The following is a 67,292-nucleotide window of genomic DNA, read 5'->3' on the forward strand; positions in this document are numbered from 1 at the left end:
GCAAAATTTCGATTGTTGGTTTGTAAAATACACATGGAAGAGCCTAGTACCAAAGCCTCATAAGATTCTTTAAAGGAACAATTTGACATTTGGAAAAAACACTTGCTTTGTTGCACAACATTGATACCTCTCTCATGTCTGTATGGTAAATATGAAACTGCCTTCAGCAGCCAGATAGGTTAGCTTACACATTGTGGTTTTACGGGGATTATATGCTAAACTATTTGCTAATCCGACGAAGCTCACGATCATCACAAAACTCAAGGAAGTTTTTACACTTTTTGTACAGATGAAACAAATGAGAATGTGTTAATTAGTGGAGCTTTAGGGGTGTTGTTAAGTAGTTTTATTCATTACCTTTGGACAGAGCCAGGCTGGTTGTGTCCTCCTGTCTGCAGTCTTTATGCTAAGCTACGCTAATTGCTGGTCGTAGCTTCACATTTAACAGCCAGATATGAGAGTGGTATTGATGTTTGCATCTATCAACTGTCTGCAAGAAAGCGAATAATCATATTTGCCAAAATGTCAAGCATCTGCTTTAGTTCAGACTATGGACAGGTTAGGGATTCAGGAAGTCCCTGCAGTAAAAAGGGCTATAAACAGTACTGGAGCGAGAGACAGTAACTATTGAGAAAAGGAGAGGACAGCAGAATCATACTTCTGGCTTGCTTTGTCTGTGTTTGCTAGTTGATAAAATTAAGTTGGGTATTCATGAACCCACCTCATTGTGGAAAGAAAAAGAATTGGGGCCAACCTGACCACATCTATGGGGTGAATACATGCTGTCCACAATAAAAAGAATCCAAGGTTATATACGATATGTAAATACATGTTTCCTTTTTCATACCAAACAGCCCTCAAAAGAATTAAAAGAAGCCGCTTCAACCACAATAAACATGGTATTATTTATGTTGCAAAGTTTTATAGGAACAAAACAGCACAGTCAGGTCAGTGAAATATTCAAAGGAACACTGAAAGCAATTTTAGAGATTTTACCACCCTAAAAAAAAATCACTGTTTCTCATACCTGTAGGCATATTGTTCCAAAGATTAGGGGCCCAAACCACAAATGTTCCAACTCCTTTGGAGTTGACTTTGGAGCAGGTATTAGAATCACTGCCTACGGACATAACACAGTGTGCTTAAGGATGTTTGGCAACTCAGGGGCAAAGTTATAAAATGTTATTATTTTAATGAATGTAAATATGTCAGATCTGACAGAAACTGAAAACATAGCTTTGCATGTGTTGGAGTACCTGGAGTGTCTGTTTGTGGTTTATGTCTGTGATGGTGGTTGTGAGGTCCTGTCAGTCTTTGGGTGGGTGGGTGAGTGTGCATGCATTTCAATGTATAGTGCATTGAGTTAACATGTAGTAAAATACGCATTAAAAATAAGATTGCAGAATGTAAAACACACTGCTGCATGGTTAGACTTTAGATTTACTACTAATAATAATGGTTGAATTCTCAATTCACAAAGTGCACTAATGGAAGATGATGGCTCGGAAAACATTGGTTTGGTTCATAATGAGATCCATAAACCTGCTGGATACACACAAACACACAAGCCAATTCAGTTGCTGCCATTAAAGTCAGTACATATAGTAGCCTATAAAAATATAATTGCCTTGCCTTGACAAATGTAAAATATGTCTACTACCTCCAACCACTGCTGCACAGTTAGAAAAGCAGTACTCATAATGATATGTACTGCAATAAATCTCAACATTTCAGTTGCTGCCGTTAACCCCAATATATATAGTAGCCTGTATACTTTCTTAATATACTGTTCAGTACGACATGATCACGTAAAAAGAAAAAATTTCACAAGCCTTCAGCAAATTAAAATGGACCTAACCCGAAAATGTGCGCATGAGACCCAGTTAGATCCTCACATTTTTGGGGGGATTCTGCCTGAAAGTAACAAGTAACACTAACAGTAACAGTAACCTTTTCTCAAGGTCAAAATAAAGTGACTTATCACTCACCGTCACTGGGTGGCATGTTTTGCATTCGCCTTTGCATGTTGGATGGTGCCTCAGAACTGTCCTTAGGGGAATCAGAGCTCTGATCTCTCTTGACAAATACAGAGATAGAAGAAAGGAACTCCCCATACGTTTGTTCCCGAGGCAAACATGTCCCATGTTGCACAAGGTATAAGTCAGTGTTTATGTTCTACTGTCGTTTTTGGTTCCTGCAGGGCAAAGACAGGTGAAGACGAGTGATAATCCACAACACTGGCATCTGCCTCAAGGTGCTTTCAAACAGTGAGCAGTTGCTTTTCTGTGAAAGTATTTCTTTTGTTTGCCGCCTTTGTAGTGCACAGTACACTGCTCCTCAGCCTGCAAGTCCATCAGTAAAGTTTCCTATCAAGTTAGAGCCAGGTCACGCCAGCATCTATCACAGCAAAATCTATGACTGAAATCTATTCATTGCAAACAGACGGCGGAAAAAGGCTCACAGAGGTCAAAATCTGTGACTGCCCTCAATCAGTTGATTGACTTGGGAGGAGGATCGGAAAGGAAAATCTGGATTAACAGAGTAAACATGAAGATAGACTGTTTGTCTCTACTCTTTGTCTGGTTAGCGATCAAGTTAGAAAGACATATCCTATTTCACAATAACTGAATGAATCAGTTTAATCTTCTCTGGCGTGGATTCATTGTGTGGCTGTCCATGTTATACACAAACACACATTAGAAACCTATACTATACTATAGGTCTACTTGGTGGCATAATAGTCTTGATAATTTTATACTAATTGAGGAGCTCAAGCTCTGCAGTTGGGAATTCGTGCCAGTAACCACCACAGTAACTTAAACCAGGCCTGGGTCTCATGTTCTACTTTATGATTCCAGCTTTTCATTCGTTCTTGCGGTCCACCACTGCAGAATGGACTAATTTATTCCTTCATTTGAAAACTGTGTAAGAAAGAAAGTGTTTATAATGTGCAGCATTCCAAGTGTGCTTTTGTTCAAGATGTCATTGGATTATTAAATGTTTTCTCCAACTATTGGCTTCAGTGTCCGTAGCAACCTTGTCTCCTAGAAATCTGCCTGGGTTATGTTCAGAGACAACGTTTCTTTGAGTGAATGAAACCCTACATTTACGTACCATGCTGGAGTCTCAGGGAGGTGGTTAAGGTTCGGGTTCAGGACTAGACTCCTGTCTCTGGTTCATGATTTCGGTTAAATATTGATAAAAAAGATCTTACGTCTCAAGTCACTGCTGACTTTTTCTGTATTGAAACAGACCATGATCTCTCCCTGACCATAACCAAGTGCTGCCAGTGCCTAAACCCCCGGGGGTCAATAAAGTATTTCTGATTCTGATTGGCAGAAAATAAATGAAATACGTTGTCAGTGAACATTTTACTGACACGTTCAGTATCAACATATTTGCGACTTGCCAGATACTTTTCCTCCTTAGGTTAATAGAAACGGCATTAAAAACATATTTGATGTTGCAGGTTAGTTATGTGTAAACATTATTTCTATGAGACAGGATTGTTCACAGAGGTTTGCTTCAATACTAACGTGAAAATGTGAGCTTTGAACAGACTTGCATCAGAGGAACCTGTTTGTCAGAAAGTCCATACTTTTTTTAATCCAGGACTCAAACTATCTAATGTAAGAGGAAACATTTATTTACAAAACACAACCTTATGGTAGATTTTCTTTTACAATTCAATCATCAAGACAATTACTTCAGATGTTTGGCTGCTGTTCATGTTTAGTGTAGACAAAAAGAGCTCATAGAGCTTTGATTAATTCATGCCCAAGGCACAGGCACACTATGCTGTAACTGTTCTCTTTCAAATCAAACACAGTTAAGAGGCATTGTGGGAGAAGAGGCATTTCAGTTATCTTCTCAATCCGCTGACACCTCAGGCATTTAGTCAGTACTGTCAAAGTCACTCTGCTGTCAGAAAGATTTATTCCACTGGAAAACTTTCCCTGTTCATAATGTTTAATTCATCAAACAACAGATCACTACACACATTCATTCTACATCAGCTGTTTTCTTTAAAAAGTTACTCTAGCTTTCCTCTAATGAATCCATTTGGAAACCCAACCCACCGCAATGCAAAACAGCCGCGATTGAACAGCTGAGTTGACGTGGTATGTTTACCTTAGTGGGAAGATTACATGCAAAACATGTTACTGGAAGAAAATGATTTCCTAGCTGTGAGAAAATCAGACGACTGCAAATTTAACAGCCAATGGGGTAACTTGAAGGGTGGAGGAGGTCCGGCTGTGCAGCAGACCAGTAGGGGGGAAGCCTGCAGGGTGCATTGCAGGCAGCAGGTCAGCAAAGGGATGAGGGGGTTTATTCATAAGAAAGGGGTCATGGTAGGAAAGGCTCTATTGCCTGATGAGTTTGACTTAGATGTTATGACAACAAGGAGGCCTTTCTGCTGAGATCTTTGCATTGATGTATTAAGAGAACTGGATACCATCTTCCAAGGTGGCGCTCACACAGTGCAAAGAGAATTACCGTTGTGGTTTTTGGCTCTTGTCATATCACTCGTTCTGACTCGTTATGTACAGCAACCGGGTGTATTTTCCTGAGAATTACACGATACTCGGCTACGTTTGGCACTTCGCTGAAATTTCATCAAAGTATGACGAACATTTAAAGCCACAACAAAGGCATTGTAGCGTGCACCTGTGATGCCTATCCACTGAGAATTCACTGTGACTCTGCATGTGTGTTTGGCCTTTGTAACGCCACAGTAAGGATAATGAGTCTGGCACTGGCATTTTGTCTTGTTTGTGTCTGAATTAATAACAACAAAGTGAAAGTGAGACATGGGGGAGTGCCACTCACCTCACGCCAGGTGCAAAGCTCTCAATCGTTGGCAGCACATTTTTTGGCAAGAATTGACTTTACTTGGCACAGAACTTGGCAACTGTAAGAATTTTATTAGAAACAAGACAGAGCATTTGATGTGCTTCAGTGGTTGACTTACTGTTATTTACCACCTGTAACAAACTAGTGAGAGATTGATAATTATCACCTGCATTGGGAAATCTGAAGGACAGGAAATCATGTACGTTCTGTGGAGAGTGTGCAATCATCAAACAGAGGACCATTTTGTCACATTACGCCAATATTGTTAATTTGATTGACCGGGATTGTTGCAACATAATCTTTATACTTAAGATTATATAACCATGTCATAGCAAAGTTGATCAATTACTCAAACATTAGTTTTATCTTGCGTAACAAGACAGCAAACATTGCAATTAATTTTTGAGTGCCATAAAATCAGTTTGCATGTACCACAAAGGTTAAATGACTGACTTGTAAAAAATTTGGCTACTGATGCCTACATTCGTGGGAAAAATAAGTCCCATAATATTACTTAATTTGATTGATGTTCAAAGGTTGCACAACAGTGCATGTAATTCAAAGTGAATTGTATCTTTGTGGTTTTGGCCACATGGATAGTCGACAACATCGCAACTCGTTCCTCAAGACATGCTTACTTAATCTCCTGCAATGTAATCCTCTGCAGATTAAAGTGCTGTGATCTCTCGATGATGGATTTGTTCATGTTATGTTACGACCTTCTGGTTACTCCTCATTCCCTGTGTGATGTGTGTGGGCGTTTGTAATCGCCAGCTCACTCTGACTCACCCACTGACTCACACAAACACCTGACTTTAAAAAAATGTTTGTAGCCTCAGGTGGTAAAAGTGAATGAGCTAATGTGGCTCCCTCATTCAACTGCTGCTTTGCTGTACCAGACATTCAACACTTCAGTGTCAGAGCTGCACAGTGGCAAACATAAATAAGAGAATTTGTCTGTTTGACTTCAGCAGTATGAAAAAGATCAAGTCTGAGAAAGAGCAGCAAACCTCTAAATGAATGATACAAATCTTTTATGTATAATATACTGAAAATGCTGCTGGGGTGCTTCAATGTTTAGCTAACGATGAAAACATTTTAATATCTAAGTTACATATATATGAGTCTCATAGATTTCAGTGTGTAGTTGGGACCCGCATGCAATTTTGTTCTTGTTTCTTTATGTCCAGTAGACCAAACTCTGCAAAGCTCGCGAAGCACCAAAGAGTTCATAATTTCAAAATGCAGCCTGGGGCTCATTAATCATCACCTTTAAAGAACATTCCGTTCTGTCCGACACCGTGATGCCGTGATGACTGAATGGGTCAACGGCATCAACTTACTCTCCTCCGGGACCCGTCTCCCGACCGGGGTTGGTCTTGGGGCTCTGGTCACCAGACATCTCTATTCGGGATGGAAGTAATTAAAAATATATTGATGTCTAAACATCATATAACCAACTCCTGGAAAGGTGTGTGAGAGAGAGAGAGAGCATGTGTGAGACAGGATCTTAACTTTTATTTGATGAATTATTCAGAGTAACTCTGTGCGATGCGGTGATTTAGCAGCGAAGTATGTGGAACTACACTGCAGACTGTGACAGTTTTCTCCTATGAATGGGCCCTGTGCAGCTTGAATGTGGGTTTACACTGATGTTATGCACGTCTGCGGTTTATGAGGGATATCAGTGTGGTGGTAACATGTCGTGGTGTGTGGTGGAACTGCTTCATGCATGACATAATGTACTTTGCATTGATGAAAAGAAAAACTTAATATCCAAGAAGTTGACACACACTAAGAATATGACCACATGATGTAGGGTTGAAAAGTTGAATGCTTCAATAATCACTATGTTTAGAATAAGATGTATTATTTCTCCTTAAATGGGACAAAACTCTGTAGAGAATCACATGCATGAAGAATCACAATGCTTCCTTTTAGTGAGAAAATCGAACCTGGTTGTTGAAATGAGTCTTCTCCTTTCACTTTTCTCTCTTTGCTCTTTTCCTTATAAATCCACTCATTGTGCTACAGTTTGTCCTTAAGCAGACAAATGGCCCCTTTGGAATGCTTTTGATTGTTTTGGATCCTTGTGATCTGCCCTGATTAGGGTGTTTCTACTTTGTGTTTTGTATCGCTCCGTCTGCTTTGTCTGTCAGGCTTGAAATGATGCAAATGAGCTTCTCACGCTAACCCACAGGGTCTGGACCTGAATATCTTAAAAGAAATGTTGAGAAAATGTGAGGAATTCAGCCAGAGGGAACATGTCAGGAGGGTGAGTCTGTAAAAAGTGCTTTTAATCAATCACTGTTGGAATGTTATCAATATTTAATTATTTTCACATTGAAAGTTGCTCACAGTAGTGACGACAGTCGCTGGTATAAAAGGGTGTATTTTGTCATCGACCCAACTTTTTTCAGGAATTAGTCGTCAGTACATTTGGCCATCTGAACATGAACTGACCTCAGAGTCCGTAGATGTGTGCGGCCAAATACAACATGCTCATATGCTGTATTTTAAAGAAGAAAAAGATATTTTTGGGGAGCCCAGGGTTAACTTTGACCTGCCCTACTTACTATAGTGACAAAGCCCCCTAGCAGCAGAATTAATTATGATGAGATCAAAGGAGGAAGTCAGGTGCTGTTATTATGCAGCAACAAAGTCTGCGTAAGGAGGAGGTCAGGGTGGATGAATGGCTCATCAGATGAGTCAATGTAGTATTTTTTAAACCATAACCACTGTCGCCCCATAACCAAGTATAAAATATGTAATGTGTATAAAATGGAATGGTGCAGCCACAAAAAAAAACTTGTGAGTCTCAGTGAAAACATCATGTGCCAAAAATCATGAGTTGTATGTATGAGAATGTATACTACACAAACAAAGTACTTTTACAACCTTAAAGCTACTTAAGGGGAAGTAAAAGGGGAAACCGGGTTGTCAAGAGATTATCGATGGCCAACATTTTCCTTTAAATCCAGCTGAGACCACCCGTCCTCTGTCTCTCTATTTCCCCTCACAGTTTGTCACAGAGTGTTTGGTTTACGTGATGGTGATTTTGTTCCAGATTGAACATGCATGCTTGGCACTGCCAGCAGCTGACCTTCAGACGTAAGACATACGTAAGAATAATTCCATCCAACGACGAAATGCAAGAAGAAATTCCTGTGGCTGGCGCATGAAGCAAAGTTAAAAATCCAAAACTAATCTTTAGATTTACCTGTAGGGGTTTAAAAAGCTCACCGAAAGGAAAACATCATTCTGTGAATTTCCACTTTTTTCTACCAAATCTTATTTGCAGCATGTGAAGTTTGTTTAAGTTGGTAAAAAATTGCTGCAAAAACATCATTAACATGCTGCAACTGTCAATGCCAAAAGATACAATGGGCAAACAGACAAGAATAGATCAGCAGAGAAAATAAGGACAGTTTGTGTCTTACAGCCCAAAGGCATTTCAGCCTCAGCTCAGCAGCAGAGCGCTCACCCAGTGATACAGAGGCAGAATTCATGATTCGTCACAAACTGGTAAGCTGTTCAGGTTGTGATGCAGCAGAACATCATTCAATTTGACAATTGTCATCTGGATCCTACCACCAACTTGTTTGACCCCTTGTACGAGTTACTTTCTGTGAAATGCGGTGATGGATTTTCTCCAGTCGCCGCTTTTGATTAATCTTTCCATAGAGCATTGTTCCAATGCTCCAGAGGATCATCATGTGCTTTTGGGCCAACATTGGACAAGCATTCATTTATTTTCATCAGGGAGCAGAGATTCCCGCCTTGCTGCTCTGACATAAATACCAGTTTTCCCAAAGCTCCTCTCTGATTGGAGAACCATGAATCCTTAACTGTTGGCAGGATGATGTTTTATATATCTTTCCGATTTTTGCTTTTTTCATTAGTGCAAAATAACAACATTTACATATAAAACATGACACTGTACATTCAAATCAAATAAACGAAATGAACATGTAGCCTGTCTGACTTTTGGAGTTTGTGTCCTTTTTATTAACTTGAACTTTTAATCCTTAATCAAACGTTTTAGAAGCCTAACCCTAACTGTGCCTTAACCATAGTTTATTTATTATAACCACAAGATTTCCCTAACCTTGACCCTACCATAGTGGCCGATTTTGAAAACACTGGCATTGGATATCAAAACAATGTTGTCACTGAACATAGTCCAGGAGTTTTACAGATACTGATATTTCATCCAATATCAGTATTCTTGTCTGCAGATTTTAAGGTTAAGAGGGTGAGAAGGATAATGGTCCCAAGCTGGAATCAAACCAGAAATGTTGCTGATCACTGGGTGAGAGGAATGTCCCCAACACTCTTTTATTGTTAAGGTTGGTTTTAGGCACCAGGGAATTAATATAAGTCAACACAAAGGTCATTTGTTGACAACACGTCTCTCATCTCAGTTGGTTTCCAGGATAATAGGTTGTTATTCCACCTGAAACCTTTTACACCAAAGGGATTTCTACAGCTGACTGAAATGAAAGTGAACAAAGTAAACATGAGAAATGAAGTTTGGGCCATCATCCAGGCACAGCGGACTGGTTTAGATGTGACGAGGCCGGTCAGAGATGATGTGAGTCAAAGTGGTTGTGAAATGCTCAGTCGATGAATTTGTGAACAAAACACAGCACATCAATTTGGTACTGGTGATTCAACTGGGAGAGTTTGACGCCCATCCATACCACAGAATTGCTCTGACTGTGAGTCACATAACATTTTCTATGGGAAAAATGAATGGGACTTTAACTTTTGGAACCCGGGGCGACCTCCACCTCCTAACAACTCTAAAGCCCAAGAAAACTTGTGACCAGTCAAGTGTGAACCACAGAATATTTTAAGCTTGGAATAAAATTTTGTCAACAAACTGTTGGACTTGAGTTGGTTACTTAGCAGAAAGCTAGTCTTGTGCCTCCGTAGCTGCTACGGAGCCTGAACACACTGTATATTACGTTCTAGACGTTAGCATCTCCGAGTCAATCTGCCAGATGATGTGCTTATCTACGGTATTCATTACATATTTTTTGTGCCACATATGAGAAAGAACAGGTGTCTTTCATGTCATAATACTAAAAGAGGGAGATAGCCATTGTTTGCATTTTTTGTCAGCTAGCTTTCAGTATTATCATGTTTCCCCTTTGAAATCAGTCAAAAGGGAGAATGAATAGGGAAGCGGCGCGTTATTCAAGTCTAGATAATATGGCAACACCCATCCAACTCCCTTTGTCGATGCATTTGCAAATAAAGTGCCTCTGGGGAGACATTTGGTTTTGGCAGAACTATTTCATTACTCTTAAAAGCTTGGAAAGATGTTCTTTCATTTGGGATTATTCAATGTTCAAGACTTTTTAAGGATACCGAATAGGCCATTCCCGGTAACTCATAACTCAGCAGGCCTAAAGATGTTCGTGTGCAATGTGAGTGCATGAATGTACCGTGTGTCTCTGTAATTCCATATACGGGGGTAGACACAAGAACAAAGCCAGCACAAAGCATATTGTACACCATTACAGAGGCTCCTGTGGTTTATTTAATCGACACTGATTAAAATAACAGCTCACCAGATGGTCTGATCAAACCTACAGCAGCCCTCGTGTGGGGGCGAGGCGCTGACCAATGTTCCCTTCAGAGCGGAAACACGGCTGCAAGGAAACGGGATCCTCTCCAGAAATAAAAGGCTGAAGTTAAGTGATTCATCCCCAAGTAGAGCTGAACAGGCCTGAAAGCAGCATTCAGGAGCCACTGAGTCACACTGTGGAGGGGTGACCTTAGATCAGATGACGGGGGCTGGAATCGTCGCGCACTCTCGCTCTGCACCGAGGTGACACCGAACAAGAGCTCTCAAGGCCGCCTTGTCTGACCGATTCATCCGCACACCTCCCCCCTCCTCCCCTCGGTCGCCTCCTCCCACACAGGTGATCCATCTCCCTCTGTCTGTCTCAGTCCATCAGTATTCTGTTCAGTCTCCCACTCTCTCTGCCCACCCACTTCATTCACTCTGGTTACATTTCTAATCCTAGTCCTAACTTTTGGACACCTATGGTGCTTGTGCAGTATTCAGTTTTACTTTTAAATGAATGTATTTGCAAGGGTGCTGGGTTACATGGCTCAAATTAAAATCGTCATTTTAATGAGAAGGTTTTTCCAATATCGATGCATATCACAACATGACAAATGTAGTCAAAACCACATATATAATGATGAAATTGATGTTCAATGTTGGGAACCATTTTCCAAACTCTTAATTCCTGAAAAACTGAAAAAGTTTAACAACTACATTTGTCAGTTTTCAAATACAATCTGCTTGGAATTGTAGATTTAAACAACAGACATTTTGAAAAGATAACATGATAAGATCATATCATCAAAATATTCCACTTAAAGTTGATAATACTAAAAAGTGCCCTTTCCTTGAGCATGGAAATTCATTCTTGACCTTGGCATCAGTATGTGTGACAAAATAATCTCAAGCTTTCAACCATAATTCAAGGTCTTTATCAGTGAGGTGACATCAGGTAGCCTAACTGTGGAACATGGGTCACATGATAACAAGTGGTCCTTTAATGAGCGGTGACTGTAACCCCCTGTCTCAGTTTAAAGATAGTAGTCAAATCTAACCACAAAGCATTCAACAGCAGACCAAAATCAGTCACAGCAACGTCAAGACGTCAAAGTCATCAATCAGGAGTCAGTGGACAGCCGGAGAAAGATCAAGGAGGACGTCCACACCCGACATCAAAGACCATCTTTGAATAGTGACAGAGGTTACAATCCCCCCCCCCCCCCCCATACACCACCATTGATGCCAAAGCTAGTTTTTGTCACCTAATGAAATGAAGGAGAAAGGGCCATAATCCTGTAGTTGTCACTTGCCACAGTGGCTGCTGTTCAGCAAAGGTTCAAATTCTCAACTTATGGTCACATTTAAAAAAAAAGAAGCCTGGTTTATAATCAATTGGAAATGGGTTGTTGTGGCAGGGAAATATTTTCACAGAATTGGTTGCAAACTGAGATTAAGGTAGGCCCAAGTTACTGTCAATCATCATCTCTTTTCTCTGTATAAAAAGTAACTTACAGATATTATAAATTGTGTTCCCTTTTCAAAAGTCTTATTATATTGTGTTATTTCACTTTTTTATTGCCTGTAAATATCTACAGTACGTCTGTATCTGTATATACAGTGTAATACTCTTTCTTACACCTTTTAATTTACCTTTCTTTCTTCTCAAAGTGGATTGACTGGTGTGGTCGGGAAATGTTTAGCTGTCTGGTTTATTTATGGCAGCAATGATTTGATTGATTTAACCTCAGAATACCAAACGTTGCTGACCTGTGTGGAGGAACAACTGCAAAAAGCTGGAAACTGAGGAATTCAGACCACGTTAGCAGGAACTAGGCTGACCTGTTGGCAGACAAAAGTCTGCGGTGGCCATCCGAGTGCTTTGTTTACATAAACAGACATGAAGAAAATGTTAACCCTGCCGGATGTACAAGTAAGTGCAGCTCTTCTCTGTGTCTCTCAATGTCTGCCCCCCTTCCTAAACTTCTATCTCTACCTGTCTCCTCCTCCTCCCCAGCTCCAGTGCTTCTGAGGGGGGCCTTCTCGATTTCCCTCCTGCCCAGAAAAATCAATATTGGGAGGCGGCCTGAAAGACCTTTCACAGGAGTATTACAGCACAGCCCGGCACTCCGATAAGCCTCCTGTTACGTCCTCTCGGGACGGGGCTGGCCAGGCCCGCGCTCCCCACCTGGGGGGGAAAGCATTCTCCTCTGGCCGCGGGGAAGAGCGCCATAAAGGGCAAGACGTAGATCACAAGTCTATTGGTGTGGGCTATTAGTAACCTTAGAGCCCCTGACCTGTGACTAGGGTCCTGTGCTGATTCCCACACACACACTCATGGACGGAGAGGGAGGGGACATGCACAGAAAAGACAGTTTATGACGATAAAGAGCTTTGTCATGCAAGAAGAGAGCAGGCCATTCACAACCTTGCCTTGATGTCGCCCTGTCACTGCCTTGTCCTGTAATGACTCTGTTGTTGCCTGCCCTGCTACACACACACACACACACACACACACACACACACACACACAGGCTGATGCACATTTACACCAGGACGCACCTCAAAAAACTCACACCCACATACCATTCTCCATAGTGTGATTCATGAGGACACATATGTGAGAATGTACACAAACAGCTGTCGAATACTCTAAGGCTGGCACATGCTGACACATGTCGGTCCTGTGGCTGAGAGGATCAAAGAGTCGTTACAAACATACAAATACAAGTCTGATCACCTGATCACTCACCTTCTCGTGCACCGTACAGAAGCAGGATTTTGTATTCACTCACGCCTGTCAATCGAGTTAACTCGTCGCGAAACTAACATCACTATCATCCTCTCTTCTGGCATTCAAAAAGCATTCACCCTGGAGTATTTGTCTTCGAAAATTCAAAGTATCTTAAGCTCAATTTATGTAATATAACCCTGTTTTAGAATAAACATACTGCAAAAGTCCATGGAGATGGACTGCAGATAGCTTGTCAGGTGATCAGCATGTCAGGTACTGCGCCCAAAGTTTATCCACCTGAATTTAGATTTGTGATCTCCTTACCAAGGAAGAGGACCCATATCATACTTTGTGTCTGCGGAAGTTAACTTGCTAAGTTCCAGTTCTATCGTTATGGCTTACAATGTCAATAAGTAATCAAAAATGTGTTCCTGAAAGTTGGCATGTTAAAGGTTTGAACTTGATTTTTCGTGACATGTCTGATCCTGCCAGGCTTATTTAAATGTCTGGTAAAACTGACGTTGGCACAAAAGAACAATGGTGGTCTGATGAACCTGAGAGACTAGTTAGAGTTGAGTGGATTGTGCGAATTCTAAATAAAAGACTTGAAAGGTGGCTCTTACGATTTTTCTTCAGTCAAGATACTGACCTAAATCCTTTTTTTCATTAAACATTTCTGCATCGTACATGAATATTTGAGCCATTGTCTGAGCAGTGTGAGATTGTCTCATTGTGTTTACTATCTGTTGGCGTGTGTTGTTGGCCGTAAAGGCTTTCGAGCTGTTGCTACCACTCTGCAATTGCACGCATTGTTATTTCTGGATCAGACCCACATTTGAATCCCTTTCCAAAGTGACTCTACTTGAACTGCTGTTTGTCAGATAGAGTAGCTCGCTCTGAATTATTTTTCAGAACTGTTATCTAAACTAGAACTGGTGAAGAAACATTGAGGCGCATTTGTCTTCACTTGAGACAAAGCACAACTGAAAACAAATTTTTCAAAAATTAAAAACAACCCCCTTTTTGAACACATATCCAAGCCACATTCATGGGTACATAAGGGCCTGATCCATCAAGTGCACTGTCACAAAGAGCCAGCACACTGTGGTTCAAGTTCAGCTGGCTTACAGTCACAAAAACAAAAAAAGGTCCGGTTGCTAAATGTTCTTCCTTCTTCGGTTTGTGCAGCTGGGAGCTGTCTGAGGGGAAGGATGTAGTAATGGGAATTACGACCGCATCTTATGGCTGCGTTTCTGTCTGAGAGCGGCTCATCGTTCTTTTGTCTTTTTTTCCTGCAGTGTTTCCCCTATATGCAGAGAGGAGAGGAGAGGAATGGAGATGGAGAAGAGAGGGCTCCCCTCTTATCCAGGTCAATTCACACACATGTGAGTAAAGCCTATTAACGAGAAACATTACACATTTGTGAAAACACACCAACACACGAAACATTTGTTTGTAACTTCAGCAAAAGCGTAACAGAAATATAGTTTCTTGCTCGTTTACTTGTCTATCTCCATCCGAGGGGAAACACTGCAAAATAATCAATAGGAGCCGTTAAAAAGAATCAGATCGCTTTCGGCTAAATAAACAAAACGCAATGAAGTGGACAATGTTGATCTATAGAGTGTGTTTAAGGGAAATCAAACCACCAAAGTGATATTATTGTTTAGTAGCCAGCTTGCAACTGGCTTCAACATTAAGCCAGGCTATTCTTGACAAAATGCTAGCGTGGCTGTGTAGGTTTTCATGGTCACTTGAGAAAAAATAGGTAACAAATTGTCGCGCCGCGTTCTCCCTTTCAGCCCTTTTCTGCCTGTCTTTCCGTTTCTGGCGCCCTGATTCTGGTTTTGAGTTGGACATTCAGCACAGACAGTGCCAGGTGGGCGCTGTACACACCGACAGAGACAGACCGTAAGCCCACCGTTCCTGAATCGTGAAGGGTTATCCAATATTTGCACTTTTATTTCTGAAATTGCTAGAGGCTAAAATATTAAAATACAAATAATTTTCTCAGATAATTAATGTTCTTTGTTCATGTAGTATTCTTGAGGCCCCCTGTCAGCCCATCGCCCCTGGAATCATCCACCCCCCCCCCCCATACTTTACGACACCCTTGACTTCAACAGAGGCTGTCTGGAGACTAAGGTCATTTCCTGCACAGAAATGATGCCCTCTGTCAGCAATGAGCCATGGATATGATACGTCTTATACAATCCCCAGATCCCTGGAGTCCCATCTGCTGTGCAAGTAGCCTAAAGTTCTTTTAAAGTTTTCATTTACATGAAGGGAAAGATCTCGTGAGCATGCATGTTTTCTTTCAACACTGACTGGATTCGTGTTCATAAAACAGCTCTGACTGCTGTTGCTACGGGTACTAACTACTATCTCTCATATAATCGACAGTATATTACATGTTATCACTCAAGGCCGAAGTTGTTTGCATAGTTTTTAGAAATGCTTCCTTGTTCTGTTATGTTGCAATCCTCACCTCATTCAGAATCTGTAATCAGTTTCCTCTTACAGCTCAAGGGGAAAAACCTAAGACCCATGTTCAATGGCTGCGGTTGCTGTTAGGACATAATTATTTAAAGGGCAATCGAATCACTCACGGTCATGGGAGTGCGCTTTGAACCAATCACTTGTTGCTACGGGCGGAGGTCAGTCAGACCACTCAACTTGTTTATGTCATGTCTCTTACAGCACTTAAAGTCCTGCTTCAGTACGCCTATTCACAGCGACACAATTGCACATTCATTGTAACCTGTCTTTGAAGAATGAACTTTTTACAGCCTTCCTGTTGTTTCCTGATAGCAAAGATGAAATCATAACATTAGCCAGTGTGATGTATGTCCTTGGCATCCACAAAACAGCTGATAAAACGATGGAAATCCCAAACCACTGGCCAAGTAAAACAAACATATGAGTGCTTATGAATATTTTAATTTTCCTTTTTCACTCCTGTACGTTGTCAATACAAATAAAAGATGTCATTAGTGCCTCCAGTGAATATTGAGTATAAAGGAACATTTTAAACGAATAACCAGCACTTCTTGTGACCATCTGTTCTCTGTTCTACCATTTACTCGCCTCGTAACAGCCCTAATAAAATTCCATTCATTGTACTGTTGTTCTTCAGGTACTAGCAGGTATGCAGAGGAATGCACTGGTCAAAGCTAGATGGATGCAATCATCTTTGTATCTTTAAAAATTCAGGATGGGAAAAGAACAACTGAACAAAATTGGTGTTGTTCAAAATGAAGGCTTAATTCAATAAAATACATAGGCTCAAGAATTGAGCCTTGTGGTACACCACACATGATCAATGATGTAGGAGAGAAATGGGCACAGTTACTTTTCTATCAAACAAATAACCAAAGAACAATTCTCCAACAGTTCTTGAAATACCAACCCATTAAAATGTTCCCAATACATGGGTGGCATCCCAACTCTACTCAGGTTTTCAAAATTATTGGAAAATGTGGTGCATGTTCTGGTGATAATTGAGGTAAATGGGTTGAAAATTGAGTATTGAGTAACTGAGTCTAAACAATGTTACAATATAAGTATATATTATATAATATAGAGCTGTTGACAATCAAGAGGAAAGTGAGACCTGTGAGTTTGGAACACTTTTGACAGGAGTTTGGTTGGTACATTTTCAACATTGGACATGATGATAGATGATCTATCATTATGCCCATGAGCGCTTCATGGGAGTTCTGTGTAAACTGCCTCCTGACAAAGTAAGCAGGTATGTTGATGAAATACGAACAAGCCAGAGCGTTTTTCCCCCTATCCAAGAATGATAATGGGTTGAGCCAGACCTTTCTCTGAAGTGTGGAGATGTCTTGCATTGCCAGACCACACAGAGCCAGACTACAACTAATGAACTCAAGCATTACTTACTTGGAAATGAATTTGACAGATAGTTCAGAGGGATTTAAAAGGTTTTGGCTTGGCTTCTCGGTTAGTTTGTTTATGGCAAATGTGCTAAATGTTGCATAAAAGTAATAACATACTCAAGGTCGAGCTAAACCGTGAGATATTGGCATGATGTAGCCGTAGACAGAAGCCTGAAGGCCAAGTACTCCCTCTGGTGTTATTGCTTTATATATATATATATATATATATATATATATATATATATATATATATATATATATTGCATTTAATTTGAACACATTGTTATCCCTGAAGCTTGTGTGATTTAGAGTATAAAATTTGACGATTTAAGAACATTAATCTGCCTAAAAAAGCAGTCAAGCAGACAAAAGACCTTAAAAATCTAAAAGTATTTTGGAATCAAACCGGAAACATTGAACTCTGAACTGTTTACGCGATTTGGGGAATAAATGGTTGTTCAGAAGCCTTAAATCTCTTTAATATTGTAATTTAGAAAGCCAAGAGCTAACAAATACATTAAATCTAGTACAAAAATGTCGCAAACATATCAAGCATGACTGTGCTTTCTCTAAAATGCAAAACAGTGCTTTTCCTTTTAAAATCAGGACAATACTGGTTGAACTGGTTTTGCTTTGAAATGGCTAAAAACATGCAATTTGAAACTTGTAGAGTTCTTTCCCAGAGGCACGTGGGTAATTACAGTCACCCCACACATCTGCAGCAGCTAAGCTATTTCACCCGAGGCAAATGTTTGTGAGTGTGCCCCGAGTTTGATTCCCTGCTGATAGGCCCACTTTGAAGAAAGTGACATACAGATGCTTGACTAAAATTCCTGAACAACAAACAAACCAATGAGTAACAGTTGGATACGTGTACTTTATTCATATCTCATATATGTTTCTTTACATTTATACAAAAATACAGAATACAGTAGAGTTTTCACCCAGAATACCAACCGGGCAATAATTACATTTGCTTTTTGGCACCCAGACTTATTTCCTGCCTACAGCCATTTGATTCACCCACTGGAGTGGAATGGATTGGATCACTCGAGCCCGAAAGCACTGTTCAGGATGCAGCTCTGCTCACTCTCAGACCACAACAACAACCCACATAGGAACAGTATTTAAGGGCAGTCATTCTCTCGAGTAATGCATGAGATTGCTTGGTTTCTGGCTTCCATGCATCAGACCTACAGACTGTTTGAGGCTCTCGCAAAGACAGGAAAATGGGAGACCATGTTTTTTTTTTTTTTGTTCACAGCTTAGACCTGTTGCAGCTCATGATATTTGTAAACTATGTATAAAAAGCAACTTTTGACATAGTATACGTTGTTTGTTAGTTTTTTTGTGGCTACACTAGCCTGTGTCTCTGTCAGAATACTGGGCACTGCACATAATAGTCTTCATGTAGAGAAGCGAAACCTAAAGATGATCGAAGAGAAAGTCTCAGGTCTAAACTGCCATAGATAGTATGCTCCAATATTGTTCAAAAATGCATTTTTGAATAGAAATAATTGGCTAAAAGCTTTAAAACCACACCAGTCATTTCAGATATTCCTGCTAAAAGTACTGTTGCTGTGGACTATATGAACACCAATGTGGTATACTTTCTCTAACACAGACTCAGCTCTAAACTGCCATAGAAAATATGGCACAGGTAATACATCGCCATTAATAGTGAACTAAGAGTGCTCTTCAAAAATGCATTTTTGAATGAATAAAAGTATCTTGCAGTTCAACACAACAAACAATACTTTACCACACCAAATAATTCCAGCTATTGATGCTGAAAGGTACTGTTGCTCTGAACTATATGAACACCAATGTGGTATACTTTTTTTTTTCAAACACAGATTCAATTTTGCACTATATACTCTCGTCTTCTAGAAGAAAAATTCCCAACATATAGTCCCAAATACACATGAAACAAGCAGAGTTACCAGTTGAACTGTTTCCTAAAGGTTACAAAGGCTAAAATGTAACGTGTGGACAGAAATGTCACAACAACTGCATGCCGAGTTTTCGCTGCTTTTCCAGAAAACTGTCCGAATCATAACTGGGCACAGGTCAAGCCAACTAAACTCTCATGGTTTTGAGTTCAGTTAAAAAGAGACAGAGAGAGAGAGAGACTATGGATCATATCTGCTGGATTATTGTGCTGAGACTAATCTAATCTGCCCTGTAATGATCTCTCCACTTTCTGCTACCACACAGAAATATAGATAGGCTTTTGACATTTACACACAGAGTCAATCACACTAATCAAACAAGGCACAAAACCAAGAATGGACATGGTACAATGTAAGACCACAAACATGATAGAAATACTAAAACTAGATACAGAAACAGATGTTTGTGTCCTGCCACTTTGTCATTGTCAGCTATTCGCAGTAGGGCGGCCTGATGGGAAAGGTCACAGCCAGCGTGCCCTGTTCACACTCCTACCTCTTTACTGATTGTCACTAATAATCTCAATAATCCTCTTAATACCTATACTGTCGTCAATCTACTTTACTTTTGCGTTTGGGCAAGGTCAACCTGTTAGATGTTTTTAAAGCTGCTGCTTTTCACCTCACAGCTCTGACAAGATCTGTTATCACTGACACAGGGAGGACCTCCTAACACATCAGATCTGAGAGTGCATAAAGGAAAGAAGGCAGGGAGGGGCACACTGATTTAATATTGGAATGAGCCTGAGGGCTTCTGCTGTAGCTAGAAGGGATGTGGATTAAACAACCTAACGTCAACTGTGTGGATTTGACTACCAGAAAATGATTTCCTGCCCTTCACATGGGTCTTTGTATATCGGAGAAGGAGATGACAGTACGCTTCCTTTGATAAGTAAAATTGATAATTAGGTCTGCATGGCATTCCCATCTTTGTCAGATTGTCTATAATGGGGTTTATTATGCAAGCACAACCCTGATATTGGACAAAGGCAAGTCAGTGAGAACAGATTAAACCATGTGAGTCAACAGTCTGAGCTAATAGGTTTGATTAGGTAGTTGAGAGAGCAGTCAAGAATGTATAGCTTGATTTGAAATTTTATATCACAAAACATTTGTGTATTCCATATCATCACTCATCTTTCTTTTTACAAATTTAGGTGATTTCATTTCTTTTCCTTTCGTAGAGGAATGGCCGTCAAAGATCTCTCCTATAACAGTTTTTGCCTTGCAAGCATAAAGGTGAGATAAGTAAAAAAAAATAAAGGCATTGTTGAGCTAACATTTTGTCTGACACCTATGTTCTGAATTCACCTTTTTTAAAAACAAAAACAAAAACAAACAATCCTGGATCCACAGAAGTCATCCCTGATACTCGTTAGCAGAAAGTCATCGCAGATTTCAATGGTCTAAATGAAAGTTAGTCAAAGCAGCATATTTTGTATATGTGTTTTTTTCTCCATGTAATCCATTCACACAAACCTAAATCACCCGCGTCATATATACCGACAACAACAACAACAACAACAACAACAACAACAACATCATCATACGAGGAAATGTAACTTGTTCAGGAATGTGTTTTTTGGGTTTACGATGTGTTAGTATACAGATTGTTCTTTAAATGTGACCCATTAGTAGAGGTGCTCTTAAATGATCGCTTGAAACATTTCAGCTGTATCAACAGCAGCAGCTCAGTGCCGCCACCAATAAATAAATACATCAGCCATCCCCGTGGGTACATGCCTAAACCAGACAATGCGACTACACCTTGGAACTACAATGTTTAACATTATATTCTTTAGGAAACCCCAGACTAAGAGGAAACTGTAGAGCTGTTGAGGATGTGGTTAACATGAGGGTCACCGGAGGTAGTAATTCATGCCTCAGTTCACGGAAGAGATAACCAGTGTCAGTTACTCTCTGCTTTGCTGTTTGACGATGAACTGGCAGGGTCGAAAACACAGACAGACTGTAGCGACGCGCTGAGGGGGAAGCAAAGTTTTCCCCAAAGAGTTCATGATGCAGCAGGTTCTGATGGACGATTCACGGGAGCCAGCGAATCCAGTGAGGGGGTGGTACGAGGGTTTCTCTCTGCTAAAATCTCACAGTCTTTTTCAAAAGCATGGGGTTAATGCAGTCTTACAAGAAAGGCAAGCTTATCCATATGGTAGCAGGCGTGGTTTAACCAGAAGAATCTTGGTCATGGCATTTGTGAATCTGCCATGGTTTATCTGGAGAGCAGTCAAAAACAGGCCTTTTACCTCTGAGGTCTCACTATGGAATTCAGCTTCATGTTTGTTTTTCATCACCTTTGGACACCAACAGGAGAGTAAGAGTAGAGCCCTGTGAGAGAAGAATGTGGGGAGAGGTTTTAGAGCTCAGTGTCAGGCAAGGATTCAAACAAGATTGTCTTTCTTGTTTTTTTTTTTGTTTTTTTTAAACTAATTTAACATGGTATGACAAATCTCACCAATTACGCTGAAGAACGTCGGAGGGTAGAAGCATTACACTGTTTCAATGACGTTCAACTTGTTTCTGTAATTGGACAGAAAGAAAAAGTGAAATTGTGATGACGTCGGAAGCAGTCAAGAGCAAATAGCAGTTTTATGCTTAATTGTTTTTCTTGGGAATTCATTTAAAGTAAAAGTTAAGCTTGGCAAGGACGGACGCAGGCGAGTGAAACAGCCAAAGCCAAAGTGATGTAGAAAACTACAAAAACATTGTATATTCTAAGCATATACTACTTCCAGGGCCCCTGGGGCTAAAATATGCTGTGGGCCCCTATTAAAGGGATACAACTGCGTGACTTTATGTTTCCATAAAGTTGAGGAACTCACAAGAGAAAGAATGAAAACAATTGAAGCAGCACATGCCGAAGTTGTAATACTCATCGTCTTTGTTGACTTTGTTTTCTTGGTTGATTTCTCTGCTCAGTTGTGATTAACGCTCACAAAGTGAGTCCTTCAAATGAGGTTAACCCATCCATATCACAAAACCACAATGAATAAATAACATATACATTTAAAAGCATAGCGTCTCCCTCTTTCTGCAGCCATTTGGTTTGGAAAAACGAATCAATTTGCAGTGTGATCAGGCAGTGAGTTGCATAAAGGGGGAAAAGTTTCCAGTTGAAATTTTGTACTGATTTTAAATGCACGTAAAAGAGAAAAAGCTCACTTTTCTGATATTTCAGCATCTAGTGGAGGTGCAGTCCCTTCTGTTCCTGTGAAGAGTCCACCTTCTCCAGGATTCTGTTGAAGATCCTCGGCATTCCTCCGTGTTTGGACCTGTTTTAGGGTCGGAAATAATTTCAGGTCAACACAGTCTGCAGAGCATTTGCAGAAAGTTGGCGCTTATAGTAAATTCCATTGAACAAATCTCCGGATAATAAAATGATCTACTAAAAAAAACAGTATCTCCAGAGAGCCTCAGGAAGTTAAACAGCTTAGAGTCAGGGGTCAAAGATCAACTCACCTTCCACACAAGCAGAAATACAAGAGCTAGGAGTGGAATGAACAGCAAGGAGAGAAGGCTTCGCTCCACCACCTCAGTCAGGGCGCTCTGTTCATCTGTGACAAAAAAGAAAAGAAAACATCACTTTCTCTCTTCTGACTCTTGACATGTTTAGTAACAAATCAGGACCCAAAAATGTTAGGTTGATGACACTGTTCATCTAACTTTTAATGTCTTTTTCTGGGTGTGATCAAATGTTTGTCAGCTGGCAGTGGACATTAAAGATGACTTGCAGAAGTGGCAAAGAAACGATCAAATGATAAGCAGCCTTCAACTGTTGATTATAAATATCAGAGTTTTAATTACACAATATTAGCCTTAAAGATCTTAAGACATATGAAAATAATCTGCTTTGGATTATAACTTTTGTCTGATTTACCCATTTAAAACGTTTTAAGTCCAGAATATATGAATATCCTAAGATTTTTCACTTTAAGGGCCCTATTTAAATGAGCTGTGGTGCATGGTCTAAAGTGCATGGCGGAAGTGCATTTAGGGCGTGTCTGGATGCAAAGTCAAAAAGAGTTGTATTTAGTCTCTTAATCATTCATAGCTGTGTTTTGGGCGTAACTTGAATTAAGCAAATCAGAGTGTTGTCTCCCATTCTCTTTAAAAGCTAGGTGCGCCTGTTATTGAACTGCTGAGGAGGAGGAGGAGGAGGAGGAGGAAGAGCGCTGCTGCGCGTCCCTGGTTAGATTGTGCCAGGCTCAGGATTTCTCAGTCTTCATAATTCAAACAATAAAACACGTTTTTTCCCTGTAGCTGTCGAGAACATGGGCCTAAATGAGATGTGATGTACAAACTTGTGAACTTCAGAACTACGTAGTGAGTGACATATATCAGCTGAAAGGTTTATGCGCTCTCCTTCCTGCCTGTCGGCGCATGGAGATCTGCCTTCCTCTGCTGCTAGCTTTCTCACGGTAGGCTTTATATTACTTCCAGCCTTCATCCCCCAGCGGAGAATGGTGAGCATATGGGGTTCTATGTGCTGTTACGCACGGTGCAGCGGCCAGACATGGAGCTCTTATTGTTTCATCTTGTGAACTGGGTGTGTGTTTGTGCATGTGGTACCAGATGCTCCCAGCGAGGGTCTATACAGACTTTAGACCAGGTTTTTGTTGGACAATGGTGCTATCACTTTCTTTCTTTCACAAGATGTCTCCTACTTCCACATCACACTTGTATAAATCTTATATTGGACCCCGATTGGCTTCCAAAATAGTTATGTCGCAAAATCACACTGATAAATCAAGGAAACTTAAATTAAACTCAAATTTAACTTGAGCAGAAAAAAACCCAGCCACTTCCCCATTCAGCAAATAGATGTGAAAACAACCTTCTAGACTTCTAAACTGCACATACACGATTACACATAGTATAGGTCAAACATCCAAGAGAACTGAACACAAAAAACTAAGATGAATTATCTCTTATCAGTTATTTTCCGTTTCACTAGACAAAGTGGTCAGCTAAGCCACTGTATGAGCCAATAGGAAACTCACTTCAATGTTACTGTTGTATAAGTTTATCACATTTCATTAAGCATTTACTCGGTATTATTGTGTATGTTTCTATACAAACAGTTTAAAGCATCTCTGTTAAAACCACATGACTGGGACATCAAATCACTGACACAGAAACAGACGAACTTTTGAAATTGTAGCACGGTAGTAGGGTATCAACAAGGCGGACAGAGAAAAGCCTTTTTGCAGCAGACAAGATAAGACATGAGACACAAGACGTGATGAGGAATTTGCCCTGCAGAGCGTCATTAATCAAGTGACAGCAGCTCCGGGGAAATGGGCTGACTTGCTCTAGAATGTGGCAAAATACTGTCGCCGGCAAAAGCTGCCGCTTTGACACACCAGCTGGGCTGGTTTTGCAACCCGAGAATTGCAAACTTACGTGGTTTGCAGTCTGTTGCGCACTCTGTGTCTTTACTGATGGGCGTGGGAGATTCTGGAGAAAAATAAAAAAGAGATGGGTTGGTGAGTTTGGGGTTACGAGAGGAGACAGGCAAAAAAATCTGAGGATGGATGAAAAAGGGTGGAGCGTTGGTGCCGTATGATGACAACACTTCATTGTCAGGTGCTAAAAAGTTAACTCAACGCTGCCTTTTTTTTTTACCCCCACCCCCCCCTCCCCTACACACACACACATAAAAGATCTGATCCGACCACTCTGGCAAAGAAAAGCCAAGCGCTTGGGAAGATTGGAAGATTGCTCTGTAATCAACACGTATACAATCAGGTTTCGGCCCTTTTCTTCCTTTTCACGTGCGCTACCTGGGGACATCTTCCCTCAGTCCTGTGACTCAGCCATGTCTCAATGGGCCGTCTAAGCACTGAGACCGTTTCGAGTTTTTTATCTTGCAAAGTTCTTGTGAAGAAATAATGGTTCCTGGATTAAAAGCTTCTCGAAACGGCCACAAGAGATCTGTCCTAAATAGAGTCTGTTCACAATAGTCCAAAGAGGGTGGCGGGGGTTTTACAAGCAGAATTGAGCTTGTGACTGGAATATTGCTGGTTTGAATCTGTAGACCAGCTCAGAAAATGTGTGTGGGATGTGTGACCTACATTGTCAACTGCTGCAAATGTTTTCAACAATAAAACACTTCTGGTCGGTTAACCCAAATACTAAAAACGCGCATTTTCTCACTTATCACATGGCGGTATCAGGCGGAGCTGATACTTTGGATTTCTTTTCTGAGGTTTTGAGATATTCACATCTGACATTTCACATCTGCCATCCCAATATGGTGGGAGTGTAGGGAAACGCAATTATGGTGCACAAAGCACTGCAAATGACTTTTACACAACTCAACAGTCATGTGTCCCACCACAAACAATTTTCTGATTACTCTGGATAATCAGACGTCAGACCTTGATGTAAACATTTTTTATTGGAGCTACTTTATTTTTAATAAACAGTCCCTAAAAACCTGTTGATACATATCTCAAAACTGTCCGCACGGCTAGACACAACTAGAAGTGACAAAATCTGTGATTTTGTGACCCTTTACGCAACACACTTCTCCACGTATACGTTTACCTCATTATTTGAAACTTAAGCAATCTAACTTAATATGAATATCCAACACTGTAACATTATATATGACAGAAAATAAGGGAAAGCATAATAGGTCCTCTTTAATAAAAGTGATAAATAGCTTTCCAGACCTCTGTATTCTAACCAGAAACAGTTGTGAGGACATGGATTGTCAATGTTCTGAGCAGTGAGATTATTATTCATGTGAAGAAATAGGCTACAGCTATCACACATTGGGGCATTTCTCTACACCCTGCAGATGCACTCTGTTTGCCAAATAAAATGTTGGTGTTGGTGAGTCTTGGGCTGCATGAAGAGACAAATCCAAACTCAGAGTGTGAGAAATCCAAACAGACATAGAAACATCAGCTTCGTCCAGAGAAAGCTGGACTGACGTTCGCAGTGTCCTTTGGCTTAAAGCAACGCACACCAGATGGGATGAACATGAGAGACAGTTTGTTGTGGGGATGTTTCAAATCACTGTACTGGGGTTAACACCTGAGATATGTCCGTTCAAACTGTTTACGTCACTGTCTCAGCCAATGCTGTCACCCCAGGTAAGATTCACATCATGTATTAGCCGAAACCTTTAGCCAGCGATGATCAAATGCACGGAGGACCAAACATCTATAAATCACATCTGGCAGGTTTCATAGTAAAGTTTGTAAACTTAATAAAAGCCTACAGCACTATGCACAGTAAAGCCTGCCAAACATTAGTGAAATATTTAGGAAGCAGAAATAATCTGCAGCTGATTCTGAAGACGGCAGGCAACCAATTTTTTACCTCACTAATAAACCTGCAGTTAATAGTGACGCCAGCAACGAGCGCTCCCAAAAACAGCTCTGCGCCAAAAAAACATTAATGAAACCATAAACACAGCAGCAATGTGAGCTGCATCTAATGACTATTTTCAAATTTAATGTTTATCTTTCTCTCTTTTGAGTAACAGGATTGATTTAAACCTAATTTTGTGTTTCTTATATAGGATAGGGGGCATTTCTTGATTGTACAATGTTAATTATCATTAAATCACAGATTTCCTACCCAGATGCGTACCAAGAGATAGCCAAAGCTACCGTCACTTCACACCTCAGATTGCAGGTATATTTCTTTGTCACGTAATGTCAATGAAGTGCCACCGACATGTTAAGGTGCCAAAATTCTCACTCGGTTAACCAGAACAACAGGCAGGCCACATATAAATACCACATATAATAACAATTCACCTATTAAATATTCTTCTGTTGTTACTGTGTATGGTGTGGTGGGACAAGGAGGAGGGTCACAGTCATCTGAATCTTCCCTATTCTGTGCAGCTATAAGGAAGTCTTTGACGAAGTCAAAGTATCGCGCTGTCTGCCACCTCTCTTCCCTGTAGTGGCACTCAAAATCATACATGATCGGCTCCTGCGAAGACAAAAACACAGTTCAAAGAGGAGAATTCATGTCTGTCTTTAAGCAGTTCTTCACAAGAGCAGTAAAGGGTGTAGCTAAGAGGATTAACTTGCCTTTAAAGCTGAAATCCATGACAAAGAACAATGCTACTGCATAAGCCGATAAAGGACACTCACTTTGTAATAAGCATGTGTGCATTGTAGTAAAGGTTTGGATCATGCTAGATTCTTAGCCTCACAAAGCCATATATTTGCCTTGTAGGGAATATATTTTACACATTAGTGTGTAATGTTTATTTGTAATTTGAACACAATTCAAATTACCTCTAGGATGACAATTTATGGATTTCAGCTTTAAACACACAAACCGAGGCTGCAAAACCGTCACTTCAAACATATACTTGTAAACACGGTTCACACAGTTAAACAGTGTTTTCCATCTGTTATTGGACACGTTCAGTAGGTTTATGATACAACCACAATATGGACTTACCACAGACCCCAAGTTGAGCCGCAGTTCTTGAAGCATTTGTATGAAGATGCTAATATCTTTTCTGTTGGATGAAATGTTTCCAAACTTATGCGCTAAATCTTGTAAACTCTCCTCCAAGTAGAAGACGTTTAATTTTACCCAACACATCCCACCCTAGAGGAAAAAGAGCAGAGATATGGCATAAAATAATTAAATACATCATCAGATTTACCAAAATATCAACAACAAAGCTCTCAATAGAGTGACATCCATCGAAGTCTAATAATCCGCCCCGTCAGATGTTACTTTCACAGTTAAGACGGAACTTGGCACATGACACAATATTTACACTGTACAATGGTTATAAGGTCAGCCAAAGTTTGTCGTGAAGGTGTAGCTGAGGAAAAGATAACCAAAGTCAATGGGCTCCTTCCTCTTGGGAGCACAAATGTGTACACATGTAAAGTTTGTGTAAATATGAGTAATGGTCAGGAAGTCCGCTCATATGAAAATACAAACCTCTCTAGTGAAAATTGAAAAGTTGGAAGTGTGAAAATGCTAAATTTCACCAAAACTGTTGGTCACAAGCCAACAAAATGCTGGTAATCATCACCCCAATTTATTATTCCCCATGATTTACTATATTATTAATATCTTACCTCTTCTTTTGGAACGTAATGTACAGGAATTTTGTAATCTTTAGGAATATTTTGTCTCTGTAAAAAGAAAAAAGGTACAACATTATATTGCAGACAAATTGTATTAAAATCCTACAAAGTAGCAATAATGCACATAAACTGCAAACACACAATGACCTAATACAAATATAACTGAAGGTTAATTGTGTAGCTTGTGAACAAAGAGTCACTTCATTCTTGATGAGTCAAATGCGAAGCAAGTTTGCTTCCAATTCTATTTCCTCCCTTTGCTGACGAGATGTTTTTTTGACCTTTGTACTATTTACTTTGCTGAATTATAACATTATATATCCTTCTAGATCCAGAATTGGTTCAGTAGTGGCAGCCATGATTCTGACAAGATGCCAATGAAAATGACGTAAGACAACCAATACGTTTCAAAAGTCTGACAAATTACGAGTGCTGTTGTATTTTTGTAGATTAAACAAACAGTATCTATTGTACATTATATATTCAATGTAGCTGGATGTTTTAGCCTGTGTAATGAATGTATTTTAAGGTATCTTTAAAGTTACTCATAGTGTAGTAATGTGATAGTCCAGCATGAATACGATACCCATAACTACACTGGAGCTTTAGCTGAAAATGTTTGAATTAAGGTTAAATTACAATATTGTCCTTACCAAAATAGAGAGTCTTGAGATGTCATCTGTCACTGGGTTGACGTCAAATTTACTTGAATGTACCCCAAGCGTGATGAACAGCAGTAAATGGACACAGACGCGTATCCAAATCTGCAAAGAAACGTTTTGACAATTAGTCACGTCTTCTACATACAATACTGTAAATAATAACAACACATTAAATAGGAGTATTTTTCAGTCTATAGATAATATCAAACACACTGTAACCAGCATGAGTTGAGTTCACTGGCTCATTGTTTCTGATAAAGTCAAAGTTTCTGTAACATTACATGCAGAGTCCTTAGTTGCTCAAACAAAATGCAAAAGCATTACTGATTGAATGTGTGGGTTAGTAAATATATATTTGTGCCCTCTTTAAGTGCATTGATGCCGCAGGAAAAGACATGCCACTGTTCCAAGAATCAACAACGGCTTCATTCCATCCAAATGTGAAAGAAATTGCACCATCTAAACGGTATTCAGCCATTTTATTATTTACACGTGTGCATTTCCGGCTGTGACATGTGAAAATGTCTTCTCTGTAAAGGACCTATTGGATTTTAATCAGACATTTGGCGCTGTGTAACAAAGACGGCTTTTCTGGGATTCTGTTCAGGATTGATTCAAATTTCTGTTGGATCTAAGGGCCACTAGAGATAGACGGACTGAAATCAAATACTTTACATTTCAATGCAATTGTAATACTTCCAGTACATCAAATCAATTCATTGACTATGTGAATTACTTTCCTTTTCCATACCAATGGGATAATTTTTTATCACCACTACTGTTAATAATGGTAGTCTTCCACCAGGCAACATTACTTATTAGTAAACAGAGGCTCCTTTCATACAGATGACAGAGCTGCTTGAAACTGACAAACTAGCATTTTCCATCCTGTTTTAAATGGACAGACCAGCATTTTTCAGACCACCAGTGAGCTGTTTTCAGTTGCTGTCGTGTGGCTGGCTCTCAGCCGACTTTAAGTGCTGTGAGAAAGGTAGACTTCTAATAACTGACTGACTGTCATGTTGGAACAGGTGTATCATAAGGGATCCAAAAACTATTAAATCATAGATCTTTACATCGGGTGAAACTGAGATGCGGGCGTTTCTGACAGTCACCGGTTGCCAGATCTTAGTGATTTTCTAGGAACAGTGAATTCCAGTTACCACTCAACCTGTCTGTTAGACCTGAAGGATTTACACAGTGCCTTAAACATAACTTTTGTTCATTTACAAGGAAACTCCAACTTTAAGGTGTCTTTAGGAAATGGAGAACTACCTGGTGTTGTAGTAGGTGGTGCCTAATGGAGCTGCAGTGGTTTATCATACATTAACAGACAGCCTTGCCTTGGCTGACCTCGTGCCTCTTCTCGGTGCCAATCTGGCCATATTTTGCAATGGACCCGCAATTCTCTTCTTAATAGAGAATAGGGCCAGCCAGAGCCCAACCCAAAACAATTCAGCAACCTTGAAAGTGAACCTCGTCTTTGGTGAATAAAGCTTTAGAGTGTTTCACGAATGGAACTGAAAAGATCATAGTAAGCTGAGCCATGTCTAATCTTCAGGCCAATCAACAGGATTTTGTTCTATCGTTTATTTAATCTAGGGTTTGATGACCATGCTTGCTCTTTTGCAGCAACTTGTGGCTTCTCATTCACAGTTATACACATTCATACTTTTGCCGTCTACATTTCCCTGCTAGTTTGGCGGTTTAGATCAGTCAAATCTTCAAGGCAGAGTCCACCGCCCACGTTCCTCCTGTTACTATATATTTGTCAAACGGAACACAACAGGAAGAGAATGGAACAATGATCCATCGACAGCAGGAAAGGCTGAAGGGAAAGCGTCATGTAAAGGGCAGATGGGATGTAATTCAATTCTGCCTTTCTTCTACTGCTCACCACAACTAAACGTCTTCAAACGGCAGTAATGTGACAAGTAATGTTCCAGGAGAGATTAAGACAAATGTGTTGGACATATTGTGATTCATCAGTTATGCCTCAACCTCTGCAGGTCATGAACCGCATTTGTAAAGGATATCAACAGTGAATGAAGTCAGCCCAATTTACAAGGTCAAGTAGTCATGTTACAAGTTGTTACAAGCACCCCAGAAACCTTAAAACAAATCTACTTCCTCTAATTTTAAGGAATTAAAGGAAATTATGCACATAAAGCATAAAATCGCCAATAGGATCTTTGTCTTCTTCAAAATATGCACCCTACATGAGCTAAAAGATGTTATTTAAGAACGTCCAGACATGGCAAAAGACCAAAGTCACACACAATCTCAAGTGATATCCTCACTCACAGGCGGTGAGTTTTAGTCTTCAGGGGGAAGATGTAGCTTTACATTTTTTACAAGGCCACCAGATAGACCAGCTTCTTAAATTTCACTTCATGTTGCAACAAAGCAGCAGGGCTGACTGTTTACTTTTATTCTATGGCTTCATAGACACTTTCACTGTATAAACTGGAATTTCACTCAACACTTTCGCAGGCACTGCCCTCTTTTATCCCTGCAAGGTTTGTTTAAAGGATGATTCAGTAGGTGGTAGCCACTAATGCCTTCATGTCAAACAAATGAAATGATATCCCTTCTTGACAGGCTGGAAAACCATATCAACTCAGTAAAAAAAAGATGTAAGGATATAAAAATCAAATGCCTGTTTGATTTGGACAGAATCCAGTGCATAAAGGCTCAAATAACAGAGCTGTCACTCACAAAGTAGACTATGTTATGAGCACTGCCACTCCCAAACTACAGGCACCTACAATGTGTGCTTGTTATGACATTATACATGTTGGTCTCACACCGTCTGACATTTGTGTTCTTTGCCAGTCAATTTCAGTTTGAAGAAAAATGTTAAACTAAACTGCGTGTAAACACCTACATAAAATCTAGGATGTTTCTCTCTACAAGTGCGTTCAGTAAGTAGAATAAAGTTAGTAAAGTGGTAAAATGTTCTGAACACATCTGCAGTCTTCATGCTGAGAGCAGAGCAGCTGTGACTGGCAAGCAGAGCTCATATTTGCCATTGATTCTCGTGTTCTTTTCAACCTATGGTCATCCCTGTGGCTTTTTTGTGAGAGCGAGTACTCTAGGGCCAAGTAAACATAGCAGTAAGCACAGCAGGACGTGATGTGTGAGTGATGACAGCAATATCTGAAGTCATTCCCGGGCTTTATGAGACACATTCACAGCCCATGAAACAAGCCAGGTGAAAGTTACAAATGCTAGAGGAGCTGCAAGTTCTTACAGCAGCACTGTGTGAAATACAGGGGGAGTATTGAGCTAATTATTTACTATTTATCCTTATTGTAAAATTAACTTTGATGTTTAAATGTTGAAAGGTCAGGAGCGACACAGAAAGTGCGACTGACAGTGAACTGGCAGCCGATTTGGCCTCTAGTGGTGCTGCAGCTGATGGTGGGGATACCGGTGCCGGTTGTAATTCTGCAAAGAATACAATTAATATATCCGCAATAATAGACCTACTTTCTGATTCCACGGTTTTCCTCTTCTCCATATTTGTATATTTTATGTCTTATGTGCTCATTTATCCAATGGTAGAAGTTCTTAAACAGTCCTTAAATCTCGAAACAAAGTAATGAAACATTGGGTTTGGAGATTTATTTATTTTTTAACATTCAATTAGGTCTTCGTTGTGCGAGTGCGTCGTGCTCTCAGCAGCTCGGAGAAGGTCACATCATGGGAACGTTAATAATATATATATATACATATATATATATTTATATATTCAAAGTACCGCCCACGGCACGAGACCCGCTGATTATCATAGAGATTATCAAATCTCACTGGAGCTCTTGTAGCTGACAAGTTGTGAAGTGGCTTTCTGCATAACTTGTGAACAGATTTTCAACAAAGCTGGTATGCAGGTGGGCCTTGGGGAACGGAGTAGCTGTTTAGATTTTGATGGTAGTCCAGATCTGATATTCCTATACTTCCAGTTCTACTTGTGCAGCACTGGTGCAGACTTGCACTCTCTAAGGGCCCTTTAGTTTTCCATCATATGCTACTATGAAAGGCCTGACTGAGGATGGATGAAAGGAAATGTTAACAGTCCCTTTTCGGGAGCCCAAAAGGTGCATAATTCAATGATTTTTCGACATTGTTTGTTTTAACTATTAAAACATGACGGGATGTAACGTTTTCTTTTAAACAGTCAGTCAAATTTTATTACAAAATTGATGATGACTAAAGGTTACAGCCAAAGAATGACTGTCTAATGGCAGGATTCCCAGATCTGGAATACCACCAAAGTGTAATGAATAGTTTCTTCGCTCCAAGGCTGATCCGTTCTCCAGGGTTTATGGAAATCCATTCATGTGTTTCTGAGATGTTGACAATTGACAATTAAGAATTTGCATTTAAATTCATTGTACTCCTCTAAAAATAGTTTCCTTGGTTTTTACTCACCAGGTTCAGAGCAGACATACTACTAAGTATCACACAAAAACATCTGCTGATTCAGCACCTCCTTACAAACCTTTGGCTACCACAGTATCGACCTGTCTACACTGCTTTTTATGGACTTTCTTCTACCATTATGTTCTCATGCTCCCGTGCTGTCATCTGCAGCACCATTGATTGGTTCTGTAATGAAGTTTGCTGCTGTTAACTTACTCTTGACGCTACTGCTGATTCTCATTTCAGGTTAAAGGTGTGATCAGACTGAAAGTGAAGCACATTCTACAGGCAGTGTGATTGCATACAAAGTCAATGGAAAGACAGAAGTGAACGTGAAGTGCGCTCAGGGCAGCGAGACCTACGGCGAAGACATAACCGCCCGAGAAATGACCCATCACACACACACACACACACACACACACAGTCCAGGCACATGATGTCAGTGGGTTAGCTAGCTACAGCTAACATCTGTATTACTGGTGCACTGGTGCATTTTTGCTGGTTTGTTGCAAAAATACAGGGACTACAAAAGAGGTATGGACATCCTTTAAATAGTTCTAGGGAGTAAACAATAAAGAAGAACAGTGAGCTCAACCTTCATGAATGTAAGCAAAATCTGTTCCTGTATTGAAAACCCTTCAAATCAAACCAACATCATGGGCTCTAACTACTGTTCAAATATACAGATACGCATAATTGTAAATAATTGTCATCACATCCATTAAAATGTAACTTCGTATCTGTGAGCTATTAGCTTTGCATATCATAAATCCATACAGGAGTGTTTTTTTCAAATTATACCAATAAAGCGCAAAATTGTTCCCAGTTGTGAAAGTCCCGTTCTGTGTGAAGGTGTAGAAACAATTTCATGTAGAATCCCTGTAGAGTTTGGGAGATTAACTCACACAAAACTTGTGTTTGCATGAAGTATTCCTTTAATCATCATTTGTTATATTAGAGCTGCTCAAAGTGCAACTATGCTTGTGATGGGTAGCTTCCAGGTATGAATGCTGGGCAGGGTGGTGCTGAGAAAAACATCTTCTTAGCTAACATACTATGGAAAAAGAGAGCTATATATTGCCACCATGCATGGGATTAAAAAATAAAGGAAACCTAGTGTGCCAAGCTTGTGAATGTTGGTATGTATTTAGTGTATTTTCCACCATTTTGCTTTGTTAAAACAAGGTCATGTCAGAGTTTGTGGCTCTGTCCGCTGCATGTGGAGGTCAAAAACCATGATGATGGACATTTCTAAAACTGTATGCACGCTTTATTGGCTGCACATTCCTTAGATATGTCTAGGCTAAAAGATAATTTTGATAATAAAATAAGTTAGAGGTATCATGCTTAGAGAAAACATTTTAGTTTGACATGTAGTCTCCTGCTCTAAATCTAAAGTAGGGTTTGTAACTAATGTACTAATTTATCTTATCTTAGTTCTTGCAGTATATGAGAGTGGACTCTTACAAAAATATCATTGTGATTTGTCACCCATGAAAAATGTAGCTTGCAACTAAAAGACTGTTGTAATAAATGAGGTTACACCATCCTCACATAATGCTTACAACATAGTCAAAATGTTCTATGATGTCCACAGAAGAACAGACAACATACTTTGATAAAAACAACATGGAAAAAATGGAAAAACAATTCCTTCCTTATCGTGAGCTGTCTTGTATTCACAGGGAAATAGATGGGAAAACATCTCGGTTAAATAATACCCGCGCAAAAACAAACAGATCTTGTTTCTACAAGTCCCGAACATGCTCGTGGACTCCCAACATACAGCTAGGGCCAAACGTCAATAAACAACAAGGCTTCAGTGAGAAAAGCGAGAGGACTTCAACTCACTCAGTTAAATGTGAATGTGGTCCCCATTTTTATCCGTCGCTGTGTCCTTAATAAAGCAAATCATCCACTTGTATTCTTAGAACCAGCTGACATCAAACCAAAAGAGCTGAGTGCAACTCTCCAAACTAAAGCCCTCTTGTCCATCATTGTCGGGAGCATTACAGCTCTCGAGGCCTGCGAGTCTGTTCTCCCTCATCATATTGATGATGAGGATGATTACCCCCGTCTCATTTTCCACCACCACTTTGAACCCGAGGCATCATTAGTTGAACAGGCTCTCCAGACCGCCGGCCTCGTGGCCCTCTTATCCACATAATCTCATAAAAGCAGAACACAGGACCTTGCATGACAGTAGTCCACCATAGCAACATGCAGATGTTTTGTCAGAGAGATGGATATTTTGTCCTAATATTTTGCCTAGGTCATTGTTTTTGAATTTTGTCATGTAATATTAGTTCTCATGTTTCATAGAAGGAGGATTAAAACAGGACAGATGATGAAGGCCGTGCAAAGAAAACACCACGCTGCTATTGTTGTCCAGATGTTCTAGAGTTGATCCAGGCTTAGGTTAGCAAAGGGCTTCAAATGAATGCTTCATTCAGAGTTTTGTTTTTTGCCCCTTTGATCTGTTTTTTTTCTGAGGTGTTTTTGCTGTTTTTGTGGGGATTTTTCAGAAACAAAATAATATTAAACAACTACTTTGCATTGTGCACAGGAAGATAAACCCTCAGTGTTCTGCATTCCCACTCTCTTCCCAGCCACAAGCTATCCCAGATTATCAACATGTTTACCATATTTGTTGTTTATGACGTTCATCAGTCAGTACTTTGTACACGGTGCCGACATTTTCTGCCGCTTCATGTTTGAATCAACAGGTCACAGGCCATCAGGAGGGACCTTAGTCACATTCACATGTCAATATTTAACATCTAAATTAATGAATAAACTGCACAGAAAGGAGGGCCTCAATATTCAGGAGGCAGGTTTTGCCTCACAACCGTTAAGATAAGACTATAAAGACAGCTGCTTAAGTATTTCTCATGAAAATATAAAAGCTTTCAATCATCGAGTCAAACATTACCAGGAGCGAGATTAGACTTATCACCAAATCTGTTACCTTGATTATGTATTATAGTATGACTCATTAAATGTAGATTTAGGTTCTTGGCTAAGGTCCAAGTTTATTGTCATATACACTTAAAAAGTTCCACGCACATGGTATTTTCAGACCATCAAACAGCAAAGAGGCTACAGAGGCTAAAATAACAAAGCCTGGAAACAAAAAAAAAAAGGTATGCTAGATTTTCATGCAACTAGAGCTCACTTACTTCATGTGTAAAATCAAATTAGTATCTGAGCAGACACAGTCTGCTGCTGCTGTCTGCTGAGGTGCACTTATAGCTGCTGGCACTAACTAAATACACTTCAAGGTAATAGAGAGGCGCCAGACCATTGGTACAGAGTCAAGCTGGTTGTGCAGAAGCGTAACAGGTCCGACATATCTGGAGTGGCTCTTGGCACTAATGACTGCTGCGCACATTAGTATTATCTCTTGATGAACATGGTGATTATTGTGTATTAGAAAAAACACTCACAACAGTCACTTGAGACCTTTCAGAACCTTTCAGAAGCTTCTAACAGCCAAAGAAGTGTCTGTCAACATTAACAGCAATGCATGGCTCGAGACAACAAGCACTATTCAGATGGTTCTAAGGGTTCTGGGGAATATTCCCTACAGTTCAACTTGACAGCCACCTGCAATTAGGGATGAGATAAACAAAAAAATGCTTTTTATCTCTCTCAATACAATTGCTGATACCTAAACTCTGGTTACTGAGTACTGATCCGACGCACCAGTGTGCATTTTATAATGACCCTGATGAAGAAACTGTATTTTATATGGATCTGGCTGATAATTGACCCGTTTAATAAAGTATATCAGCTGCATGGAACTCATTGGGATTAATAAGGTAATGTTTAGTAAACTAAAATGAGTTGATGGCCTGCCATGAAAGAAGGAATGTAATTTAGAGCAGAAGGAGTGAATGTTCTGAGTACTTTGATGAAGAAACTGTGTTTAATATGGATCTGGCTGATAGCTGATCCCTTAAAGATTGTGCTGACGACCCTCTTTGACTGAATGCATGTGATTTATAGCAGAAATCTGGAATTTTATAATAACATTGACGAATAAACTCTATTTAATGTGGATTTGGCTAATATCCGATTCTCTTATTGGGGTCTGTGTCTGGCCAAACCAGATCCAGCAGATTGGGTTGGTGCATATTTTTTTAAAAATTATTTTTAGTCAAATAAAAAGAAAAACAGATGAATGCCGTATTGAATGATAAATGCAAAATGAATTAATTTCAGAAGAAAAGTATCAAGCATGTTTTATAGGGAACGAAAAACATTTAATTACACACAAAAAGATGGCCTCCACTGGTCTCTCTGACCTCTGAGCAAAGCTACGCAGGTCTGAAGAAATGTATAAGCAACAGCTGGAGGGACAACGGCTACCTTTAGATCTGAGTTCAATTAAAGCACTTAATGGCACTGCTGCTCAGAATAACATGCAAGCTGCCACATGCCCCTCAGCTAATGATACATTTTAAGCGAGGCGCTCTTAACAACAGATAAATGGCTCATTTAATACAACATGAAAACAATTTGTTTTGTTGTGTGTGTGTGTGACTAAGCATACGCTGTGAAGAAAAACAGGAAACAAACCTTTTCAAATGTTTGTTTGAAATGACTGGAACCAGACCTCACCCACAACTTTCGTGGAAATTAGAGAGAACACCTGTTGTGTTAAACAATGAGTTTCAAATACCAAATGTTGCAGCCTTTTAATTAAATATTATCAAGGTGTCAGTAAACTGGAGAGGATTAGAAGTTTTAATGGTGAAAACACACATAAAAATGTCGCTGAGGAAACGATGGGAACAGAGAGGAAAAACAATCCAGAGGTGCTATTTTAAGGGGCAGACACAAGATTCCTATTTCAGACTTGGAACCAGTTAGTGTCCTTTGGCATTTCTCCAGACATTTGTTGTTTGAGATGGAGCGGTGGCTTAATCAGATCTCTGAGACTTGTTCTGAGAGTCCCAATGTGGGATCGAAGAGTCACGGCCCTCGCTGTGTCAAATTACTGAACGGACAATCGCTTTTTCACTGTGAAATTTGCTTTCATTTTGTATGAAACTCGGGAGTAAAGCTGGCCATAATTCACCCAAAGAAACATCTGCCTCTTTAGAGGGCGTGTTAACGTGAACCGCCGATGCTTTGATTGCAATCAAGTCGTCTCGTTGGTGTCCAACAGGGAAGCTGATCCCGCTACTGAGAGCAAATCTGAAAGGGGGAGGTTGAAGATAAAATGCATTTGATGACTGCATGCTCTCTGTTGTTTTCTTTGGAAAGGAAAAGCGCTATTTTATGATCCTCTTAAAGTGCCTTTACATAGCCACATCACTTTCTATGTCAACAAATAACAACAAGGACGGATCTGACGGACGGATACACACTAACTGCAGGAGGGGGATTTGGTTTGGACAAAGAAGAAAGTTGTGCAACTGTGCTTTTTTTTTTTTTTTTACCAGATTCCCTTACAATTTTCCTGACAGGTTTTTACCTTCACATGTTGTCACCCACAGCCCAGCTGGATTTCCACTTTGTCTTACTCATAAATTGCACTTGTAAAGAAGGTACTGAACTGTAAAAACAACCTTTGAAGTTTTAAACTTGTGATTCGGACATGTACGTATGACTGCAGTCGGTAATGTCAGTCATCCTGATGATAACCAGCTCATTGAGGACCAATTATTCAAATCCAATTCATCTATTATGGTGTCTGCTTTGAACTCACAAGGCGCAACAACAGTGCTGCTGATCAGCAACATTTCCTTGATGCTGTTAGAGGACAGTGAAACGCCTTTGTGGTTTCTATAGCTGGTTGAATGCAACCATGACAAAGATGGGGGTAAAGGAAGAAGGGAAAGAATGTGCCGTCCACTTTCCTTCAGACTGTAAGATTCAGTTAGAAGCTACCTTTTGGTATCTGGGAGTTAAGGGAATAACGTGAAATTCAGAAAACCAGTCATGTTAACGCTTCACTTCACAGCCCTTGAAACCATAAGGAACAGTTCTAGTTGACTGCACATAATGTCAAAGCAATGTGTTGTCTGTTTCTTGAACAACAGAAATGACAAACACAGTTTCTAGCTAATGTGGAAATTGGCTCTTAATCATAGCTCCAGGAAGAACTGATCATGCGGAAACTGCAATTTCCTAGAAAGATGCACTATTGGGTATGAAGATTTCTTTGAACATAAGACAAATCAAAGCCATCTAAACGGCCTCCAGCAGCGACTGCTCCGAGTCAGATGTACACTGGGATATGACTTTGAGCTTGTAAAAATATCCAGTGGTCCTGCATGCGTAAAGGACCTCTGGAAGCTTCTATTAGTTACGAGAGTTTAAGGCAACATGCCCGTCTCACAGACCTGAGGCACTTAAAAAAAGCCTGAATACACACACATATAGCACAACCACAACATGATGAGCATGCTGATTAAATTAGATATTTCTTTGCAGAAAGGAATTAAGCAATCTACAGATGACACCACAATTTCCTTCAGATGTCATCATCTTCACCAGGCGATGTGTTATTCTGTGACAGCAGGACGTGCAAAGACGTGACACCGAATCAACTGAAAATCCCCCTTTTAATCAGCAGATGAAACACCACATAAAGACACTAAACTCTGTTTTAAGTAAATATAATTAAGCCTCTAGGGGGATATTAGATTCAGATTTGTCATGTCTTTTAATGAAACATTATATCCAGACAATCTACTGTAGCTGCAAGGCCTAAATGACTTACAGTAGGAGAGTTTAAATTCAGAAGGGGTGCGAGGGTTACATCCACAGCTCCTTGAAAATGCTTGTGGCTACTTGTGGAAACCTTGTATCCCCTAAATGTCAACTTTTCATGGACCATCAAAAACAGACTTTCAAGAACTTTGCTTGACTGCCATGAATTTGAGAGTTTATCCAGTTTCGCAAGACTAAGAGCGTGGAGGAATTTTCCCAACCCTATGAACCCTTTAACTACATTTAAAATCCCTCGAAATGTGTCTTCTCAAGAATGATCATATGAGACAGAGAGGTGAAAAAAGGAGAGAGGTGCATTACAAAGAAGCATTGTGGGTCCAAAGCTGGTTCACACTATGTCCTTGTGTCTTTTGGCAAAAGCAGAAACCACAAAATACAACATTTTCATATTCTGTTTCATGTCACATGAGAATATTTAAATAAACCCTTGATGCACCTGCTGAAGTGGTTGCAATGTTTCTTCTGGAAATTCCCTTTAGGAAAAGCAATTGCTTTTTATTCAGAGAGGCTGAAAATAAGTAGCTGTGGAGAACAGGGGAATCAACATTTCAACTCAGAATTACTGAGTTGGCTACGGCAGCAACAAACAATGGTGGTGCAGTCTGAAAAAAAAAATGTACTCCATAGTGAGGAATTGAAATTTAAGACACTCGTGAATCATGCAAGGCCACAAGTAGAGCATGAATTCTAATCTTAGACTGAATATATAACGTTTTTAATATAGCGTACTAAGTAGCACATCGGGAGTGATTTGAGACACAGTCTTGGAGGTCAGAGGAGAGAAAACGAGAGGTTGCCATGTGAAGTGCTGGATATTGCCTCTGACAAATGTGTCACTTTGGCTTCTGGTTCACACTTCCTGCCAACCCACAGAACAAGCCCATCAGCCTGGCTCCGGTCATGTACCACTTCCTTGTGACAGTCATTTCCCCACTGATGTTTGCATTCACATGACACCCACTCACTGCGCCTTTTGTACAGAGACAAGCCCGAACCCGGGCCTAATATATCTTTGAACCGATCAAACCCAGCATTTCAAGCTCGCACATGAGGTTGAAACAGCCTGCAGAATTGCAAACCGACAAGGCAGACCTCGGCGTGTTGTGGTAAATGGTTCAGAGATCTATAAACATTGTTTTAAAAAATCTGCTTGTGTTTTCTGTCTCCTGGCTGGGTTTATGGTTATATTCTACAACCTCTGCCCCTCACTTGTGCAAAGGCAAACACACACTTCACCTCATCTGACCCCTTTCAGAGGATGACTTCAAGATGGGTACTTCTACTTATATTCCAAACAGTACAGAACCATCAACCGCAGCAAAACACCAAGATTTCCAAGTACGCATATCTTCAGATTACCTGCTAAATAAACCAAAAGATGTGCCCCCTTTCACGCAGAGTTATGGTTAAACAGGTCACTTAGTCCAATGACTGCAGACAGACAAACGGGGTTTGAGACACACACTGAACATCTTGTTGCTGCAGAAATAAGACATCAAATGCTCAGACACGAGGCCCGGGCTCTGTGACAGAAGAAAATCCTGTAACTCAAACCATGTTTGCTTTGTTACTTTTATGGATTCTGCATGCTTTACAGCTCTGAAGAAAAGTGGGGAAAGCCAACATTAGAGACTGAATGAACAAAGCTTGAGAGCAAATTAGGTACTTTCTACAAAACACTTGACATGAGTTTGGCAGACTGTATTCATACTTATACTATGATTTTTGTGTGTAATCATTGATAAAATTGAGCAAAGAAACCATGTTGCATCACCAGGGACCTCCTACCGACGTGGTTTTTGCATTTGCTTCACCACCCCGCAACCCTGTGAACATCCCTGACAAATGGTGTTTCTTCAGTAAAACTGGTTTTCAGTTTCACAAAACAGCTGTGGCTCTGGAAGTTTGCGGTGTCCAAAAGAATGGCTCAGTTTCTTCCAAGTATTGAGCTCCTTCTGTTTGGACCTGGGGGACGCTAATGAGCCAAGAGTCCTGCATCTGCAAGATCGAACATCAGCTTTGTATGGTGATGAGGACAGGGAGGCTCTTAATTTGCTTTTCCATAACTGTGCTGAATTGTGCAGGCTTAACATATAAAACATCACCGTTGGCAGTTGTCCTTCTTCATCAGAGACCTTGAATTTCTGCTGTTGTTCTCGTTGATGAGAACCTCTGCCGTCAGAGGTACGATTGTAGTATTCACTGATTCTGGATACTATAAAAGATTATGTAACTCATTTATACTCAAAGTCCATTCAGATTTCCCAGGATGCATGAAAACAAATCACAGAATCATACCAAATGAATTAAGTCTTACCCATAACATGTGACCCTGGAAATCAATGTGAACGTTGAACCTCTTCAACCCCACACATCCTCACGATCATCACAAGGTAGAGAACAGCAAAACTCATGAGCTGGTTAAACTTTCCTGTGAACCAGTTTTGGTCAAACCCACAGGACTTTAACAAGTAGTCTAAATTACAAGATTTCCCATGGTTTTATGTGTCGCGCTGAATGACATGCATAAATTTGCTCATAGTTAAATAATGTGGCAGCGATGGATCTCATTTCACACAAAGTGAATAACGTGTGGAAAGATGTGCAGCCCAGCATGAGCTGTGATTAAAACATGAGTCACAGGGTCTATTTTATATGCAGCACTGACAATTAACATTCATCACTGAGGCGAGCTGCTGATTCATCAGTTAAATCAAATAAATCACCTGTGGGAGTTCACAGACGCGCCAGAAACCACTGAGCGGCGAACTCAGACAATGTTTTGATTTTACTTTTCAATTAGAGTGTCCACTTTAGAGGAACTAATTATTTACAACACCCTCTGAGCGAGGCCTGCGGGTGGTGCCTTGTTAAAGACTAGAAACACTTGGAGACTGTGGGTTCTCAGTCATGGGTCCTCGGGAACAGTCTCCCCCTTAGAGTCAGGTCAGCAAACTCTGATGGGTGTTTTAAATCACAGCTGAAGACCTACCTGCGTTTTTATGCTTGTGTCATGCACTCTATTTTTGATTTTTGATGCCTTCACTGTTTGTGTATTTAGCTGTCTCTGCAGATCTAGGTCTCCGGTTTTAATGTTTTTAGTCTTTTGTAAAGCACTTTGTAACCTAGCTTTTGAAAAGTGCTATATAAATAACATTTTAATTACTTACTTGCTGAGGGAGCTTACACCACGCAGCAAGGTAGCTCTTATTTCATGTCCTGTGTCTCCTTTCCTGCTGTAAACATGATCTCATTATTAAACTATGAAAACAAATCATTAACCTGAGAAATGGCTCGCAGATTTAAGCCTTTATTACATGTGCTTTTCATAATCAACTTTTCCTTAACTCATTAATTCAGCTGTAAATGCTGGAGAGTGTAATTCTGACACATCAACACCCTCCTTGCCACAACGCCTACCTCTTTTATGCTTCCTGGAACATGTGACACAAATCTAATGATGCAGAGCGGTCTGTCATTTTCTATTCATGCTTTGCTTCCTGGTCTGCATCTTTTAAAGTCTTAAACAATTACTATTTACTAGGCGTCCATCAAAACATGATCTCTTTCACTCTGGGGATTCAAATGGTGCATGCTGGTCCTCAGCAGGTCAGAGGCCACAACAATAAAGCAAAGCAAACTGAGCCTACATTATATGAGCAGTTGGCCAGTGGATTTACAGCCTGTGTTAGAGACTCTCCTCCAGCTGGACCATGAGTGTGTCTAAATCATCCTGGTACTTAAACGCTCCAGCTCCTCTTCACCTGGCATGTGTCACTTCTCCTGGATGGAAATGTGAAACCTGAGTAAATACCTCAGGCAGTCAACAACCAGCGAGCTGCATATCATCACAGAGATTGGCAGTAAATTACGCTAATTACTTCTATGTATCTGTGTCTGTGTTCGGGAAGGACAGGGGGGGGGGGGGGGGGGGGGGGGCCCTCTGATGTCTCTCTACACCTCCCACAGCCCAAAGACCTGGGTGACTGGCCTCTCCAACACTGTGCAGGCATCAGAAAACTAGCGCTCCCTACTGGTGTCAAATGTTCTGTGAAGGTGTGAAGGTCTGCACGTGCTCTCACACTCTCTCTTGCACACACACACACACACACACACACACACTCTCATACACACACCTCGTGTGCCATAGCTCGTCTACGAATGCTTGTCTTAGTTTTCAGAGTCCGCTGAACAATCGCCTTCATTGCCGTGGATGTAAGCCATTCGATTCCTGGTTGTAACTTATTACAAATACCAAAGATAGTACCGTCGTCAGTTTACTACAAATGCACTATGCACGTGTACATATTTTCTACGTGCGATTACGTGACGGCGGAAAGCTCCAGGAGCTGTGGCAAGGACGGTAAATAAAAGATGAAAGGTGTTTATTAATGCAGGCAGGCACACAGCACAACTTACTGTACAACGTCATTTTAAAAAGCACAAAGGAAACTCTGCTCAGAATATGATTAACAGCGGCAGAGATACAGCTTCAAAGGCTTTTATTCCCTGATGCATGCACACACACACACACACACAGATACACTCCCTGTCATATCCATATTAATATGTTTTGTGTCCTTTTATTTTCTTAGCTGATAAAAGGAGCTCAAGTTGCCATGCAGAGTGAGGCAGCGCTGAGTCAAGAACCCAATATGAGGGTTAAGTCACAGAGCCTGGGGGTTAAGTCACAGGGCCTGGGGGATCTAATGCTGGTCAAACCTGTCTAAATTGATTGTGCACACCTTTTTGTGTGCACAACCCACACATGCACTCATTAAATATATGTAAGCCAATTTTCTCTTTGCAGAGTTCCTCAAATGGAGATGTGCACATGCTTCTTAAATAAAGAAAACATGTGTTTTCACTTGAAAGACACTCAAAAAATGTGTTTCTGTTTAATAGTAGTTGGTCGCCTCAAGGCGATCACCTACTGGTGTCCGCAGAGGATCGAAGCCTTCATGTTCACCTCCACCACAGTGACAAAACTGTTAGAACGCAAGAAATGTGCGTTTCATTTGTTGATTTTCTTTAATAAAAATAAAAGGCATTGATTTGTACAGTTTGGGGTCAGCCATGTCAGAGGCCACAGATTATGGTGTCAGGGCTTGCAGTCTCAGATCCTGAAATGGCCCAGCAGCGCTCTTAAAACAGACAGCGGCTCTCACTGCAAAGTAGGCTGATGATTAACCTGAAGGCTGCCTGAACCGGCGGCCCGACGGTGAATGAGAAGAGAGTTACATTCTTCAGATGGAGAATTATCAGCTTCACACCACAATCAAGGCAAAGAACCACCGACACAAACAGAAATATAATCAGAGAAGCAGAGAGTGGCACCCTGACCTCACATTATACCTGCTTATACACCCCGGAAAGGTGGCTCAGCTGCAGGTAAAAAAGGTTTACAAATGTTCTGTAAGAATAAAACCTAAATAAGTGACAGCTACGCAAGGTGAAACCGCTCCTCACGAGCCGAGTGCCAGACTGGCGCCGTTAACATGAACTTATTGATCCGGGAGCCGTTCGGAGCGCCGATCCTCCAACGGAGCGAGGGAGACGTGGATGTGGGACAAGCTGCACCACCCGCGGACAGGTGGAGCGTTTTGGAAAACGCTACTTTGCGGAGGAAAGCAGGTTTAACACCTTTCCCACCACAAGAAGCTCGAAAATGAAGGCAGACGACAGGAAGCGCTGCCGACCAGCTGTGATCCCGCCGGCACTCACATCCAGGAAATCACTACTAATCACTTTGTGTCTCTTTCTAAAACTACATTTAAATCCTGATTAGAGGCAAATCTAAAAGGCTCTCTGGTTAAGTTTGACTGCTTGCAGCAGGAGCGTGTCCCGCTTCCCCGCGTCACGCCGCAACGCAAACTGTTTATTTCCTCAAGTAAAAGAACAAACAAAACCAATCACTTACTTTTGACTTCTTCATATGGAACGGCAGGAGTAAATCCAGTGTGTGCGAAAGCCTATTTTATTTTACTTCTACGGGGAGGAAAGGGGTTGTCATCATCCTGTGTGCACATATCCAATGTCTAAGTCAGTAGAATCCAAGCAAAGGAGAAACAAGCCCCAAAAAGAAGAAGAAGAAGAGGGAGAAGAAGAAGAAGAAGAACGGCAAAAAATGGGAAATCAAACTTTCAACCTTTGCAGCCTGTATGCTAATGGCGTGTGGCATGTAGCCCATCTATCTACAACACAGATCCAGAGAATGAGGGCTCGCAGCGGCGGAGCGGGACAGCGCGCAGAGGGAGGGAGTTAAGCCTTTATAATGATGCGTAAAGAGCAGTCAAAGAGCCGCCCTCTGACGAGCCGCAGTGTGAAGAGGTTCATTCCCAAACCACTACTGCCAGTATAAACAGATCACACCAGAAAACAGGTTCAGAGCTCTGCGGTGCTGGTTGCTCAATAGTGGGTGGCCCATTAAAGTGGTGCTTTTACTGGGCATTCAACACATTAATACCCACAGTTCAAATGTGGTTTATATTATTTTATTGGTCTAATAGCCTAATGATAGCTATAATAACGACAGTAATAATTTGAATGAATGAAGACCTTTTCATGGTAGAATGGGGGTCAACAAACAGGCAGTTTTATTTCTGTTTGTATTGTCTTGAACTCAAAGTGATCTCTTGGTCTCTCGCATGCACACGCAGGCGCATGCACACATATTCACAATACAGAGGCCTCAGGAAGCCTGTGGTGACTGCAGGGTTGTCGCCTTTGCTTCAGCAACATATTTCGAATCAGCTTTATTAGCCACGTGTGCGTACACATGCGAGGAATTTGAATGTACAGGAAGAAAAGTAATAAATGAAACATTGGTGTTTTGGCGTTTAACATTCTCCATGTGAATTATGAAGTGCGCTGTCAAAAGAAACAGAAACATCGCATCTGAAGAAGCTGTACGTGCACCATTACAATATGGCAATTCAGAATGCATTTGGCCTTTGACCTGTTAAATTGTGCACTCCCCTTTTGTGTGTGTGTGTGTGTGTGTGTGTAGTGAATGAGTGACTGTAACTGAATGAGTCATGACTATGTTCAGTACATTGTGACCAACAACTAAAAGCTGTGAAAAATGAATTAATCAACGACATGACTGGTGTCATTTAGTCTGTGCAGGTTCCTTCGTATGACAATGACTTTTTCGACGCAGGATAATAAATATAGGCCAATGAAAGTTTTGCTATTTAACTCCAGCAAACACAAATTATGTTCAGAGAGTATTTTGGATAAACACACTCAGCTGTCTTAGACGATCAAAAAGTTCATCTTTGTGCAACAAACACAAACCTCTGTGCTCATTTTTCTTACAAAACTGTGAATGAAGATTGTAAGATGTTGGTTGAAAGATTCAAAAGCTAGTGAGACTTTTTAATCCCATATAACATAAACCTGTGTGCCCGTGGTGCTCACTTTAATGATGGGCTGATGTTATTTACATTGTGTACAATGACCTAATGTATTATTTCCCTGTTGGTGTCCTCTGCGGTGATTTGTGGCATCTATTTAACGCGTGGTCACAGTGGACAAGTTAGTACATCTGTATCCAGACACAGCACACGTACAAACAGTATCTTTTCTAATCATATGCTGTCTTATTATGAAACAACATCCTTGTGTTGCATGTGACATCAGTCTCTTTCAAAGTCAAACCATTGAGGAACTCATTTTTTTTTTAGCATATGTCCATGTGCAGCGTTACAACCGGTGTTCTCCGTGTTTCCATGGCTTGGGACAATGAAAAGAACAAAAGCAGCTTTCCGTTTCATGAGATCCGGATGAGTTGCCATTAAAGCATCTCCCTGGGGCCCTTTGACACAAAGTGAAATGAAACAACACGTTTCTCAGGCTTGTCCGAGAGCAAGCTCTAGCTGTAGGTGCTTTTTTTTACATTTTTGAGCACATGACAACACTGTCAGCATTGCATGGTTTTTATGAGGCCTACTTGGTGACAGGTGACATGTACTGACAGAGAAGTGTGCATTAAAGTAATATAATCAAGGCTGTTAGAAAAGTTGGAATCAGTTGAAGCACTGACACATTGCAAGTAAACATCATGTGCTAATGGGCTTATTCTGCCAATATCCTGTGTACAGGCTGCTGTAAAAGGTTTGGAGACAGGTCCACAGCAATGCAGTCTGGGAAGTCTCTTTAAGAGATGAATGTGACAGATGTCAAAGGTCCCATGTGTGCTGTATATTGTGAACACACATAGTCTTACTACTTTTCCTAAAAATTAAAATGCTCATAACAGGTGGATGAAAATGTACTTCATGTTTCTCAAACCTTATTCAAGTGGTTTCATCTATTAGTTGTCCGAGTCAAACGCTTCAAACATCCATCGATCTGAGACTATCCTCACCAGAAAAACGAAAGAATTGGTTGTTTGTTGCCTGTTGTCTCTCACAATCAAAAGAGGGAGTAGGGGGATGGCTGCGAAAAGAAGCGCATGGCTTCACATATTCATGTCCATACGTTATGTGTCTTAACCACGGACATGGACACCCCAATGCCTAAGCTCAATTACAGATTCACATATAATATGAAGAGTTTTACAAATAGCCATATAAACGAAAGCCAAATGTAAGATAGTGGGGTTTTTAATGAGTTGGGCGTCTCTTGTATTTTTCTCTCCAGGCTGCAGAGGGCCAGATTCTATTTACCGTGCCTGAGGAAAAAACTTTAATGATAGGATTTCCAACACAAGCATTTCGCAGAGGAGCACTCAGTGCCTTTAGGGAGAAACAAACAGGTTTTGTGGTCTGTAGTTCGGGTGAATTGATAACATGTAAGTGCTTCAGGCATTGTCCTGTCACCACCTGCTTGTGAGGGGCTCATCATAGAAGAACGAGGTATGTGTGTGTGGTGATTGTTTGAGTGCAGATGATCTGCACACATTTCATGCTCAGCTTTCAAAAGCTTTTGGGGGTTTGGGTGCAGAATTTGCTCAACACCTCGGACTGATTACAGAGAAATAATAGGATTAACAATCAGACATGTAGTTGTTTACTGAATGACCACCACTTAAATTGAGAAACACGGCCCACCTACCTCTCACATAGAGCTGCATGAGCTCTGAGAGGCAAAATTACATAATGCGCTTATTTTGCAAATCTGTCTGTGAAATACTACGCCTCCACAGATATTTATCAATGAATTTAGTCCAGATTTGCAAGAAAAAAGGATTTCCTGTACTTAAAACGCGAGTCCCCCAAGGAATGTCTGGCGAATTTGGCCACATTAAAGCTGAATTCACTGATTTTTGACCACTGGGGGCAGAAAAAAACAAACAAACAAGCAGCCAAATACACAGCCCTGAAATATTATCATCTTGTAAAGCTGATACGACTAGTTTGTTAGTAAACAGTAGCTTAGTAGCAGACACAGAGAAACATTATCATGCATTTGTGTTTCTTGCCCTCCTGATATATTCACTTTCTTTTTAGAGAAAAATATTGAGCTCCTTATCTGCGAGATGATCCACTTTCTTCACCAGCTAGTTGCTAACATTGTCTATCTGCAAGTGGGTGCTTGGCAGGCAGCATACAGTGGGCATATCAGACCTTTTTTGCTGAAAACTGCAGCCTGCCTCTGATGTACATGAGGATGATGAGTGGATAATCCTCTAGTTTGTTTGTTATTAGCTGTTTTCTTTTACTAGCAGTTGTTTGATTCAATGTTTTGTTTTTAAGATGATTTTTGGCATTTTCTGTTTTATTTGATAGCTTACACTCAAGAGGCAGACAGGAAATGTGGGGAAAGGGAGGGGGATGATGAGCAACGAAGGTTCCCAGCCAGATTTAAATGTACTTGTGGCTATGAGGTATCTGTTTCAGACCGCCGTGTCACAACAATGCAACGTTAACATAAGAAATATTCATTCATGGAGCTTTAATAATGCTGGTGTAAAGCTTCAGTGCACAGTGGTTATCTTTCACATTGCAAACTCTTCTTCTTTAGTCATTTTTAGCTACTATTGATCCCTGAAATTTGTATTTTCTTAAAATGAGTGGGGTTTCCAATAAAAGTCTAACATAAGTCTTTTTGTTTGATTCTGCAAGTTGATTTGTAGTTTAAAAAGTCTGACACTGACACTGATTTAGTACGTTTTTAGCACATTTGATGGCACCCACGAATTGTTGAGATTTCGTGCTCACAGCTGTTCGTGACGTTTTTGAACTTTAAAGTTTGGGTGGGAATGTCGCCACAGACACCAGATATAAGAACTTTGCGAAATACAGAGAGATTTACGTGGTGATGATCAGCATTGTGTTGAATGTAAGGGATTTATATGTAGAAGTCCCGCTTTAAACTATTTATTACGCTATAAGGCAAACAAGAGACCATAATCATTGGTAGCTTGTCTCTGTTAAATGGTGTACTTGGGTGTCTTTTTGCGTAAAGATCTTTATCTCATCTTTTATAGTGCATTAGGTCTGCATACGTTTTTCCCTGTATCCTGCACCTGACCTTCTCACCTCTCCTACCTCCTCTTGTCCATGCATTAAGGGCACCAGACACACAATATATATGTCAGATCACAGACAGTCCCCGATAAGACACATCTGCAGGATTACGGTCTGTGTCCACATTGTTGTTTTTCTGAGCACCAGCATCTTTTTTCAATTATTCCCAATGAGGAGAGAGCGTATGCAGCAGCATGCAGCTTTTTTTGTGCGTCCGCTAACAGCGCTTCAAGGTGAAAATCTCTGAACTTTTCAAAAAAAGGTGCTGGAGAGACAGAGACAGAAAAGCCCATTTGTAGGAGCAGATTAGCGGGACACTGAATGTGGCTGGTGAGTGTGGTGCTTTTATCACCATACAAGTTGTTAGCTGTGTAGTAAACCCCTTAGCATAGCAAGATATTGTTGTCTGAGTCCTCAGCCTGCCCAGCTTGTAAAATGTAAATGCTCACTATGTGACATTTATCACCAAAGTCTTCTTTAGCATGTTTGTATTATTAAGAGTTTGAGTTTGAACAGACAGAAATTATATTAAATGTATAACATGAGCAATTGTCAGTGTAACTTCTGTTCCAACTTCACTTTAGTGTTGATAATGTTATTACCATAATTTGTCATGGGGATGGGGAAATTACCCTTTATATTAGACCTAGTCAGAAAAATGAGAAATTGTCTCATGTAAGAGGTGCAACCTTAGAACGCTTGACAAAAGAGGGTGAAACTGACCTGTATTGTTCTCAGGAAGTTCAAAAGACTGCATCGTGAACCCTTTGGACCATGAGAGGACGCCTGAGCCAGCTCCATTCGCTGAGTGAACACCGCGAGAGGTGGTTGAAAGCTCCACATTATCAGTAAGTGGACCTTTGAGCTTAGATATTCTCAATAGAGGGTAACAAACATGAACACACTGAGAACATGAAGCCCAATAAAGGCCTTGTGTTTCTCATTCCAGCAGTTGTCAGTCATCAGAGCACGTCAGTTCAGGTACAGTAACACGACAGGTTCTCCATTCATAGGAAATCCATATAAAACAGGATATCCTCTAGCCGTATGAGTAGGATTCAGAGAACCTTACTGTGGTGGTCCTGTGTTCGCACTAATTCTGCTGCAGCTCCTGGGACTAAAAGCACATTACAGTGACTCTCTCTGTCATCATGGTGCCGTCTGAGTGAACATCTGTCTGACAGTCTATCACAATAACTCAAAAACCAGTACATAATGGAAACCTCACTGACCAGTTGCCACTGTCTCAGAGTGGTTTTGATTGAACTGTAGTGGATTGCTTTACTGCTTTGCAGTAATTTCTGCTATTCTATATACTGTATGCAAAAAACACATTTCAGTATAAATCAATCCAGTGCAACAACACCACAAAGTACAGACTCCAAAGATGTCCTTCAGTATTCATTATATTGCTTTAAGTTATGCACCATCCAGTAGAGAAGGAGGACGCTGCTTGGTTGCATTGAGTGCAAGAACAGTGACAGGGGTTAATGTAAGAGTAAAGTGATCAAAGAAGCTGTATAATTTACAACTTTACACAATGCTGTTGTTAGCATGCTAGCCATGCTAGCTCCTGCAGTTTATGCTTACAACCCCAATTTTGCTATTTCCTGTCCCACCTGCCGCACAAGTACATTTTGCAAGGTGAAATCTCGTCTGACTGTCCCTTGAGGCTCGGATGGCTGAACAGGCGATCTGACAGGAAATCCAGAGTAGGTGTGCAGGCGGGTGTGAGGGTCACGTTTTAATTAGTTCATTCATACATTTTAAGGAGGCAAAAGCTGTTTTTTGACAGCTAACTATGAGTTTGAAGAAACAATAATCATAATAATGATAAGGACATGAAATTATTTAATCTGAAATTACCATAGATATGAGACTGGCAGACTACAGAGCAAAAAGGATGCAGAGTTGCCATGACAACTGTATTAGTTGGCATTACATAATACAGGTGTAGAAGCATAAGCAAAAAACCTAATAGACTGTCACCACCAACCCAAACAGCTCTTCAGTTCTCACTAGCAGGGGAATTGTTACACCTCATTTACTGGGACACCAGCACCACCAGTGTTTGCTGTGTCCTCAGAGGTTCCAGTCTAAGCTTCACCCAAAGCCCTAGTGTTTTCTACTCCGACTCAGAATGAATGCCAAGAAGAGATACACAGGCCAGACAGGGCTGTACCGTAAGAAGCCACAGGATCTGGTCGAAGGGATAGCCAAGCAAGACCTACATGTTCATATAAAAATGAATAAATAGATTCAGTATTGTGGATATTTGCTGTATACCTGGTTTGCGTACGTGTAATCTGAACCCATTACACAGAGACTTAGCACTGAGGGCACTGAGAGCACTGTGACCAATTGTTTGCATAAGTAAATTAAGGCTGTTACTCAAGACGCAGCCACCATCAGTGGTTCAAGTCTCTCAGGGCTTGTACCTTCCAGCAAGCTAAGTTATCAGGTTATCACCCTACAGTTTATTTATTCATTTATTCATTTGATTGCAAACATAATTTTGTGCATTATTTACATTCATGGGGAAATAAAGTTCGAAAAGGAAAGATGGATTGATGCCATACAATTAAATGTCTATAAGTATGCCAGATTATAACCTGCTTTCTCTTGTCAACAGGAAGTGGAACTGCCAATGTGGCCAATACGAGCAGAACTAGATGAGCAGCAGGATTAACTGCACAAAAATAAACCACAATACCTTCAGGGCAGCAGCAGGTCCTGAAATTCCAACTCAGCATCAGTGTGTCAACCTATAATTGCCTCTCCTAAGGGTTAGGTTGAGCATTTAGGTGCATGACCTCCTTCCCCCAAACTGAAAATGGATTACTGTAAGTGGCCAAATGAACCAGTTTGGTGCAAATGTGCCTGAATCAACACACTACCGTTGTTGTGATTGGATTATCTTGAATGACATCGACTTAAACTGAAACAGTCGTGAATATTCGAAAGATTGTATGGCAATTGTCTATGTATTGTGTTAGCCAAAGTGGCCGTTAAATAGTGCTGACTCAAGGCTGCAATCAAAACTCATTTGACCTCCCTACCTCGAGGGAGGTTAGAGAGGCACGACTGAAAGGTTGGTTATTTGAATTCCTGGAATGGTTTTGGAAAAGCTGGCTGGAACAGGTGAATGACTAATACCGTCTACTGCTACAGCCACTTCCAGTCAGTGTATTTAGCCGTTGTAAAACAAGACCAGCTGCACTACAGCGGGTGGACACAGTAAAATTATACATAATTATAAATCATGTGATAGATTATACGATAGAGACCCTGTCGTGTTGCAACAAATATCACCAGGTCAGAGAGGTGTTGACTGATTCTTCGATTCTTTTCACACGATATGAGTAAGAAAAGCAGTCCAAATATTTTGAAAGCGACAAACGCCTTTATTTTCAGCAGGTTTAGACAGTTATTTGTATACATGAAATAAAGAATAATAAGCTTGCCAGACTATTTGAATGTTCATGGTTTTTACTTTTATGAAATGCTGAATTATTGCATGAAATAATCAAGTTAGACGTATTCTTCCTTTGTATGACATTATTTTGTAGCGATGTGCTGTAAATTAACGTAGTCTTCTGTGATACTTTGTGACTTTGATGTTTGCATCATCTCATGTTTCCCCCTCTTCAGCCTGAGACTGGTCAGTGGTGTGTGTTTAGGAGTTTTCAAACGCCTGTCATACTTCATCTGCCCACTAGTTGCCCTCAGTGAGTTTCTCTCCTCTAAAGACCACCTGACACAATCACTTGCATTCTCAGCTGTCTGCAATTCCCTCATCTGCCTCCTACAGGGCCACGATACCATGATATATTGTCTCCTTTATTCACGTGATGCATAATCGATACACCTGCGTCAAGTATAAATGTTGTTTTTATTTAATTAACATACGCTGTAGCCTGACATTTTTTCCCACATTTTGCCCATTGACATGACCACAGTAGAATGTCATTATCTCTTCATGCCGATCAAAATAAGACCAGCGATCAACTAGTTCATTAACAAGAACACACAGCATGGCGGAGTTGGTGGAGAAGAAGGTGGTGGAGCCACCGTCTTCATGTAAGTGAAAAGTCTGGGAATACTTTGGTTTCTACAACAGTGTTTCCGCTAGTAACGTTGCCCGCCACGGCACAAAAAATAATCACAAAAGAAAACATTACAGGATCAATCATCTGATCCGCTTCCTCAGTGCATGCGCGTTGGTTTCTCTACCCGTGAAGCCCGATTCTGTGACTATTTTAATTTCATTTAGCCTGGTCTGAAACTGGCAACTAGCTTATCACAGTACAGATCAACTCTGCTGACAAGAACACACTGCCTTTCAGTAACTATTGAGCTGTAACCTGAGCTTATCTACACACTTTACAGCTGACTCAGGTAACTTAAGGATGGAAGAAGAGGTCTTGCACAAATATTGTGATTTATCATATTTAGATTAGGAATCACCTGTATCGTGATATAATCTTTATCATGAGACATGTAATTTAATCACGATTCATTCTTGACCTTTGAGAACATTGTATGTAACAACATAATCTAAGCTTAAAGGTTCACTTTCTAGTTTTCGGGGCTTTCAACTGCATCTCAGGGTCTTTATTCAGCAAATTAGCTGGCTCAGGTGTCAACAGGTATTAACATGTGATCTATAACTGGATGTGTTATCTGAATCATAACACACGATCCACAGGCCTGTGCGTTTACTCCTGGTATCAACAAGTATTAACATTATCTCAACACGCATTGTGGTTGCACCTCAGTATGCAGATTAGTTAGGCAGGGCTGCCAGACTTGTCAACAAACATGGCCCATCCCAGGTAAAGAAAAGCAATGCCATGGATGGCCATCAGTCATTTTTAAATCTCTATTTGCGAGGTAAGACTTGTTAGCTTGTCAGGCGGCTTGAGCTAGCAGGAAGATCCCTACCAAAGATCGAATGACGAGATGAGAGATTTCAGTTCTTCTGTTTCGTCTGTGCTCCTCTTGTAAGTTAGATGTCTAGTATTTCCACCAACCAATCATAATTTAATAATGTCAGGAACAGTTGTTGGCTTGATTTTGCCTGCCAAACCAACAACAAAGTAGTTTAATTTCTAGTGGAAGAATCCAGGCAACAAACAAGTAACACTGATTTTATCATTGACAGTTATACTGTTGATAGCATGAAACTATGCTGAAGATAAGATCTACTGCACCTTTTTGACATGACATATGTGAATGCCATGTCTACCCTCCTTCCTTCTCCACACTCTGGAGACCTGGCACCACAGCAACTTGTGGACTAACCATAGAGATAACAAACAGTTTTTACTGGACCTTTGCCTTTGAAGGGCGCCTTTGAAACTGATTGATCTTGCTGCTTTGCTGTGTTTTTATTGCCTCCAGAGAGGCATCATACAATTCAAGGTACTGTGAAACTAGTAAAATTGTAATTGCCATGATTATAAAAAGCACACAGTGGAGTATTGTACGTGACACTAAATGATCCAAAGATATATAGAAGTGTATGCTGCATGTAATGTAGTTGAAGGACTGTAAAAACACTAAGGGGAAAGATTCACATTTAAACTTTACTCCAGGGGGATTCAGTGTCCAGGTTACAACATGCACACATTCCAACATATTTACTCTGTCCAGTAAATGTGCCCTGTCAACTTCAGTGAATTCAATTAACAACCTCAGTAATCCTACAAAGTTGTTAGCTCGTAAACTGTTATAACTGAAATTGACTTATATTGCATCATTAAACACACACAAGGAACTTTACACACCGTACAGCGCATGCTAAATAGGCTCAAACTGTCTCTGTCTCTTACAGTAGGCTGCATTCAGACCACATCAGGCGTTCCAGTGGCAAATTCATTTGAATGTGGGTAGTGAGTTTAGGCTGTGGCAGTGGGGTCCACAAGGGGTGCCATGTTAAGCAGAATCAACTTTTGAAGAAATGCAACCTGATGTTGGAGCTCCAGACCTCCCATACTGCTGCACAACTCGTTGGAACGCCTGATTTTATCTGATGCAGCCTAACTGCTGCAGCTTGATGCAGTCTTAACGAGGTGTAGGCTTCAATCAAGCACAGTTAAGAGTCCTATGCAATACACTGCTGCTGCTGTCAAGAAACGAGGTCACTCACTGCCCCGGCCTTCCTAACATGTTAATCTGGTTGGATAAGAGTGCTCGGCTAGATTCAGGTGGTCAGATGTGAAAGCTCTGAAAATCTGGTAACGCTTGTGTGGGTGGGCAGGTGAGAATATCTGGAAGTACACTGGAGGCACCAAGGAGCGTTTTCACATCCTGTTTTATGGTCCTAAGTTCGTAGCGGGTCCTTGCGGGCCTAATTTCTGGACAGCGGCAGGAAGCAGTATTGCTCTTTCTGTGTCCAAGGTCTGTCCTGTCTGCTGCAATATGACTTGAGTTACCTTGAGAAAGACGGAGCCCTTGATAAAGCATCGTCATTCATTGCATGGAGGATTTGGAGACTCTTTCGGCCGCGGCATGGCTTCATTAATGTGCAGTGTGCTGCTTGATGTAGCAGTCCACACTTCCAGCATTGACTGTTTATCTTGGTGGGAGCAGTGAGAGGCTGGTCTGCGCCATGATCAACGGTAGCTGGCCTGGGTTTCATTCTCTCTTTGTGCCCCCCGGGCTTGCTGTCTGCTTGCCTCTGTTCTGGTCATCACTCTCGTGGCACCAGGATGCAAACTTGAGCCACTTGAACCCATCTGTCTCCTAAAGGATTAGCGAAGCTCAGGTGGCAATTTGGTGAGGAGACGAGCCACATCAGACCCACACTGCAGTTCCACATGACCCTCTGGTCTCAGGGTTTTGAGCGGGCCTACACGTGCTTGTGCATCAGGCTGGTTAAAAGTGTACACCCCTTAGCCTTTCACCTGTGTGGTCTAATCAATGGTACTGATTTCTGCATAACATGCAGAGGATACATAACACACAGAAGCTTCACTCTCCTCTTCCTCTTCCTCTGCTGCGTGAGGTTCCTATCCTGTTTCCGGGTCCAGGTGTGTCGCGTACACTGTGTAACACGCTGTTTTTGTGTATTTAAGGTCTGTTTGAATTGTATTCCAGGCCAATGTTCTCCATAGTTTAGCTCTTGCTAAACTAGGTGCTCTGCTCCAATCAGATTAAGGTGTTTATTTAATTAGGATTGTTAGCGTGCATTTTAGGCCTCATAGTTGTAATAATAAGTAAGTGATTGTTGTTGTAATTGCCTTTGTTTTTATTGAATATATGGTTTGAGCACCAACTAAGTTAAAAGTGTAATACTCTCACTCATTGGCTTGGCCTTCCTAACACCGCATGAAGCAAACATTTTAATGCCTCAGGTCATCAGCAATGCTAAATAGAGCAAGACACATACATCTTTCTGAAGAGGAAGAGCAATGATTGTCAAGTAACAGATGTGGGGCATTAAGGTACAATAAATCTATAATGGGCTCTCAACGAAACCTTAGGTACCTTTTGAGTAGGGAGAACTGACAACAACATTTTACTTTTGGGGGGGTTTCTAGAGAAGAACTGATGCCTTAAAGCCCCTAAAAACTTGATGTCAAATCTTAAGTATTTCTTTATAACTTTAGGAGGTTGGAAAAGAACATCCTAATGTACACCAGCCACCTCAAACCAGTGAGAAGAGCACATATAGAAACACAAAAACAGAAATCTCTGTGCTGGCAACCCATACGTCCACAAACAACCACAAAATCTGATTCCTTGTGATTGCTCTCGCTGCTGTTATTGATCTGATGTTGATAGTCATCATGAGGAAAACAACATCAGTCCAAACCTCAGTTTTCCTTCAGTTTCCTTTGTTATGTTTGGACTTCCATGTATGAGGAAGTTTCGGATATCAGATATCATCACTATCCCCAAAAATCCCCAAACAGTAAAACCTGATTCTCGAAACGTCATGTCTTATTTACTACAATGGGAGCTTTCTCTGTAACCAACAGCACAACATCTGTAGTATGCGTAGGCTGATGGTATACGTGAGATGCTTGCAATAGGGATTCATCCCTAGTTACTCATTCTAATATGCAAAATAAAACATGGCTATGTCATCTCAGGACATATTTTTCTGTAATGCCACTAGGGTCAGCTGAGGTTTACAAATCTGTGTGCACAGTTTATAAACCATGCTTTCCATGCAATACAGCATTAAATCTACCCTTAAATCTAGATCAATTCAACTTGGTCTTCTTGTGAAGAAATGGGAGAAACAACAGGCAACTTTTTACAGTAAAGCGGACAGCATCTGCCTTCCATCTAGCCTGTGAAGCAAGACTGTTTGACTTCATACACTTCTTACTCACTCTTCCTTTGACACAGTTCAGAGTCAGTCCAGTATAATAATTCAGGCTGTGAATCTAACTTCAACTGAGGACACTCTGCAAATTCAGACCAGAACACTTAATATACACCAGGGACGGACTGGGAATGAAAAATGGCCCTGGACTTTTTGACTCAGACCGGCCCACCAAAACCTGGTATCACTGGGCTCGCTGGGCTGAGATGATTAACTTGAAACGATGCCAGATATGTTATTTTAAAACATTTGGCTGCGTCAGCCTCAAGGGCGGGCCAGCCATTAGGAATTATGGACAGGGGGACAAAATGTTACAAATTGGGCCCCTCATCCACACCCACTCCACCACCACCACCACCACCACCACAACAAGAGCAGGGGGCGGGGTATCCGCTGACAAGTTGAAATGTGTTTTAATGATGAACATATATTGTATTTTCAGTGATACTTGATCCCATCCCTGTCAACCAAAGACCTTTGCATGGACCCTCCACCTGAGCCTTGTCTGTAACCATGGACCCCCCCCCCCCGGCGGCGGGGCTGCTCAAGGGACTTCAACCAGCTTTTCAGCACCACCTTTACATTTTTCTCATTTTGTTTGTCCGTCTTGCTCCGCTACACTATTTATGCAACCACTCCACTTAACAGAGTCCTTGGTCTAGTTCACTCCAGGTACAGCTAGAATGAACTAGACCAAAGGAAATTGGCTGCGAGAGAGAGGCTGACAGATGTAATACCCCACCACAGTGGGCCTGGGCCACACAGCCACACAGCACTTTTTATTTAAGCGGGGTTATTTTGCATTGCATTGGCCCCAATTGTCAAGCGGCCCACCGGGAAAATGGCTCCCGATGGCCCGTCCGACTATGACATACAGATAATGTAACTGTTGACATTTACATTCCATTACTCAAAGGGCAACAGTGCTGCAAGATTTTCTATTTTCAAGTCTACCGAAAGTATAATAGTACATATAATAGTACACAGATGTTGGCTAAAACTTGCCACACGCACACATGCCCGCTTCAACAGAACATAGTAAAAGGCAAACCTAAAGTGACCCCCCATATCCGACAGTGTTACGTTGAATAAAAGCTGAACACATAGATTTTAAGATTGGTAGTGATAACTTTATTTCAAATAGGTTTATATATATTATATTATATTACGGGTCATTATCATGTTTTCTTTATTTCTTCACTGACCGTGTGAACATTACTTCATCTGTATCTCAGATTCACCCTCTATTTTTCCCCTGACATTTACCACTGTTTATCTTTTCATCATACACTTCCTGGCATCTAGAACCACACACTGATTACTAACTAACTGAATGGCTTGCTGTTGGCACTGTATGTGCGTGAGACCAATAGTGTGTCTTTTGCTTATTTTCCTGGGTTTTTCTGGGTTCATCACCTGCAGAGATCATACGATTAGATGTGATCACATATTAGAATCAAACTTCCTTTAAGGCAGTACTGTGCTCATTGATGTCTAATTCAGACTTATGTTTAATTCACACGGTTTTACATTACTATTATTACTATATATATATATTAATTGTCAATTAATTAATTGGTCTCTGGGATTAAAATACTCATAAAATACTCCGTATTTGTCTGTCCATGCTCAGTGAGCTAGACAGAGAGGGAGACCACACAAGATTTAAAGTGATTTAAACAATGTTTTAATTGAAACTAAGACAAAGGCAAAAGTAATAAATGAATCTGTAGTCTGTAAGTCAGTGGTGGATGAAATGCTGAATGTATGTGTGGTGTTGTGAAGGCAAAACCAAGGGATAAACCAAACCAAAAGACTCGATGATGATGGTATGAGAGAGAGAGAGAGACAGAATGAGGAGCCATCCTAAATAACTTAGGCCCAGCCTGCCCAGGTGAAAGACATCAAATTGGATGGCTCCGTCCAATTCCTGGCTCCATACCTGCATGCAACCTGCAAAAAGAAAACACAACACAGCAGGAGGAGCACTGACAGAGTCAGAGGCTGTCACAATCAACATATTTTACAGCGTAAAATATAGTGTTTGTCTCAATTGATTTTGATATTGTATTCTATTGGCAGGTGATTGTTGCCTGCTACGTCTACATTTCCTCCAAACGGGCCAAAGTCATGACTCAAAATGACAGACAGAAACCAGACTTGGCAGCTAACGCTAACTATATCAGACAACACCTGTGGCCTTTGAGCCAGAGCTTAGATCTTGCATTGCCTATCACATATTTTAGCCATAAATCATGGGCTTCATCCAATTTTAAGAAAATACACCACCAGGCATATAAACCTGCGGTTTATAGTTATTAAGAATTTAACCATATAGTAAACATTGAGCATCATGTTTCATTGGAAATTTGGGGAGAAATTGATGGAAGTGAACATGGCCTGTCACACAATAGGAAGTTTTCCATAGACATTCAAAATACATCTAACACAAAATACAATTGTATTCCATGTTGACCCGTTTCAATAACTCCCACACAGTTTGTCCAGTGAACAAATAGTTGCTATAAACCAACAGCAATAACTTACACAAAGTGACAAACCAATTTAAGTCATTTTGGTTGTGTTTTAGGAAACTGTCATGATGATATCATTGTGTATTTCAGGAGTATTTAAGGAGTCATTATTAGCCTTAGAGCTTCTGGTTGTTTTGTTAGGGTTACGGTTAGAGTAGAGAAAATAGAGAAAAGTTCTGGGAGCTATTGTGACTCGGCCGGCTGGGCTGGAAAGCGAGTTAGTGGTTAAGGCACCAGCTACAGCAGTCCACCAGCTACACTGGGGACTGTGTTACCAAGCTCCTGGCTTAAGTTAAGTTAAGCTTCATGATCCCCGTAGGGAAAGTGTTAGGAGCAGTGAGCAGCCTCTGCTGCAACCCGGTGATCAAATTCAGTTGATGACTGACGTTAACACACGCACCCAAGTTAAGCCAAGTTGACACCTTTCATATTACACATGACTCATCATTAATATTAGAGAAAATGTGCCGTGACTTTACCATTACGTTGAGTGATCATGTACATCACATTGTGTATGTCATGGTATGCAGTATGGGAAACATTCTGCTTGACATTCTTTTGTTAAGAGGGTGTAATAACCACAAAGCTCAGTCTAATACCTGTTAAAAATAAGCTGACAAAATCAGGGTGAAAGGGTCAAATAATTCAGGATGTCTGAGATACACCGTATTTGTAACACTTTGAAGTAAAGAAATCCTTTAACCTAGACTTTATTCGGGATACAAATGTAATCTGTGCTCATCCTGAAGTGGGTTAGAGTTCATGTCCTACTCTGAATGTCCACATACTGTCTATCCATCATGAAAATAAGGATAAATAGATAATAAGGTTTGAACTCAGATTCTTTTTTTTAGTGAGTGTCAGATCTAGGCTAGTCTAGCGTACAATCAGAGACTGAGTTTTGGACCACAAACGGATGCATAATTAATTAACCATTATAATCCAATTCTTGCATTTTAGCCCGAATAAAGTGATCTTCCACAGAAATTCTAGCAAGCCGCTTTATCTAATCACTCTTGGCTCCAGAGAACTGCAATGACTATCATGCCTTTGTCAATAGTTGTTTTACCTGCCAATTTCCTCTGAATCACACGTTAATGTGTCTGGCAGGCTGACTACAAGACATCAGATATGGATCCTGTTCCAGGAAATGTTTCTAAGGAATTATTTTCGTTGAGGATTCCCTGAGTTCAACCCTTGAACTACTGTGATATCCATGTGTGTAGAGTAAATCACACACAATTTTCATGACATCTAACCCAATTTTTGCTCCCATTTATGGCTAGCATTGATTCTGCTGTAGCCATTAAATATATTTACACTCATTAGTAACCTCTTCATATAGTAGTTTGCGTACCCTGTGACGGACTCTGCCATTCCCATGCTGGATTCAAATGGCGTCCATATGCAAAAGGGATTCACAGTAAACAACGTATACATGTAGTGGGCTAAATGCGGGAGACAAGAGCCGGCGTGGGCACACACTGCACGAAATTTGCTTCACAGGAAGTAGTCAAATAAATGATGAATGCAAAAAGAACAGAACAGAACAGCTCTTTACAGGTCCTAGGAAAGGTTAAAAATGGCTCCATAACATTAGGATATAACACTTTCAACAGAGGACAGTGTACCAACTGAATCTCTCTCACAGTTCTTCCACTCATGAGCTCTCATCAAAGTCTTCTCTTTCATAATGTGTGTAACTGATAGGTCATTTATAGTTCTTCCTTAGAAACTCAAAAAATGAGGAAGTATTCAACAGTGTTGAGCTCATGGCAGATGGTGGTTCTCATCTTTAAGGTGGGTAGAATTGTTCTCTTTGAACGACTCTTAAGGAGGAACAAATTAACTCGATACACAGGAGGGAGTGAATCCAAAATCCTGCCTCTGTGCAGTGCATGCGCAGTTGTGCGTAAGAGCCAGGTTAGCTTCTAATTCAAAGAGTCTCTCTGAGTCTCTGCGTAATTAAAAAGCCATGAGTCATTTCGCTACTGGTGGGTGAACGAAACGAACCGGGTTACATAAAAGAACCGGCCCTCTCATCACTACAAGCTAGCCTGATAATTAGACTGAAGACTGAATTGCACTTTCGTTTTGACTTTTTTTCACATTTCAGTTAGTTTTATTTTGCGTTCATATTTGCTAATTTCTTGTTGGGAGAGGTGGTCTCTTGCCCTAACCTAAGCGGTAGGAGCAGTTAATGTAAAGTTCTTCACGTCAATTGAAACCAATTTAAGGGTTATTTCTTAAGGGTTGTTCTGTTACATAAACCTGTACACCTCTGTTATCCAGACCTGTTTCTGACACAGACAGATGTTTCATAATTCCATCAATCCATCAGAATACATCCGAGACGTTGAGTGTGTTTCAGAGGTCGGGACCTGGCTTTCAGTCGGCTTTAATAAATCCTTTAATGACTGAAGCCCTTACTATCATCCGCTGGCATCTCTCACTAATGATCTAGGCTATCACTTATGTTGTTGAGAGGATGTTATGGGGCATCACGACAGCAATGGGGCGGGGCTTATGATCACTCAGTTGTCAGATTTCAGAATCAAGAGCAATGTGGATTCAATTGTGGTCATGGATTGTGGCCAGTTGTTTACTCTTTACGCTGTCTCATGTTGCTTAACCAAAACTCACTGATCCAGTGCTGCTTGCCAGAACTCTTTTACTGATGACAAATGCTGCTGACATTCAACCGTGGCAACCTTTTTACCTGTCACTTCACTCAGTGAGGTTTGGCAACGCCATAAAGTGGTTGACGGTTCCCTCCTGTAACGGGACCAACCTGAACTCAACTCTTGCTGGAAAAACATTGCAAATGTTTATTTAATTTTGTTATATTCCTCTGTCAATCAAAATCACATTCTGAATAACTTTAACTTGACTAAGAGGAGATGCAGTCGTATATCTAAACACCTAGTTTTAATATTAGCTCTTAAAGCTTGGGAGATTGGAGAGGTAGTCAGCCACATTGCCATCTCAACATATAGGTATCTGAGCAGTCTGAATTAACTCTCAAGTCCATGCTTAAGTTTCCAGGTGAAAACTGAACTCACGAGATGTTGTATGGTTGTAGTAGACCAGCCAGTTTTTCAACTGTGTATCTATCTAATCAAACAGAAAATGCTAAGTGGCTAATGCATTTTCTGATGCACATTTCATACAACCCAGCAAGACATGGTATCTGGATGAGTAGTTAAAGTAGAGTTCTGAGAGTTTAAACAAAGTTCAGCCACACAATATGCTTTTGTCAAAATGGCACCACTTAATGGTTTATACAGTTAATGTGATTATGCGTTGACAATTGTACAAATGTTTAGATCATGGGCTACACATTATTGGATTACTGTCTGGTGCCTCTGTGCTTGTGACAGCCAACAACAATTTACTGAAAGATTATCGGTGAGCGCGTGGTGACATTTTCTTTATAAAATGTGAGAGCAAATTTCTCTACAATATTTGCACTTTTCTGGATCTCAGTTTTCGCTCATTTAATCATTTGTGTATGTGTATATTACAATAAAATACATATACATACAATAAATACATACAAGATGGTATCTGCACACCTGTCATGGCTGGAAACATTATTGTGAAATATTCCAGTAATTGGCTTGTGAGGTTACACGCGAATTCCTTTCGACACAGAGCCAGGAACAGAGGCATGTTTATGTTGTAATTTATCCAACAGTATGCTGGTTGGCCCAGTAATATCACCCATAACAAATTGGACATGCCACGACAACTTCAGCAATATGTTGTAATTTGTTGTCAAGGTAAGAGATCTTGAGAATTAAAAGGTCACTCCTTTTCCCCATACTCCCTACACACTGGCATCAGCTCAGAGTTTCTGATGCATGGCTAATTTCCAGGAGCCTGTGTAAACATAGTGTACGGCTCTGTCTGCTTCTATAATGGTAAACGTTACCAAACTGCTGTGGTATGAAAAAGGAAAAATATCTGAGACTCGCAAAAAACAAAACTAAAGAAAGGGCACAGAGTGTGACAACTATCCCTGGTATCGTTTTCTTAAAAGCAGAGTTAACTAAAGCCCCATTCGGACAGGATTAACATTACAGGGGGCGGTGGGGAATAAAATATTCACTTTGCCTCTGTAGTTTAACTCATCGTTCTGGACGGCATTTTAACCATTGCAAATTTACAGGATGTGGTCAGGTTTCCAGTAAATTTAAACTCCTATAAATTATGTTCATCTGCAACTAAACAGCATCGTCTATTATGTTCTCAAGGAAACCAAATCTTTTTTTCTCATCAACAAAATAAAAACATTTTGTTGTTTGGTCTCAAACATTGGCTTTTATTTGGAGTCATGTTTCTGTCCACTTGATGAATATAAGTATAATATTCAATCTCTGGTTTGGTCTCCACCAACTCCAGAAGCTGCTAGCTGTTCTACTAACTTTCTCAGAAGGGTTTAAAAAATACTCTGTAGATCAGGGGTATTCAACTGAAGTTCGAAGAGGTCCAGTTAGAGAAAGTCTCCTCAAGCAAAGGTCCGGAACATCATAATGTCTAACTTGCGTTGTGATTTAGTGTGATATATATTAAAGTCTGCATGTAATCAACAACTGACTGTCAAATCAAATAAAGAAAGTACAATTGAAAAACATTTTGACCATATTTATTGTCACTTAACATTGAGCTATACAGATATATAATACTGTAGATACGTATAATGTTCTTCTCTCATTAACTAAAAGAAGGGCTGCATTTAAAAATAAAATAGAGAAAATAAATAAAATAGCTTTAGAAAAATTGTGCATCTTAAAATAAAGTGCTTAATTTTAGAAAAACAAAATAAAGTGTAGCAGCAGCTTGAGTTTCCCTTTTTCTTTGTTAACTGTTGACACATCTTGACTTCACAGTCTCTCTCCCTGCGTCGTTCACTCGTCTTGTCTGTCTGTCACTCGCCTCTCACCTCTCTCCCGTCTGTCTGTATTCAGAGTCGCAATGTTTATCGCCTGGAATGCACAGATTTGATTGGCTGAGCGTCACGTGGGCTGTCTGTCTGTGAGTTTCTTGAGCCGCTAAACCAGCGCCGCAAAGACTAGAAAAGCTGCGCCGGTTAAAACGGAAGCGCCCTGTCAAAATTTAAAATCCCTTAATAATTTATTGATTATAGGTCCGGGTCCGTATAGGACGGCGTCTGGGTCCGGACTCGGACAGCGGTCCGCCTGTTAGTGACCCATGCCGTAGAGCTTCAGAGCTGGGAAGATCAGCCCCAATAACTTTGTCGCTGCGAGGGACCACTTTCATACTACACATAGTCATTTGATTCATTGTTAATATCAAACATCAAACATATTATTAAGTGGAACCTTAAGGTAATCGAAACGTTGTTATGGTAAGTGCAGTATGGCTGAAGTATGGTTAAGGTCCGGAAACTAAAAAAACTTGGATAAAGTTGGGGAAAGATTGTTAAGTATTGAAAAAGTCAGCACTGACTTGAAGCATGATCCATGGACCCTGACCTCTCCATATGACATGTGCTATAAGAAAATCACGCTGCTTTCCTGCATTGGAACCCAATGTTGCCAGTAAACGTAATCTGAACTGCATTACATTTCTTCCCTAAAACTTTTAGCCAATGCAAACTCGTTCCATATGAATGTAATTTGCAGGAGTCAGAGTTGGTTATACAGTGCTGTAAAACCATAACATATATATTGTAAATGTGACGCACACAAAAATGTATGGTCACAATTTTATGTTATTTAATGTATTTTTTATTTAATGTATTTCAAATGTGATTTAAAGAAAACAGAAATGTTCAAACTTAAGTAAAAGAGGTCCATTACTTCCGCTTGATAAGCCCCTAGGCTTATTTATATACTGGAAGATTTCCAGTTTGACCAGCAGGAGGCAGTGTGGTGCTCCGCTTCTCCTTTGGACTTTTTCGCGCGGTTTGTTTACTTCGAAGTCGGCTGTTGTCGCCTGTTTCATCCTTTCTCCTGTTTATACAGGTTGGT

General features: G+C 40.5%; 1 protein-coding gene across 1 annotated transcript; it reads right to left on the reverse strand.

Annotated features, from left to right (window-relative positions):
• Positions 1-20,138: 20,138 nt before the first annotated feature.
• Positions 20,139-28,824, reverse strand: kitlga (kit ligand a). The gene is made up of 9 exons (XM_070907570.1): positions 28,772-28,824; positions 28,110-28,166; positions 27,472-27,624; positions 26,811-26,991; positions 24,439-24,492; positions 22,495-22,589; positions 22,198-22,307; positions 21,491-21,555; positions 20,139-21,363 (listed from the first exon to the last, which is right to left on the reverse strand). Exons 3-8 carry the CDS (start codon positions 27,616-27,618, stop codon positions 21,525-21,527), a joined length of 618 nt encoding a protein of 205 aa, XP_070763671.1. The 5' UTR covers positions 27,619-27,624; positions 28,110-28,166; positions 28,772-28,824; the 3' UTR covers positions 20,139-21,363; positions 21,491-21,524.
• Positions 28,825-67,292: the final 38,468 nt, after the last annotated feature.

Source organism: Enoplosus armatus, chromosome 6 (assembly GCF_043641665.1).
Source record: "Enoplosus armatus isolate fEnoArm2 chromosome 6, fEnoArm2.hap1, whole genome shotgun sequence".
Lineage (NCBI taxonomy): Eukaryota > Metazoa > Chordata > Actinopteri > Centrarchiformes > Enoplosidae > Enoplosus > Enoplosus armatus.

Excerpts from the sequence above, each read along its gene's own strand:
- kitlga (XM_070907570.1), bottom strand. The coding sequence starts at position 27,618 with ATGTGTTGGGTAAAATTAAACGTCTTCTACTTGGAGGAGAGTTTACAA. Across the intron at positions 24,493-26,810 it reads AACAGAAGAATATTTAATAG|AATCTCCCACGCCCATCAGT; the intron begins GTGAATTGTTAT and ends ATTTTTCTCCAG. Across the intron at positions 21,556-22,197 it reads GATGCTGAAATATCAGAAAA|AAACAAGTTGAACGTCATTG; the intron begins GTGAGCTTTTTC and ends GTCCAATTACAG.